Below are 72,089 nucleotides of genomic sequence, written 5' to 3'. Positions count from 1 at the left end.
ATTTTGCAACCCCTACCTTTCATTGAATAACGAATCTATATATTTACTTTCAGAAATCACTACAAGAAAAAAGGCTAAATTCGACCGAAAAAATCGGTTGAATTTAGCTAAATTCGACCGCGCGCGTTCAAATTTAACTAAATTCGACCGATTATGAATCGGTTGTAATAAAGGGAGTCGAATTTAGGAGTTCGGTCGTATTTAACTTAAATACGACCGGCTAATTATGACCGGATTTTTACGACCACTTAAATTCAACCGAAAAAATTCGACTGAGGGCGGTCGAATTTAATTTTTCATCTAAAATTTGAAAATCCCGCAAAAATAATTAAATTTTTTGAAAAAATTTAAAAATTCCGCCCAAACAATTAAATTTTTTGAAAAAATTTAAAAAACCGCCAAAATTTTAAATTTGACCGTATGCAATCGGAAATTAATTCCAACTATTTTTTGTTGTAATATAAATTCAACCGAATTCGATCAATTTTAACAAACCGGATTTTAAAAAAAAACAGCAAAAATTGTTGTTACACACAGAGAAAACCAAAGGTCCAAAATTTTATAATTATTAAATGGTGGTCGCAACTATTGTCAAACAAGCACTTTCTATAATTAATCCTGCTTCTAACTCTCTGTAAGCTGCCTCGGTCATGCTCTTGGATCCTCTCCTACTTGAGCTACTCTAGAGGAAATGGCAAACAAAGAATCACAAAGCGTACTTGGTAATCAGTACTTACCAACGGGGTGAGAGTTGATGCCAGGAGAGAAAGTGCAAAACTGTTTAAAAATATTTTTAATCGATCTAATTATATGGATGTCAATATGACATAGACATTTATATATATATATTAGTGATATAACCAAAGTTTCAGATCAAAATATTTTTATTTGGTTTGTCATTTTAAAAGTCAAACATTAGTTTGACTAGTAAACTACCAAGTGGTTAATCCTGAATTGGTGTTTCAATTTTTTTAAAAATATTTTTATCGATCCAACCGTACGGATGTCTATATATATATATATATATATATATATTAGTGATATAGCCAAAATTTCAAATTAAAATAAATTTATTTGGTTTGCCATTTTAAAAGTCAAACATTAGTTTGACTAGTTCCACTACTTAGCGTTTAATCTTAAATTGGTGATTCGATTTTTTTTTAAATATTTTTCATCGATCCAACCGTATGAATGTCAACAGATACATATATTAGTGATATAACCAAAGTTTCAGATCAAAATATTTTTATTTGGTTTGTCATTTTAACAATCAAACATCAGTTTGACTGGTACAACTAACTAGTGCTTAGTCCAACTCAATTGCTGTTTCCATTTTTAAAAAAATATTTTTCATCGATCGAACCGTATGGATGTCAATATATATATATATACATATATATATTCATATCAAAATAATTTTATTTGATTTGTCATTTTAACATTCAAACATCAGTTTGCTAGTATAACTAACTAGTGTTTAGTCCTAAATTGGTGTTTCGATTTTTTTTAAAAATATTTTTTATCGATCCAACCGTACGGATGTCTATATATATTATATATATATATATATATATATTAGTGATATAACCAAAATTTCAAATAAAAAAAAATTATTTGGTTTGCCATTTTAAAAGTCAAACATTAGTTTGACTAGTACAACTACTTAGTGTTTAATCTTAAATTGGTGTTTCGATTTTTTTAATAATATTTTTCATCGATCCAATTGTATGGATGTCAACAGATACATATATTAATAATATAACCAAACTTTTAGATCAAAATAATTTTATTTGGTTTGCCATTTTAACAATCAAACATCAGTTTGACTAGTACAACTAACCAGTGTTTAGTCCTGAATTGGTGTTTCAATTTTTTAGCAAATATTTTTCATCGATCCAACCATATGGATGTCAATATATATATATAAATTCATATCAAAATAATTTTATTTGGTTTGTCATTTTAACATTCAAACATCAGTTTGACTTGTACAACTAACTAGTGTTTAGTCCTGAATTGGGGTTTCGGTTTTTTTATAAATATTTTCATCGATCCAACCGTATGGTTGCCAATAGATATGTATATTAGTGATATAACCAAAATTTCAGATTAAAATAATTTTATTGGTTTGCAATTTTAAAAGTCAATCATTAGTTTGACTAGTACAACTAACTAGCATCAATTTTATTTTTTAACAAAAAAAGAAATTTGAAAATTCTTAGAGCGCATAATTTATTTTCTTAAGAACTATTTTTTTTTATTTGGAAAACTTTAATTCTCTCCCATATTTATAATTTCAAAATATGCACTAACATTTGAATAAAGTCTTTATTAAAAATTAAAATTCTGAAAAATCCTAAATATAACTGAATTCCATTGAAATATAACTTCGAAAAGGGCAAAAAATTTCCCTCACTTTTTTTTGAAAATTTTAAAAGTATGGGTAAATTTCCCTCCATTTTTAAATATAAAATTTGACCGAAATCGATTGAATTTAGGAGTGCCAAATTCCCTCCACTTTTTTGCTGGGGCTAAATTCGACCAAAAAAAATTTGGTCGAATTTAGGGGCTAAATTCGAGTGGTTTAATTTCGACCGTTTTAATTTTGACCATTTTCGGCTAAAATTGGTTGTAAATACGACCGTTTAAATACGACCATTTGAATTCGACCGAGTCCGGTCGAATTTAGCCGTGTCCAAAGGATTCGACCGCCTGCTGTCGAATTTAACCTCGGTCGAATTTAAATCAGTTATATTTAACCTTGTTTTCTTGTAGTGAATACAGTTTGCAACCCCTAAATTTCGATATCAAATACAATATGCATCCCTTTAACCATTTTGTTAAAATATTTATATGTTGGGGGTAAAATTAATATTCAGCAAAATATTTAAATAATAATTTTAATTTTTGTTTAAATTAAACTAAAAGTTAGAATTTCAATTTATAAAGAAAATATTAATGTCAATAATTTATATTTTACTCAATATAATTTTTAAAAATTTAAAATATAGATATATTAAGAAAATTTATGATTATATTTATAAACATATATTTTACTTGATAAATATAATTTAAGTATTTAGTATTATGATTAATTTAGAGCATTACTAATTGAAAATAGATATAATTTTTTTCATGTGAAAAATGCATTAAAATAAATATTTTTATTGATTTGAAATTTTAGTTATTAATATTAAACATTTCAATTCCAATTTTATAAGTGAAAATTGTGAAGGAATGCATGTTATATTTGATATTGAAAATTAAGGGTTACAAACTTGTTTTACAAAGTAGGTATATTGTTTTGATTTTAAATGAAAGATGGGGTTGCAAAGTGCAATTTACTCGGGTAAAAAATAGAGAAAGCTTTTGTTTAGATGGGATTAATAGATATTACTATCCCAAGCTTGACACTCACAGACTGCTATTTACTTGGCCATCACATACAACTATGGTATCCAGCAGCGGATCAGCTGCTCCTGTAATGACACCACCTTTGCTCTTTACCTGCAGAAGATAATTCAAAACACTTTTTGTAATAATTTCACCAGGAATCATCAGTGGTACCCCTGGTGGATAGGGACATATTAACTCGCCGCATATCTCTCCAATACTTTTTTCGAAACTCACTGTCCTCTTCCTCGCAAAGAAGGCTTCTCTTGGGCTTAACTTAGTCCTTATGTCTTCTAAGGAACATGTCAACTGCTGCCTGTCAATTAGTCTTGCTTCTTTTCCGTTGCCCTGAGCTGTGTAGAAAATATCTGAAAGATGCTTTAATCCTAACACAAGCCTCTGAATATGTTCTCTACTAGTGCCTAATGTGATTACAAAGGTTATAGATCGCAATCCAGTGAGTTCTGAAACAACTTCATATTCCTTGTACAACATATCATCAGCTTCAAAGCCTGATACACCAAGCTCCCACACACCAACAGTAATTCGCAATGGATCCATAGCAGAAAAACTAGAAAATGCCCGTAAATTTAGTACTGAGATTCCAGGAATTCTTTGGATCAGTCTCTTGGCCTCAAAAGCCAGTTTCACAGCTCTGTCGAAGATAGTTTCTTGATTGTCGCTTATTTGCGCCCTAGCAGCATCTAATGAAGATAGGAGCAGAGAACTCGGACTGGTGCTTTGAAGTGATTGAATACATCTGCAGATTATTCCTCGATTTACGATATTTCCTGACATGTGTAACATGGATGACTGTGACAAAGAGCACAACACTTTGTGAGTGGACTGCACAACTAGATCAGCCCCTTGACAAAGCGATGAAGATGGCAGCTCCGGATGAAATCCAAAATGGGCACCATGGGCCTCATCAACAATTAAAGGGATATTGCGAGAATGACAGAGCATGGATATCTTATTTACGTTGCTGCAGATACCATGGTATGTAGGGGAAGTAACAAAAACTGCTGCTGCTTTTCGTCCTTCAGTTTCCAATTCCTTTATTGCTTTCTCAACCTACATTGACCTCAAATAAGAAAAAACGTAATAAAGAAACTTGAAAGTGTGTATGAAACGTTTAATTCACTCTAAATAACTTTATATGTAGATGGTTAAGAATGCATAACTGTTGTCTGCTGACTCCTACTTCACTCTAGGGTCATGTTTGTTTTAACGAGATAATAATTCGGGGATAACTAATCCATTAAAATTAGTGTTATGGATAAAATGATCCTATCATATGTTTTTTTGAAATGATTAAGTGTACGATTGGAATATAATTCTTAAATTTTTTATCATATATTTGTTTTAAAGAATAGTCTTTGAGATTAGAATATAGTCCTTTAAAATTTTCAATCTTATATTTGTTTTACATGGGGATTATGATCTTTTAAAAATGACTTGTAATTAGAGAGAATAAAATAATAACTCATCCCACCAAGTATTAAAGGGGATTATAGTCTTATCATCTACTCTAACAAAACAAATATAACATACGATAATTTAAAGAATTATAATTCTTGGATAACTCTTCACTATTTTTTTACAAAACAACCATGGGATTGAAAATTTTAAAGAATTATAATTTTATCCTCAACTTACTACCATGAAACAAACATGGTCATAGGTAGGGCTATTCACGAACCGAACCGAGCCAAGTTCGAGTTCGTTAACGAGCCGAGCCGAACGAGTTCTTAACAAGCCGAACTTGAGTTTGTTCACGAACCGCTTCGTAAACAACCTTAGCCTTATGTGAATAACGTAAAAGTACACAAAAAAACAGACTGCATGTTTAAAATAACATATCCTAATAAGAGAAATGACCCGTCGAACCAGACGCATGAGCACTAATGAGCTTGCTTAATAAAAAAAATTACAGTCACTTGCCTGTGCGAAACTGGTCCCTCCAGCAATGTCCCAACAAAGATCATAACGAGGGATCATATACTTTGGAACAGCACCAGAAAAGACCATAGCAGAAATGGCTGATACATGTGAATTACGAGGCAGGATAAGTGTGTCTCCTGGTGAACAGGTAGCCATAATGGCTGCTTGAATTCCACATGTAGTTCCTCCAACAAGAAACCATGTTTCTGATGCTCCAAACAATTTCGAAGCTTCTCTTTGTGCGTGCGAAACAGGCCCCTCTGGAGAGAAGAGGTTGTCAAGCTCTGGTAAATCAAGAAGAAAAGGTCTTTGGCCAATTAGTTCAACTAATGACGATGGTGCAGCTCGTCCTCTGTTGTGCCCTGGGAAGTTAAATGTGGCTGCATTTTGTCCTGCTGTAGCTTTTAATGCACTAATCAGAGGAGGAACACTGTGTTTCTCCTCAGCTTCAAAATCAGGGCTTCTGTTATCACCCTCTCTGGCACTATCTTTGAGAATTTCGTCACTGCACTTGTTTCGTACATCTACTCCAACAATTCTTTCCTACAAACATATTTGACAATATACAAGAATAATTTATGTTGTCATATCATACTTCAGGAGAGAGAGAGAGGGAGAGAGAGATAGAGAGAGAGGGGGAGGAGAGAGAGAGATGTACAAATCAGGAGTACTTTTAGGCTTAATTACCCAGACTCTTCATTTTGTTTCGAGTACTCGTGTCGGATACTCGACACTCGGACATGGGTATGGACACTTGGACACTAATTTTAGGCCAAAAATATGTAAAATTTTCAGAATATTGCCGAGCCCGACACTTGGATACGAACCCGTGTCCGACACCCATACCCGAGTCCGGGTAACATAGCTTTTAGGCCATCACGAGGACTGGCTGCCTAAAGAAATGGCATTATACCTATAAGAGACATGCATACCTTGTACTTGTTGCCGTTATTCTTATCCATCCATAGTGGTTTAAAATTGGCATTGGAGGGAAAACTAGTATTACTATTCGCATTCGGCAATCTATTAACACTGTTACGAGATGTAGTAGAATTATAGTGGAAGGAGGAGGGGGAGTGGAGGACAAGTAGTAGCATTTTTCACTATCAGGGACTGGATACTATAGGTTCCTGCAACCTTTGATGTTAAGCTGCATGAGTCAACTGCCAGGATCCTATAGGTTGCTGGAATTACTTTGAATTTTGGTTTGGAAGGAACTAGAATGGGCATATCCTCCATTTATAGGTCATATTCAGGTTTTAACGGAATAATTAATTATCTAGATTTTAGTTTTACTCTAGATTTGAATCATGTTTGAAATGTTTACCGTATTTTCAGGAACAAATTTCTCTTTCAAAATCCAACCTGGACAGTCCCCACTCACTAGACCAATTACTATTCAACAACCAGATTATTATAGTTTTGTACCTCTCTTTCCTTGGCACTCGGCACATATTTAAATGATCCTTTAAACTTATTTTCATTAAATATTTTAATTATTCTAAATAAAATTTGAAGTTACAAATTTAATTCAAAAAAATTATTAAAAAATTTATAAAATTATATTTTATATTAACATGTGTCAAACATTGGAAAATATTAGTATAGAAATGAAGGTCTTTGTTTAAAAGAGTACCTTCTTATATAAAAAATCATCGATTCTATTATAAAATTTCATCAAATTCGTTGTTAATATATAATAATAATTATATTTTAATATAAAAAAATGTCTAACAATTGAACTTTAAAAAAAACTGATTTTAAATATTATTTTACTGTGGAACAATTTTGGATAAATATGATTTTACTATTATTTTACTACAAAAATATTTTAAACAATTTCATCAAATTTTGATGATTATTTTAAATAAAAATATAGTGCAAATTCTTTTTTAATTTTATAATTAAAATTTGGAAATTTATATGATAAAAAAATTAATTAAATTATATATCTATATTTTTAAATAATGGGATTGAGGGAGAATATATAACTACAAGTCTACACACATTTTATATACTAGTTTTGTTCTTTTGGCTATCTATATTTTTTTAAATAATATTTTACAACCTTTGAGGACCACTTAAACTTGGCTGAGGGAGAATATATAACTAAAAGTCAATACACATTTTATATACTAGGTTTTGTCCTTTTGGCTATGTATATTTTTAAATAATGTTGGTACATGTGAGAACCACTGTCTAAGAAATGAACATGGCCAAGGGAGAATATATAACTACAAGTCTACACATATTTTATATACTAGTTTTGTCCTTTTGGCTATTTATATTTTTTAAATAATGTTGTGTAGGGACCTTTGAGGACCACTGTCAAAGAAATGAACATGGCTGAGAGAATATATAATACAAATATACACACATTTTATATACTAATTTTTATTACAACAAAATCCTTCCCAAACACAGAAATTTTACAAATTTCTATATGCCGATGAGAAAATAATTTTGAAAATACTGGTTCCCTTTTAGCTATAAAAGTCTCATTGTATAATTTACAAGTTCGTGTCCATTTTCAAAGTAATAAAATTACTGTTTTCCAAAAATATAATCATCAGTATGTAATTAACATGTTTAAATTAGCTATAAATTTTTTTTGAACATTTCATATTTAGAAGACAGAAATCGATTATAAACCATCTTATAATCAAACAATTAATAACACTTTATGTCAAATCATCAACCCACAATCATAAATTTTGCGGAAGAAACAAAAAAAAGAGGAATACATTGTTCACACAAAAAACTAACAAAATGCTTTTTATTTTCATTTTCGATAAAAAAAAAGTGTTTTCCTTTCAACCAAACACTAAAAAAATACTAAATAATACTAGAGAAAAAAGGCATATAAAATTGACCACCAAGATGAGAAAAGAACACTCCAAAGTCCAGAGTACTTTTCATTTTGTAGAGTAGAATAATATTAGTTGTTTTTAAGAGAAAGATACTACTCATGTCTTATTATCAAATATAATTATTTTTAACATAAATAAAATACATATAGCCAACTTATTAAATAAACTAGGCTTAACTAAAACAAAAGAAAAACTTATAAAATAAACTATTAGCCTCTCAGATCCATTACATGGGCCGAACTTGTGGCCATAACAAAGTGGTTATTGTTTCCGAGGAATCTATATAGTTTCACATGCGACATGGAACGTGTAAAGACAGAATCAATTAATTAACCGAAACAAACAGAAATGTTTTTATCTATATTTATATTATAATATAAGTAGAACACCCTCTATTTGTTAGTTGCTAGTACAGTTATTTGGTACGACAAATAACAATAATCAGATTTAAAATCAATGCTTGGAATTTGATACCGACAACAAACGACTTGGCATTTTATCATATGCAGCTCTTAGCTTGCTAATCAAACAAGTTTGAAGCCTTTCAAAATAATTTTTAGGGTTCTACTACAATTTTTTAAATTGACCGAAATTTGACTTTACAATTTGGTGTTAAATTCAGAATCCTTGTCTCGTTGATTAAAAAGCGAGTGCAATATGTATCTAAAGAGCTAGGATACATACATATATATCCCGCTCTAGTTAGTTCAGATTCAGCAGACAGTTACAGTGAATTAAACTTATAAAATAAACTATTATCAAAATTTAATATAATTTTTGCTTAAATAACAAAGTGGTATAATTTTTAAAATTTTAGAATAAAATTATAAAAATTAAAAAACCGGAGTCACGTAATAATATAAGTCAACATTTTATTCATTCAAAAGTTAAAGTAATAAAAATAGAATTTGATAAAAAAAGAGAATGTGGCTTATCTAATAAAAATCTTAATTTGCACTCAAAAAATTATGTAGCATGATAATGATATGAAATTTGTGAGTATGAGATATGGGGGTTTGATTGGATACATCAATTTTATTTATTTTCAACAAAAATTATGTAAAAATGGCATTTTTATAATTTTTCAACATAAAAGGGCAAAATCGTGATTTCATGGTCATTAAAATGGCTCTTGAAGATGGCCTAATGAATTAGTTTATAAAGTTAACTTTTTAAAATATTTGATTTTTTTTATCCGAATATTCATTCCAAGTATTCCCTGACTAAACCAAATACTTTTGACTCGATCAGCACACCAGCCAAACTGAATTAAACGAAATTATGATTTTTTGAAAACAAATCCAAAAAAGTATATATCATAACAATTACAACATAATTAATATATATGTGTGTGTGTGTCGCGCGTGCACTTTTTTGTATTTTGTGTGTGTTTAACTACAAAATTAAATTATAGTTATATAATTGTATAAACTGTTATTTTATTTACCTAAATGTTAAAATTAAAAATATATATATATATATATATATATAATTTTTTAAATAAAACTTTTAAAATAAAATTACAAATCATTATAACACCATAGTTCCAAGATAAAATTCACTCACTGTTCGATTTCTGATACTAACACAATTTCAATTCATTTTTTGCTTATATAACCAAGTGGCAGCACTTTTGAAATTTTTTAAAAAAGCTAAAAAAAGTAGTCACATTAATAATATAACTAACATTTTATTCACCCAAAAGTTAAAATAATATAAATATAATATAATAAAAGGAGAGCATGTGACTTATCTAATAAAATTTTTAATTTGCACTCAAAAAATTATGTGGTATGATGATAGTGACACGAAATTTGTGAATAGGAGGTAAGAGATTCGATTTCTCTTAAATACACCTAGAGCATCTCCCATACTCTCCGCAATTTAGAATGTATACTCAGCACACATTTTTTTTTGACTAATTTTGGCTTATAGCCTTACAAATGAGTATCTGTTCTCAACAATTCTCGGGGTGAGCCAGGATCGAACCCAGGATCTGGGACGACAGAGGATAAGCCCTTTACCACTTGAGCTATCCAACCGTGCTCAACTCAGCACACATTTAAAAAACTCATTAAACATAATTTCAATAAAAAAAAATTCCTATAAAAAAATTTGATATATACAATTTAATTCAAAAAATATAAAAAAACAATTATAAAATAAATTTTATATTAACATCTGTCAAACATTGGAAAAAACATTATAGAAATGAAGGTCTCTGTTCAAGAAAAGACCCATCGTCGATTCTATTATAAAATTTCATCAAATTCATTGCTAATTTGTAATAATAATTATATTTATATATCATAAAATGTTTAACCATTGAACTTTCAAAAAAAAATTTAATTTCATTATACTGTGAAATAATTTTCAATAAAAATGATTTTATTGTGATTCTACCATAAAAATATTTTAAACTATTTAATCAAATTTTAATAACTTTTAGATAAAAAAATTAAGTAATTTTAATTTTTATTTAATAATTAAAATTTATAATTACATATAATGAAAAATGAAATAGAATATATATTATATTTTATTAAATAATATTCTGCACGGCCCTTTAAGACCACTATCTAAGGAAGGAATGAATATGGATGAGGGAGAATATAATAACTACAAGCCTACTACACACGTTTTATATAACGTCCTTTTGGCAAGATTTGACAATAAATTCCTTCCCTGCCACGTTCGGGGATTCTTGTACTCTTCTTCATGACGTCATGGTATGTAAGGGACACACCATTATCCTAAGAAAAAAAGATTTTTTCTTTCGCATCAACTTGTATTACTCTCTTCATCTTTATTTTTTAACTTCACAACAAGTTTCAGATTTAATCTTCAACTTGTAATTCCAAGTTAATCTCATATATATTGAAGTAATGAAAATAAATAAGAGATGTGGTTAATAAATTTTTAGTGAAATTGTCATAGAGCTATCATAATTTAGTATTTTTAAGTATTATTTTTTCATGTGAGATCAAATAAGTATTATAATTAGTGTCATTGAATATTCTTCAATGAAAACGCGATAAAATAACTCAACGCTCACCCGTCTTCCTCACCTCTGATATTTATTAAAACATATACTTATTTACAAGAAACAAATTTAATTATTAAAAAAAAATAGAACAATTAAATGATCAAATATATTACATTTATGTGTTAGTTATTACACGGTGACACACCATTTTCAAAATTTTGTATCCCTCACTGAATGTTTAACAGAAATTTTACAAATTTCTATATGCCCATTAGAAAATATTTTTCAAAATACTGGTCTCCTTTTAGTTATAAAAATCTTATTGTATAATTTACAAGTTCGTGTCCATTTTCAAAGTAATGAGATGCTGTTTTTCAAAAATATAAACATAAATAAGTAATTAACATGTTTAAATTAGCTATATAAAAAAAATTAAACATTTCCTATTTAGAAGACAAAACCGAATTAAATCATTTTATAATCAAACAATTATAGTTAAACTTCTTCAAAATAATAGGGTTGAGACCGAAAAAAATATTACTTTAACGTATTTATTATTTTATCGATAATAAAAATATACCGTGTCTATTATATTCGGACTAGAGAAAAATATTATTTTAGCGAAATTATTACTTTATAAATTATTATTTCACTAAGGTTTAAGTGTAATAGCACTTTATGGGGATTCATTCACCATTAATGATGGAAAAGCACTGTAGACTCTACATATGAATACTTGTTATTTTAGGACAAGTTCAATACTAAATGCAAAATGATTATAGTTATTGTTATAATTTAACATTAAAAAGTATTTTTTGTTCTTATAATAGAACTTCAACTTCAATATTAGTTGCATTTTGAAATCAAATAATTCAAATTTAACTCATTTTTATCTTTCTCTCCTATATCATAATTAAATTTTACCAATATATATGTCATTTATGGTTACTTGACGCATTTGGTGTCAAATTTAAAATTAAGGATACATATTTGGATTCAAGGATAGAAGATAAAACTCATTTCAAATTTTAAATGGGGGTTCATTTCTTTTATTGTACTATTTGAATACATCCCACACAAGTTTGTTCGTACAACTCATCGGCTTACAATCCTGTTACCTTTCTTTTGTTTGCTCTCTACCTCTAGTTAATCTCCATATATATGGCTGATGTAACTAATTAAATTGCAGACTTAGGTCTTCTCCTCCGTTGATTTTAGATGATTATGTTATTTTTTGATACATTGACAAAAATAATAGGTGAAAGATCATATATTAGGGTCAGTGTGTAACTAATTTATTAAGATAACTAAGTAACTAATTATTATAGAACCATGTATATAACATTATACCGTTCTTCACGATGTTTACACCTAAGTTTTTTGATGATTTACCATTTTTGTTGTTGTTTCTATTTTTTATTTTGTACTTTTTATTTTTTACACAGTGTTTCTATATATATTGTTTAGTGTTCAGTATTTAGTTCTTTAATATTTTGTGTGTACAATATTTGTATGTGTATGTGTTCTGTAATTGAGTTTATTTATGTTCTTACTAATGTTATTTTAGGTACTCTATTATTTTAACATATTACATTAGATTATAGTTGAACACATATTTTTGAACACATATTTTCTATATTATGGTCTACTATTTTTACTCCCTCTGTCCTTCCCAATTGTTATCGTTTTTGGAAGAGTGTCGACACGCATTTTAAGATGAATAGAGTGTATAGTTCTATAACTTTTTTAAAAAAATTTCTTTTTCTGAATAAAAATAGAATGTTTAAACTTTTATTCAGAAAAATAAATTTTTTAAAAAAAGTTAAAGAACTATGTTTTCTCTTCATCTTAAAATGCGTGCCGGACACTCTCTCAGAAACGATAACAATTGGCAGAGACGGAGGGAGTACTAGATTCAAACTCGTGCTGCACAATTTTTTTTAATATTACGTAATTTTAAAAACAAATACTTGAATTCAATTCTTAATTTTATTTATTTAAAATTTTAAATAATATAACTTCATGATAATTATATAAATAAACGTATATGTTCATAACTTTTTAAAATATTTAAACTTATTTAAAGTGATAACATTGGTAAGGGGAAAAATATTATTATAATGAAATTATTATTTTATTGAGTGAGAAAATATAATGTCTCTACCTTAAAAAAATATTATTTTAACATGGAGATTACTTAATTGATTAACTATAACTTTATAATTTTTTTTTAAAAAAGGCAATATTATTGACTGAACGATATAGTTTTATTGATAATTCTAAGTGTATTTTAAAAAAATATTTATGTTTTAAATAATTTGATTTTTTTATTTCACATGAATAATATACGAATTATACTTAGTCTAATATTAATTTGATATATCTCGGATCAGTGATTTACTTTATTTTATTTTAGCCCAATGCCCAATACACCAATCAAATCAAACTAATTATTTTTAGTTTAATTTCAATTTTTTTTAAAGTCCGGATCAATGAGATAATGTTGTTTTAGACCGAATAATTAGTATATATGTTTTTTTGTTGGTTGAATTGTATTTTTATTTTAATTTTGTGTTAGTCTGAATCAATTGTATAATGTATTTTTTTATCCTCGATAAATAAAATATATTATTTTGTTTATCTAAGTTCATTAGTATAATTTTTTAGGAGGATTGATAGTATTATTATTTTATCTTAGACCGAGTCACATAAAGTTGAATTTAATATAAATTATAGTGATATAGAGTTTGATATAAAATAGAATTGAAATCGGTAAAATAATAGAGGAAGTTAACTTCAATATCAATTAGAATTAGAAAAGATCGATCCAATAATTAGAATTTGAATAATTAAGGGTAATTAAGTAATTCAGCGAGTACCGACCGACTACCAAACTTTTAATATTTCGTCTATTATAATATAGTAATGATATTATCAATTTTTTCTACTCCAAAATTTTATATATCTAGCGTCTATTATTGCCATGTCCATTAAAATATGTACATGTTCTCTAACTATTTTGCATATGTACTGTAATTTTTTTCTTAAGTGTTCGTTAATGTTTTATTGTTGTGTAATTATTTTGCTTGTCATCATTAATTTTTAAGTGTTATGTATCTCTTTGTATGTTCTGTATTTATTTGTGTACTATAATTTTTCTTTAGTGTTATGTATTTTTATTAATTTTGTGTTCTGTATTATTTTTATGTTCTTTAATTAAATTTATTTATATGTCCAGTATTTTTTTTGAATTATTTTTTTAATATTCTTCTGAGTTTTCTTATTTGGTATCCTTTATGGTATGGGATAAAAATATGTGAAAAATAAATTGATGACAACATAAAAAATTAAGAAACACATTAAACACATATTTTTTATTTTTATTATAAAAGGTAATTTATTGTGTTGTAATTAAAAACTTATTTTTTGGATCAAATACAAAACAAAACATTATTAAAAATACAGAACACTAAAGGAAAATTATAGTACACAAAAAGAACATTAAAACATGTCTAGTTAAATTTGTACATGTTCTCTAACTATTTTGCATATGTACTATAATTTTTTATTAAGTTTTAGTTAATTTTTTATTGTTGTGTAATTATTTTGCATGCGTTCATTAATTTTTTAGTGTTTTGTCTTTGTATATTCTATATTTATTTGTGTACTATAATTTTTATTTAGTATTTTGTATTTTTATTAATGTTGTGTTCTGTATTATTTTTGTGTTCTTTAATTAAATTTATTTACATTATATTTTTTTGAATTATTTATTTAATGTTCTTTCTTGGTTTTCCTTATTTGGTAATCCTTTATAGTATGGAATAAAAATATGTGAAAAACAAATTGATGACAACATAAAAATTAAAGAAATACATTAGTGTTAAACACATATTTTTTTTCATTGTAAAAGGTAATTTATGGTATTATAATTAAAAACTTGTTTTTTGGATCAAATAAACATATTATGATCAAAAATAAAAAATAAAATATCTTCTACAATTAAAAGATATAAAAGTGTTTAAAATATTGTATTTTATTATAATATATTAAAATTTGTATGATATACGTATAATATATATCTTTCTTTTTTGAATTAAATATATTAAAATTTAAACTTAAAAAATACATATTGGATTTAAAGAAATTTTTTTACTAAAATTTATATTTGAAAAGAAAGATAATTTAAAAAAGTTTCAAGCATGTCACATTGTATTTTAAAATTTTTAGTTAATGTCATATTTGTAATTTCAGAAATTAGGAATTTAATAATAAAAATATTGATCATGATATGTTTAAAAAAGATTAATTAGATTACAATATATAGCAAGAAGACGAAAATATGTACATAAGAAAAGTAAACAAACAAAATGTGTAATGTACATGTTTTGTTTTGTTTTGTGTTTTCACTGTTTTGTGTGTGTGTGCAAGTTGTTCAAGTTACAGTTATATTTTATGTTTTTTAGAGAATGAACTATCAATATACAATTAATCTAACACACCTGTTCAACATTTAACAATGATAATATGTGAAAGAACATTTAACAAAGATCATATACTACATTGACGTAGGTGCCAAGAACTGTAAAGTGTTTGATGAAATGCCTGAAAAGAAATATATTTTCGAAAAGTAAGTAGTGCTCGCGTAGTTTAAATAATTTGAAAAGGACTCAACTTATGCGTCTTGGCATCTTTCCAACCAAGGCAGAGGAGAAAATGTTCCTGGTTGATCGTCTTCAACACTCTCGTAGGCTCTTATTTGAAAACGCAGCTAGAGGAGTAGTTTTTGTTTACAAATGTTCGAAAGCGTTAAAGGAGTCAAGTAAGCCCAGAGATCTATCATTTTTCATTATCTATTCCCATCAAATTCATTTCATTAAAAATGTATTGAGTTCGTGTGTATTGATTCCACGAACACATGTTTTTTCTCTAACACCTTGTTTAATTAAGATTTAAAGATATGCAGTAAATTGTTGGCATTTTTGTGTCTTCAATAGATAATATATACCATTGATGGTAATTGTTACGATGTAGACCATATTTATTTATCACGTCGCTGGACATACTTTAATTCTCAAATTTACTCTTCTCTCTGTTATTGTAGTATACTAGCATAAGAGCCCGGGCAAGGTCCGGGCCTTGGAATATAAACTTGATCATTTTTATTTTTAAAGCGCTGTATATTTTTTTTCCCGGTTATTGTGTCTTTGAATCATGCCTAATAATTTTTGTTTCTAATACGTGTTTGTTTTTCAGTGAGTGTGCCTTTGAATATTTACTTAATCATTTTTGTTTCTAAAAAACTTGTTTGTCTTTTGGTGAGTGTGCATTGTGTTGGATATGTTGAGTCCATTCCAATTTGCGACGTTTGCAGGTAATGGCTCTAGAAAAGAGCCTAAGTAAAATATAAATTATGTACATTTTTTTATAATTTAGCGGGAAACAAACTGCAAGATTGACAAGTAAAGCAATTTATTTCTTCTTTACGATACATAATAATGTTACAAAAAGAATAAAATTCCTGTATGATTTTCAATTGTCAAGCATGGTGTTCGCAAATTCTAGTCAAATAAGATATAAACAGGCGGCTATGTGATTAATCAAATTGACAGGAGCAGCTGATGAAAACAGCCCCCATAATAGGGTCTAACAATTTACAATAATCAACATTCAGCAGTTTTATGTCTATAGAATAACAGAAATAAACAACACAGTATTTTCAAAAAAATGGAACACAAAATAATCCAAAAGAGAATATGTTTAAAGGGACCACTAATGTGTTTCATAAGCCTAGATCAATGGATTATTGTGCCCTTCCGAAGATGCATTATTTGCCGAAAAATTATAAGAATCACCAAATGGATTCGAAGATCCCATATATGTTGCATTTGTTGTTGCTGTTGAGGAAATTGAGATTGAAAAGGAACCATCATCATGTTGTTTTGTTGATGATGTTGTTGTTGTCGAAGTATCATCTGTTGTTGATGCAGGATTGCTATTTGAACATTTGTAGGTGGCACCATATTGTTTGACATTTGAAATCCAGTTAATTGTTTGGATCATCAAGTTGAACCATTAATGTATTTACAAAAGTATTTTTGTTTTATTTAATGAATTATTGGCAATCAAAATAATAACTAAATATAAAATAAATATAATCATATGTCATAGTTCTCAATAATATCTGTTAAAAATTACTCTATAATATTATTTCTTTTACCAAAAAATGTATAAATTTTAGTGAAGGATGTGAAAAGAATTAGGGAAAAAAATTTGAACATAAAACGTGTCAATTTAAATATTGAATAAATAAAAAAGAATATCACACAAGTGAATTTCATAAAAGTATAGGTACAAGGCCGGCTATAGAAGGCAAACATGTTATAAACACGACCTTCACTAAAAAATGCCTAAACAACCTGTTATTAGATGTCAACATGGTTAGCAATTTTGAAGCTGTTTCTCATAATAATGGCAGTTTGAGCTTACCTTTTTCACAACAAACTTAATACCCTTTTGGCGCATTGCCCACATGTCTTCCACTAAACTCAGCAGCCAATACCTCTGCCCACCACACGTCTGATCTTGATTACCAAGATCCAATATTGAATTATTTGCGACTGTAGCATAAATCCCGGAGATATATTATACATTTCCACATAACAAAGTACCATGACAAATTGGGTATGTACCCAAACGCAGGCGCACACGTATGAAGCTGAAAATCAAACAAATGAGGCAACTCACAAAACGTCCTCTTTTTCATGTCAATGGGCTGACGTTGACAATGTGAACCTTTTTTTTTTGAATCCAGAATGCATATCATTAAAACAATCGAGAGTCATACAAAAGTGTCTCCAACACAGAACATGAAGGAGAATCAAAATTATTGTAGCTATTAAGCTCACAAGATAATCTAACCATCAAATGTGCTACCTTGTTAGCTAGCTTTTTAATATGGCCTATTCAAACATTGCATTTCTCCATCAACATTAAATTACAAGCCTCCAAAATATTACCAACCTCAAGCTGGTATTTTTTTCCCTGCTGCAGTGCTCTCACCACCAATAGAGAATCTATCTCTACAAACACAATATGATCAGGTGTTGCAGGAATCCATGATAACGCTTCATACATGTCTACCGCTTCAACTTCTATTACCGTCCCACGTCTTGAAAATTTTATTGTTCTACCCCGTAAAAACTGACCTTTATAATTTCGGAGAACCATGCCAATGGTATAAGAGTTTGATCCTGTAAACACCGAAGCATCTACATTCAGCTTAAGATGACCCTCCATTGGACACTGCTAACGAAAACTACGTTCTATACTGCTCGTGCTACCCTTACTTCTAGACTTTCCTTTAACCTGCTGCACAGCTTCCTTCCATTCCTGAATATGGTTAGTCTATTAGTTGTACATGCCATAAAGCAATCAGGTTACACGAAGCATGCTTAGGCATAATCATGTCAAGTCCCGCGTTTAAGCATTACATTCTATTTTTTGTTTCCGAAATTTTTAAAAAAAAAGTGAATTCCTGCCTGAAGGTAGTTTATTCTCATTAATCTGTTTTTCCTCTGATAATCATACTGTAGGAAAAATATAAAATGCCCCCTATTTTTGAAAAGTTTTATGTATATTAATAAATATATACATTTTAAGATATTATTTCTAAAATCTGATTATTATCTAATATTTCTCATGATCTATATCTGCTTTTCCTCCTAAAGTCATACAATAGGTAAATTATTAAATGAGACACCTATTTTTTAAAACTTTTAATGTATATTAATATATACATTAAAGTACTTTGATTACAATATGTACTTTAATAGTTAAATACATATTAATATATTATTTCCAAAATGTGTTAATTGTAAGTCTTGAGTAAGATACATTGGGCGCTAAATTGAATTTTTCATCCTGCCATTTCTCAAATTTAAAAATAATCATGGGAAAAGACAAACATATCCTCTATGAAAACCTCCACCAAAATCTCACCAGCAACCAAAAATATAAAATAACATATAATAATTTTACAAAGTTTATTTATTTTGGAATGCAAAACATATAACCTCCTCCAAAAATGTTCAAACATTTCCTTTCCACTATGCTTTACTGAGTCTCATATAGAAACCACCACACAGTTGACTAATAGGATTGTTCAAAATAGAAGCGTTAGATGAACATACATGTGGGATTTTGTCCCTCAGCAATAGAATATTCAGGGTCCTCACTCGGCGCATTATTTCTATTAATTTCATCCAAAGCAGGGGCTTCTTTGTCCCATGGGGTAACTCTTCTGGTCCAACCCAAAGTAGTATAACAAGCAAATATTGTTTACTGGCATTTCTATAGTATAGCAGAAATGCAAGGGCTATAATAGCAGAGCTCATATTTGGCACTGGCGGGTCATATACAAAATAATATGTATTAGATACCTGCACCGCGCTCACCCGTTGAGGCGCCTTCTCCCTAGTGCCTGCATCCTCGGTTATCTAATAGCAGGAAAGATGCTAAGTATCAGATTAACAAACCTTGAACAACAACACTGATAGGATATAAGAGACCCGGATAGGCATCAACCTGGACTAAAGGGAGGCAGGCTCAACCGACCTGCTAAGACCCCCCTCTCCCAGGCCAGTCAAGCATAGGAGCCCAGGCCCGGGTCTATCCTACTTCCCGGATCCGGATCCACCTGCATACCTGGATCCGGATCGGGGCCAAAACCACAGTGAGGGGGGTCTCAGAAAACACACGCACACCCCACAACCCGCCAAGCAAGGGGGCGTAGGCACGTGACTATGACAGCAATCAACAACCAACACACCAGACAAGCACGGCGCGTGTCAGAAGGCCGTTAGGACACTCTGGAGGTGGTCCTCCCCTGGACACGTGCAAGCAATCCGCCCAAGCCAGGCGTCCTCCGGTCCCAAGATCCAACGGCCCAGATTCAGAGGTAACTACCCCTAAACCCTACCTTGGGGCTATATATACCCCCAAGGCTGAAGAGTTTAGGGGTTGAAAAATAATTTCTCTTGCACTCACACACTCTCATACACTCCAAACACACAGCAACCATCACATATACACATCCACACACAGACACACAGCAGCCCCTAAGATACATAAATATATATATACCTCCATCCTCTCCAAAGCCCGTTCTTATTCTTACACCGGAGGCGCCGTGGGAGCAAAACCCCCCTTCTGGTGTTGTTTTGCAGGCGCCCAACCAGCAGCTACACCTCACCCCCGCACAGAAGATCCAGGAACGCCGTCGGACGGAGCCGCCCGCTCACCGGAGTTATCATTTGGCGCTAGAAGGAGAGGGCTCCATCCTTGGGTCTCGGTGCCCCCGGATTCATCTTCATCAGCAAACTCTTGACAGAGTCCACTTTCAAACCTGTAAGAACATAAACAACAAAACCCTTTCTTGAATATGAGTTTTCATTTTAGCCACGTTTGTATGAGCTTCTTGCTTTAGGCCGTGTTTGTGTGAGCCCGCCCTTGTTTGTTAAGTTTTAGTTGTTTAGGGTTTGATAATCTTGGTAATCTCGAAGCCTGGGGTTTAATAGTCTTGGTGATTTAAAACCCAGAACTGTTTTAGCTTGCGTATTTTCTTTTGTGTTCAAGAGCCTGCTGTTCTTGTTTGGTATTATTGTTAGCAAAACCCAGAAAGTTTGCTTGCTGTTATTCTGGAAAATTTTTGTAATATTCAAAAAAGCAACCCCAGATCCATATTTGTAGCCTCAAATCTCGGCCAGTTTGTACATTTGTGGTGATGGCAAGAGCAGGAAAAAGTACAGCTGGTAGGCCCTCCGCCAGTACCCATATTCAGGATCAAGACCCCTCTCAAGTTCAAGAACCTGGGGGAGACAGGGAGACCTTCCAGGAGCAACCACTGACACAGCATACCCCAATCAGGGATGCTAGAAATGTCATATAGCTAAATCAATACAAGTACACCAATGTTCCAGTTGCAGAGGAGCATATGGCTAACTTAACAAGCCATGAACTTGCTGAAGCAATCAGGCTCTACAGAGATGAACAAGCCCGGGCTCAGATGGAATTTGAACAAGATGATGAGCAAGAAGAGTCCGGGGACTCTCAGCAATCCACGAGATCTGTCTTCGACCGAATTGGGGCTAAGGCAAAAAAGAATCAAAAAGAGCTTAGTAAAAAGGAGACAGAAGCAACCAGAAAGAAAAATTTAGAAGAAATCAGAGAAAAGATAAGAAAAGAAGAAGAAGAAAAGCTAGAGCAAAAAATTCAGAAAAGAATGCAGATGGAGGAGGAGAGGCTTCTCGCTAAGACAAGAGGCAAAAGAACTCGGAGGGACCCTACCCCCGAACTTATTTCTGATGACGAAGAGGAGGGTCAGAAAGATCTCAAGGACATGATTTATGAGCTCCAGAGAAAAATGGAGAAAGAATCCGGGGTGGAAGTTGGGGAGACCCTAACGCCCTTCAGTTACTCCCTAGAAGTCATCCCTCGACAGAAAAATCTCAAACATTACAACTTTGACTCTTTCGACGGACTTGGGGATCCGGAAGAACACCTCAACTACTTTGAACAGATAGCTCAGATATACTATTACAATGACTTGACGAAATCCAGATTCTTCGCCTCGACCCTCAAAGGGGGGCTCAAAGATGGTTCAGCAGAATCCCGTCAAGAAGCATCCACTCCTGGAAAGAATTTAGAGGAGCCTTCCTTAGAAGATTCGAAGCCAATAAAACACATGAAATGCACATGTGCCACCTGGAGACAATCCGCCAATATGATAACGAAGCACTCTCAGCCTATATGCGTAGGTTCCAGGAAGCCATCAACAAAGTCTCGAATCTCGATGAAAGGGAGGCTCTAAGCATATTTCGAAGAAACCTGGATCCAGAACACAACGAGAGGTATATTGTGGAGTTGATAAACAAAGAGCCCCAAAGCCTGGCCGCGGCTTATTCCATGGCAGCCCGGTTCATAAAAGAAACAGATGTTCTCCAGGCGATGAGAATGACTCGGAATGGAGGAAACAGGAACAAATCTTCTGATGACCGACCGAAAGGGGGTTACCATCAGGAGAAAAAGTTCAAACAAAGCAACCAAACCCAGCAAACAAATGTTGTACAAAACACCCCAATATTCCAAAGATTGGGTCCCAAAACAGAGTCCAAAAGTGATCCCGGTCCACCTAGGCAGGCAAGGGAACCTAGGCAAGAGCCAGAGTGGACACAACTAAACAGGACCCGGGAAGAGATACTGAAGGAGATTAAGGGAAAGCCATTCTACTATCCTCCAAAGCCAATGCAGAGTCCCCCAGAGAGCAGGCCTTACAACAGGCAGTGCGACTATCATGAAACCCATGGGCACAAGACTGAAAATTGTCTCTCTTTAAAATACTTTATTGAAGATCAAGTCAAGAAAGGCAACCTGAATCAATACATATCAAGGGAGAAAAATCAGAGAGAAGAAAGGCAAAGAAAAGGTAAGAATGTGGTAAATATGGTCCTGGGAGGCTCACACTCTTCCCCTAGGAGCCCGGGCTCAGGAGATGAGGTATTCTCAATTCAATCCTACCCGGAGATGATGATCTCATTCAGCAGCAAGGATTATGAAGGGGTCAACCCAAATCACAATGAAGCCTTGGTGGTAACAGTTGATATCTTTGACAACGAAGTGAGAAGGATGCTGATTGATAATGAATCTTCAGTAAACATACTCTTCAAGCATACTGTGGACCGGATGAAGCTAGGGAGCGTACGCTCAAATGAATGCTGAGAGGACCCTCTGTATGGGTTCGGGAACAACTTGGTCCCGATCCAAGGAACTTTGTACTTGCCAGTGATGTTTGGATCGGCCCCAAACCAAGTTACCCATGTGATTAAGTTCTACGTGATCAATACTCCCTCATCTTACAACGGCATAATCGGGCGCTCAGCCTTGACCAGGATCCAAGCAATCACCTCCATATCACATTTGAAAATCAAGTTCCCAACCCCAACCGGGGTAGGACAAATCAAGGGAGACTATGAGGTAGCTGAAAGATGTTATAGCCAGGCTCTGGTAATGGCTGAAACCCATCAAGAGAAAGGCAGTCGTGCTCCGGAAACAACAAACATCGCCAACAATCAAAGGATGATGGGAGAAAAGAAGTTCAGGTCATAGAGACCCTCTCAGATCCAAAAGCAACCAAACAAGGCTCAGAAGAGCAAAAAAGCAACCAAGTCACAGAAGGGAGTGGATTGGGCCTAGGCATTGACCAAACCAACCCTACTGTGCAAGCAACCAACCCAGAAATTACTGAAGAAAGAAACAATAAAGAGATGACAACCCAGGCTCAGATTTATATGAAAAAGAACACAGAGGCTCGGATCCAGAAGATGGTATCAGATACGGATCAATCCAAGATAGAGGTCGCTGTTGAAACAGAAATAATTCTGATCAGTACAAGCGATCCTTCAAAAAAGATAAAGATAGGATCCGGGCTCGAGGCTAATTTCAGAAAAGACTTGGTGTCACTACTCCAAGGGTACTCTGATATATTCGCTTGGACCCCGAAAGAAATGCCCGGGTTGGATGAATCCATAGCGATGCATAGCTTGGACGTCAACCCAGAGAGGAAGCCAGTCAAGCAAAAGAGAATAAATTTTGCCCCGGAAAGGCAGAAAGCAATCGATGAAGAAATTGAGAAACTACTGAAAACTGGAATAATATGCAAAGTCAAATACCCAGAATGGCTGGCAAATATAGTGATGGTGAAAAAACCAAACGGAAAGTGGAGAATGTGTATCGATTACACAGACTTGAACAGTGCATGCCCAAAAGACCCCTACCCTTTGCCAAATATTGATCAATTGATCGATGCAACCTCTGGGCATGTGATGCTAAGTTTCATGGACGCCTACTCGGGGTACAACCAGATCAAGATGAATCCCAGAGACATTCTAAAGACAGCCTTCATCACCCACAGGGCGGTCTATGCCTATGTAATGCTGCCGTTCGGATTGACTAATGCGGGAACAACATATCAAAGGGCAATGAATAAAATCTTCAAGGACCAGATTGAAAGGAACCTGGAATCCTATGTGGACGATATGATTGCAAAATCCACAAGCATCCCCGGGCACATAGGAGACCTGAGAGAATGCTTCGACAACTTGAGAAAATACTCACTCAGGCTCAATCCATAAAAATGCACATTCGGAGTAGGGGTAGGAAAATTTCTTGGATTCATGATAAGCAACCGAGGAATTGAAGCCAACCCAGAAAAGATAAAGGCAATCCAAGAGATGAAGGCCCCCAGAACGCAAAAAGATGTGCAGAAGCTAGCAGGGTCACTGGCTGCACTAAGAAGATTCATATCCAAGCTAGCTGAAAGATGCCTACCCTTCTTTGACCTGTTAAAAGGGCAACCAACAAGGGAGAAGTTAATTGGAGCCCGGAATGCCAAAGCGCATTTGAAGAAATCAAAAGGTACCTTTATGAACCCCCTGTGTTAACAAAAGCTCAACCCGGGGAGCCCCTATCCCTTTACCTGTCAGCAGGGGCCCTAGCAGTTGGAGCAGCCTTGATCAGGGAAGAGAATGGCAAACAACAACCAGTTTATTATGTGAGCCAAGTGCTAAAAGATGCAGAGACCCGGTACCCGATGCTAGAAAAGTTTGCTTTTGCCTTAGTCACAGCATCCAGGAAACTCAGACACTACTTCCAGGGAAGGGAGATACGAGTTGTAACAAATCAACCATTAAGAAATATAATACACAAGCCAGATGTCTCAGGGAGGTTGGTAAACTGGGCAGTTGAGCTAAGTCAGTTCAACCTAAGTTTCATTCCTAGAACAGCAATCAAAGCCCAGGCTCTAGCTGATTTCATCATAGAATGCAATTTCCCAGAAGAAGAGCCCGTGCCCATGTGCATTGTCCCTGAGAGAAGCACAGATCAAGAAACAGAAGCCTGGGCTCTCAAAGTTGATGGCTCTTCAACCAATGAAAGATCGGGAGCCGGGCTCAACTTAAAGAGCCCAGAAGGGTTCACAATCCAAACTGCGATCTCCTTTGCGTTCTCAGCAACAAACAACCAAGCAGAGTACGAGGCCTTGATTGCAGGGTTGAAGCTAGCAAGAACACTCAGGATCCGGAATCTCAAAATCTACAGCGACTCCCAGATCGTCGTAAAGCAAACAACCGGCGAGTACGTAGCCAAGGATCCAGTTCTAGCCAAGTATCAGGATCTGGTCCAAAGCTACCTCGCCTTGATACCAAGGATACAAGTCATCCAAATCTGCAGAGAGAAAAATTCAGAAGCCGATACACTATCTAAGCTTGTTCAAAATTCATCATACCTGGATTGTTCCGTCTACTTCGAAGAATTGCAGAAACCAAGCACAGATTCTGAGGAAGTCATGGAAATAGACAACAGTCCAAATTGGATGACCCCATTCATTAACTACTTGGAGAAGGGAGAGCTCCCGGAGGATAAAGGGAAGGCGCAAAGGTTAAAGGCAAAAGCTTCAAAATTCTTCATGGAAGAGGGAATACTCTATCGCCGGACCTTCTCCTCCCCAATCCTCAAGTGCATAGGCCCAGGAGAGGCACAGTAATGCCTCATGGAAGTTCACGAAGGAATCTGCGGGGACCACATGTCCGCAAAAGCACTAGCTCACAAAATCATAAGGCAGGGGTACTACTGGCCTACTATCCATCAGGATTCAACAGACTTTGTGAAAAAATGCAAGGAATGCCAACTCTTCAGCAATGTGACACGGATGAGCCCAGTCCTACCTTCTTCAGTCTTGTCACCAATCCCATTTGCTGTATGGGGCATTGATATCATGGGACCCTTTCCCAGGGCCAGAGGAGACCTCAGGTACTTACTAGTCTTAATTGATTATATGACAAAATGGGTAGAGACAAAGGCAATGAGAACAATAAACCAACAAGACTACATCAAGTTTATGGACAACATATTGATGAGGTTTGGGATCCCGAGGGTACTGGTCTCAGATAATGGTCCACAGTTTGTTGATTCAGAATTCGAATCCTACCTTCAAGAAAGGGGCATCTGGCACAAGAAGTCATCAGTAGCCTACCCTCAAGGAAATGGCCAAGTTGAAGTAACAAACTGAATACTTCTCAGGGGGATAGAGAAGAGACTAAGGGAAAGCAAAACCAAATGGCCAGAAGAATTGCCTAATGTACTTTGGGCATACAGAACAAGCCCCAGAACAAGCACAGGAGAAACCCCCTTCAAGCTGGCTTATGGAACTGAAGCCATGCTACCAATTGAAGTAGGATCCCCCTCCCATCGAGCAATCAACTTTGATGAGATAGCAAATGAGGAGGGGCTCAGAACGAATATTGAGCTAATTGATGAAGTCCGAGACCAGGCAGTGGCAAGAATGGAAAAATATAAGCAGAAAACAAGAGAGCACTTCAGCAAGAAGTCCCGGGTCAAAAACTTTCAAGTTGGAGACCTGGTACTTCGAGACACGGAAGCTTCAGACCCCACCAACACTGGAAAGCTAATGCCAAAGTGGGAAGGCCCATATAAAGTCAAGGAAGTTCTAAGGCCAGGAACATACAAGCTCATGAACATGGATGAGTCTGAAGTACCGAATAGATGGCATGGACTCAGGCTCAGAAAGTTTTACCAGTAGAAAAAGCAACCAAAAACAACCAGAACTTGTAGCCTATGGCAAGCAACCAATCTATGATCCTATATCTTGTATGAAAAAATTTGCAAATCAATGAAAAGATTTTTCCTTTCCTAGAAAGTTATCACTTTTAAATTACCAGTTATGGAAGCAAAAAGCAACCCGGGCACGTTCTCATACCCGGGTTAGAAGCAAACAACAAAAGCTACCACTATTTGCTTAGAAAATTCTAAGTAAATGGAGAAATCACTAATCCGGGTTAGACATACCCGGATTGAAAGCAAATTTAAAAGCAGAAAATAACCCGGATTAGCATTCAAATCCGGGTCACAAACAACCATTATGTACTTACATTTTCCAAGTACATAAAGCAAAAAAGCAAACGTCAACCCGGGTGGGTCTTATACCCGGATTGAAAACAAATTTAAAAGCAAAAAACAGCCCGGATTAGCATTCAAATCCGGGTTACAAACAACCATTATGTACTTACATTTTCCAAGTACATAAAGCAAAAAAGCAAACGTCAACCCGGGTGGGTCTTATACCTGGATTGAAAACAATTTTAAAAGCAAAAAAACAGCCCGGATTAGCATTCAAACCCGGGTTACAAACAACCATTATGTACTTACATTCCCCAAGTACATAAAGCAAAAAACCAAACATCAACCCGGGTGGCCCTTATACCCGGATTGAAAGCAAATTTAAAAGCAAAGAACAACCCGGATTAGCATTCAAATCCGGGATGCAAACAAACATTATGTACTTAAATTTTCCAAGAAAATAAAGCAAAAAAGCAAACATCAATCTGGGTTCAACATACCCGGATTGAAAGCAAAATTAAAAGCAAGTATATAAAGTAAAAAAGTAAGAATCAACCCGTACACTGTCCCATACCCGGACCAAACCCGATATGAACCCAGTCCGGCTTAGGGGCAATAACAAGGATCCGCATTGCTCAAAAAGGAAAAACAACAGACAAAAAAAAAAAGCAAACATTTTCTATGACGAAAGAAAATTTCAAAGAAGGATCCGGATTGACATCAGCCCGGAACAAATCCAAATATTACATATAGTTCAAATCAAAGTACGGAATCAAGAAATCCTAGAAATGAAATTACATGGGCTGGGCCCGAGAAGCTTTGTAAAGCTGGTCCGGATCTATAGGATGCTGGGGCTCGGACCATCGTAGGGTTCCGGTTCACCTTGACCCTGCTCAACCGCAGCCTTTGCAGCAAGGAACTCCTGAATAAAGCTCTCCCAGGAAGCAAAGGGGTCAGTTTTGATATGGCGCTCGGCAACTACCCAGGACCTGCGCACCTCGGGAACCCCAGCCTGAGCAACCTCGAAGTCATAGACATCACTGGCCTTGAACTCAGCAATGATAGCCTCCTTGTTCAAATTCTCTTTAGCAGCAAGCTCGGCCTTGAGCCTCTCCACTTCCTTGGCAAGCCCCTCAGCCCGGGCCTCCGAATTCTTCAGTTTCTCGTTCAACCCGGCCTCCACAACCCGGAACCCCTCCCGGGCCTCCTCCAGCTCACCCCTCAGGGAATCAGAAAGCATCTTCTCAGCTTTAGTCCGGTTGTTGGCCTCCTTGAGCTCAGTGAAGGCAACATCGGAGCAGATAGATATCGCACTCCCGAGCTGAGAAACAAAAAAAAATAACATTATTACAAGCAAAAAGTGGATTGGGGGGCATAATCCGGAACTATGAGCATAAAAATTCAGAAGTTACCTGCCCCCATTGACCTGTGACCCTCTTCAAGGCAGCAGTCATATTATAACCCCCAACCTCCTCCCAATCTTCTTCGGAGGGGATACTGGACATGAACCCGGCTAGGTCGATTAGAGTTTTGGTGCCTATCTTCACGGCCTCTCCATCGGGCCCTCGGCCTTCCGAATCACATATAACTCGGTTGGAAACCACGGTTTTGCCCCGGGGTGGCTTGTTCGGAACAGACTTTCTTTTCTTACTCGGAGGGCCATCACCACCCGGAATCTCCTGTACCTCGGGCTCAGACTCATGGCCCAGATCCGGGATGTTCTGAGGGACGGAGGACTCGGCCCCTCCCTCAATATCTGCGGAGCCAGATCCGGGACCAGGGGCACCCTTGCTTGTCTTAAAGGCCAACCCGAGAGTGTTGAAAGCAGCAGCATATGCGGAAGAAGACATGATTCTCAGAAAATCCCGGTTGAAATGAGGAAGACCTGTTGGAACAAAAGAAAAAACCCAAGGTTAAATTCCGGATCAGGGGCAACAAATTTAGCCAAACATGTTAAAAGCAAACTGAAGCATGATCCGGATCATCAAGACGGGTGAGAGAGATCCGGATCAGAGACAACAAACTATATTCTACAAGCAAACTATACGATTGATCCGGATCATCAAGCTGGAAGAAAGAGATCCGGATCAAAGTAAAAAAAAACATATAAAAACAGGTTAAACGCAAACTGGACCTTGATCCGGATTATCAAAGAGATCCGGGTCAAGGACAAGCATCTTATTCACAATTTAAGGAAAACTTACAGCCAAGATTGAAAAGAAGCTTATGGTTCATGAATGTGTCCCGAGTCGGCTGAAACTCGAGAGAATCACAGAAACATCTAATCTGGATGATAGCCCGACCTTCGAGCACAGCCGGGTTAAACTTGGTTTGAACCCCTTCAGTACTAAAGTAAGGGAGATAGGCCAAGTCATATCCCTTCAGAAGGATTATCTCGCCATTCCAATACTTCAAAGAAGACTGGTGCATTATTGGCTTGGCTCTACCCGGGTCGTAACCACACTCCGAGGCCCGGAACCTGATCTCATAAAAAGGTTTCTGACTCGATTTGGAGAGATAAAAAATCTGATGAAAAAGCTTCAAGGTGGGCAAGAATCCAGATTTGTTACAGCAAGCGATGAACCATGTCATCGACTTTATCCCATTCGGGGTGATTTGCATCGGGGAAATCCTGTACACGTGCTTACAGAGATGCTTGATAAACATATGGCACCGGGGGCTCCACCCGGATCTGAGATGTTCCATCCAGACCGGGACAAAACCATCTTCTGGCCGATGATAGATCCTCTCATGGGGTTCTGGCCATCTCCACTCAATATCTGGAGTCAACTGGTAAGCAGCCCGGACCGCCTCATTCATCTCACCCGGATCAGCCTCAGAAAACGAGTCCTTCAACTGGTAGTGATCCCGGCTTATAGGGAAAGCAGAGAACATCCTCTCAAGAGCTTCCTGGTTATATACCCCGGGGTGACCGTCGGGCTGTCTATCATATCTAACAAAGTGATACTTAACATCCTCGTTTTCGATTTCGGTCGGCTTTTCAACAAAGTGATACTTAACATCTATCCAATACCCCTCGGGCGTGAAGGGAACTGAGCCCCCAGGCATTCTCTTATACCTGAACTTTGAGATTATCTCGGCGGAAGCAGGAACTTTCTTAACCATCTCTACCCGGATCTGTTCTATACCAGATGAATCCGGGTCACTCTCCTCTCCAGAAAAGTTTGGGTAGCAGTTATAGACTTTCCTAGCCCGCTCCTTGATCCGGACCATATACCTATTAAAATGAAGGTCAGTTAGTCTGGGCCCTACAGATTTTATTTGTCTTGCTAAGTGGTCCGGATCAGGTACGTTATGTTAATTTTATCATAACTTAATGATCCGGACCACCAATGCAAGTCCAACCCGGAAAAAATCAACGATCCGGATCATGTTAACTACAATCCACAAAAGCAAACCACAATGGACCCGGATCTTGATGACAAGAACCCAAATCCGGGTCTATAGAAACAGAAAACTTGAGACAAAACCCATATACCCGGATCCCACCGGCAAGGGCCCATGCCCAGGTCAGAAGCAACCAAAAACTAATAAAACCTAAGTTATACAATCCCACCATAAACCTCCCCCAAATCCGGACCCTATACCTCTACCTGGATCCAAAGCAAAAAACCTAACCCACAAACAGCAACCTCAAGAATCAAAAAACAAAAAATGCACAGCACACATATATATACATATATTTCAGCCAAGAACACGAAGAACAGCAACAAAAAACCCAGAAAAAACGAACCCGAAAATTCAATTTTCGCACAAAAATACAACAAAGACAAGCAAAAATAGATAGATCTAAACAAAAAGCAGCCATACCAACCACAAGAAAGACTAAAACACTAATTGGTACCATGGATTCGAAGGAAAAGAAACAAGATCGAAGCATGCAAAATTGGAAAATCTTGAAAAAACTCGAAGATAAAGCAGAAGAAATCGAACAAGAGAAGAATAAACTTACGAGTTACAAACAAATAAGGAGACGGCGGCACAACAGCGGAGAGATCCAAAAACAAGAGCGGCCCTTCAAGAAATTTTTAGAGAGAAAGAGAGATTGTTGGTTTTCTTTTTAATGGAGAATAAAGAATGAATGAAGAGTAAAGAGCATCCTTTTATAGGCCCAAGAAAATGAACAGCCCCGCCACGTGGCAGGGTATAGTTGGCTGGCGTAGCGGTTACAAAACTGAATTGAAGACCCATAATCATTATGGGAGCGATTTTTTAGGAGTAAACTGCAAAAAATTCAATTTCATGGGGGGAATTAACCAAAAAATGTTACAAATCCCAAACTTTTCAAATTCCACAGCCCACTACCCGGATCAATAACCTTAATCCGGATTGCATCTACCACACCAGATCCGGATTGGGGGGCAACCAGGAGCACAAATTTTTCTGAATCTACTCTACCTTAATCCGGATTGCATTTACAACACCAGATCCGGATTGGGGGGCAACCAGGAGCAGAAAATTTTCAGAATCAACTACTCTATCTTAATCCGGATCACGTCTACCACACCAGATCCGGATTGGGGGGCAACCAGGAGCACAAATTTTGTTGAACTATTCTACCTAAATCCGGATTGGCATCCAGTACACCAGATCCGGATTGGGGGGCAACCAGGAGCACAAATTTTTCTTTACTAAGCCAAATATGCAACCCTACTCTACTCCCTCATCCAGAAAATCTGCATAAGGGAGTGGGGGGCAAATGATAGGGTATAAGAGACCCGGATAGGCATCAACCTAGACTAAAGGGAGGCAGGCTCAACCGACCTGCTAAGACCCCCCCTCTCCCAGGCCAGTCAAGCATAGGAGCCCAGGCCCGGGTCTATCCTACTTCCCGGATTCGGATCCACCTGCATACCTGGATCCGGATCGGGGCCAAAACCACAGTGAGGGGGGTCCCAGAAAATACACGCACACCCCACAACCCGCCAAGCAAGGGGGCGTAGGCACGTGACTATGACAGCTATCAACAACCAACACACCAGACAAGCACGACGCGTGTCAGAAGGCCGTTAGGACACTCTGGAGGTGGTCCTCCCCTGGACACGTGCAAGCAATCCGTCCAAGTCAGGCGTCCTCCGGTCCCAAGATCCAACGGCCCAAATTCAGAGGTAACTACCCCTAAACCCTACCTTTGAGCTATATATACCCCCAAGGCTGAAGGGTTTAGGGGTTGGAAAATAATTTCTCTTGCACTCACACACTCTCATACACTCCAAACACACAGCAGCCATCACATATACACATCCACACACAAACACACAGCAGCCCCTAAGATACATAAATATATATATACCTCCATCCTCTCCAAAACCCGTTCTTATTCTTACACCGGAGGCGCCGTGGGAGCAAAACCCCCCTTCCGGTGTTGTTTTGCAGGCGCCCAACCAGCAGCTACACCTCACCCCCGCACAGAAGATCCAGGAACGCCGTCGGACGGAGCCGCCCGCTCACCGGAGTTATCATACACAATTATATTTCACACAAGATATACCCTGTAAGTTCAGGAGAGAATTTTTATAGAGCCATTCAACAGTTTCCGCTCCTCAACCATTTCCTTGGTCAGGAAAAGCTTAGGTCGCCCCCTCTTCCTTGTTTTCTGCTCCGTTGAAGAAATGCAGTACGAGGCGTATCCTGAAAGTGTGCGCTGTGACACCGTGAATCAGCGATCTATTACAGTAATAATACATTGATTGCAACAAAATCCATTCCCAAGCCTAGTCCACCTGAAATTTTATATTAACTGAAAATACATGGTATTGGCTATTGGGAACGTGATAAATGTGTGGGCAAAAAGAAGAGAAGAAGAGGAAAGGAGGCCATATTCTGTACAGGGACAACAAATTAACTCGCCTCTAACAGAAAAATTTTTAACTGGACATATTTTTATATTCTAAAATGCTCTAAATTAATTTATGACCCATATTTTCTTTTAATTATTGCGTACTGTGTAACTTGTAAGTAATGCTACATTAATAGCTATATCCAAGATAAAACTAAAAAGAGTACGCATTTTTTTAAGAATCACTTCTGCATGTTTTTTGATGTTGTATCTTCTCTAAGTAGTTGGATTATTATATAGAATCGTAAGGCCTCACTGAATAGTGGTTTAGGTTTATACCCAGAAGGCTAAACTAATGTATATATGAAGCAGAGGCAACTAAAATTCTTGTCAGTATTTAATCTTGTATCATTTGAGCCTGAGTGCAGTACATCTTAGTTTCATAGTTTGATTATGGCCTAAACGCCTATTTAAGTTATGGTGTTGAAAGATCACCTACCTTATTTTAGAATATATATAATTAAGTTTTATGCTTGTTTTTGGCCGGGCACCGGTAAACACTTGTTAAATATAAAGCTCTGATAGCTTGTGTATAATACATGCAGTGATCCAGTAGGCATTTTATTATTGTATCTCTTGATGTAAGACTGGTTTCTCTCTTAAATTATTAGATGTGAGTTAATACTTATAAGTAGCAGGTTATAAGAAATATTGTTGGTTTGGGCAAAATATTTAGATGCACAGGTGTTGGCCCCGTTCCACTAGAGCGTTTTTTTATGTAATCGAGAAAATTATTTACAAGGTAAAACTGAAAGAAAGATATTTACGTAGCTCCAAATGCATAGAAATTTCATTAATTATTAGATATCTCTGAATTTTTGACAAGGTGAGGAAATGTTTCCTAGTTAGAAATTAAGGAATATTTGTAGATGGTGATTGTCTATGTTTCCATTTCGTGAAGGTGCTCACTATGGGATAAAGAAGCGAGTTGCAGACAGTGACGGATACAGGAATTTACCTATGGTGTGTCAAATATTTAAGACATAAACGATAAAAAAATCTGATTCATATAATAATAAAGAGTTATTACAATTATTCTCGACGAGTTTTCATATTTTGATACCTATCTATAATATCACTCATCTTAACATTCAAAAACAAATCTCTCTCTTGATAAGTAATCAAACAATCATTCAATATTTGATCTCCCATGCTATTGCGTAGTTTAGCTTTCACTTGTGTCATTCCAGAAAAAACTCTCTCAACACTTGGAGTTGCAACAGGAAGAATCAACACTAACTTTAATAACAAATACACCCTTTCATGAGTCATAGACTTTCCTGTCTCCACAAGTTTCATTGAAAGCTCAACAAGATTTTTTAAATCCTAAAATCTCTCATCTTCTCTAATAAAAACGATAAAATTCTCAAGAGAATGCTCGAAAAATAGCAATTCAGTACTTGAAAATTCACTTGGATAAAATTCAGCAAGTCGTGTTAATTTACTTTTATCAAAAGCAGCAAACCGATTTGCATGATTAAAATAAGACATGCATATTAATAATTCCTTACTTATCTCGGGAAACCGATTTTCAAGTTCTTGCAAATAAAGATCAATGACACTTAGAAAAACTTCAACCCGAAAATGATGAAAATTTGTTATTTGTGGGCTCTTACCTCTATACATCCTTTTCCAGGGATAATGTAATTTGCTTCCATATTTGGAACTTCAACTCCATATTTAACCAGAAAAGAAGTGACTTTGTCCATATGAAAATTCCATCCTTCATCTCGCATCTTTTGTAAGCTAGTCTTAGTTATGTCAACCATAGCCATAGCATTTACAATGTCTTGATCATGCTTCTGCAGTACCACATTCAGCTCATTTGTTATCCCAAATATAGCAACCATCAAGTATGCGACAAATACAAAATCAAATGGCATTAACAAGTGGGTGATAGATTGTGCCTTATTAGAGTCAATTGTATCAGAAACTTCTGCTATAGCATCAAGTGACTCAAGAATTGCGGGATATAAGTCAAGCAAATTTAATATTGTTTTAAGATGAGAACCCCAGCGAGTGTCACATGGCCTACCTAAACCACGCTCCTGATTTAAACCACTTCATGTTTCAAGTTCACCTATTGACAATGCTTCAACAACTCGGGCAGCTTATTTTTCACGAAGAAATTCTTTTCTTTTTGGTGAACCTCCTACAAAATTTAGGAGAGGTGCAAGTACATCAACAAATAACCAGCCACAATATGAATTCTTCTTAGCAATGACAACTTGTGTTAACTGAAGCCGATGTGCAAAGCAGTGTACAAAGTATGCTTGAGGACATTCATTTAATACTAAAGTTTTAAGACCGTTAATTGCACCTTGCATATTACTCACCCCATCATAACCTTGACCCCGAACTTGAGAGAAAGTCAATGAGTACTCCATGAGCAATGACTCGATAGCTACTAAAAGTGTCAGTGAAGTAGTATTGGGAACGTGCACAATACCGATAAATCGTTCACATACTTCTCCTTTTTTATTTACATATCTCAAACAAAGAGCCATTTGTTCCTTATCAGAAATATCAGCTGATTCATCAGCAAGAATAGCAAAAAACCCACCATTTAGCTCCTTAAGTATCGACTTAGTTGTCTCTTTTGCACAAGCATTAATGATATCTTAACAAACACTTTCTAGTCTTTGTTTTTTCTTTATCAAATTGAAAATTTTGATGAATCTAAAACCCAGTGAATCAAAAGCCTATAACTCAACAACCAACAAACACAATTTTGAGCCTGAGATTAGTAATATAAATGTTGGAACTTGGAAATTGGAATCGAGTTTATCTCACTGCAGTCTGCAGTGTTCTCCCTGGCTATTTGTATTTTATTTTCTTGTAAATGGCCCGTGACTTTTTGATTGTGTTTCTGTCTATGGGCTGTAAGTTAGGTCCATTGAGGCCCATCAATTATTTTTTTTTTTTAAATAATGGTGTGTCAAATGACACACCTTGCACAACACTCCCTCCGCCACTGGTTGCAGAGAGAAGGATTCAAAAATAAGAGATTTGAAAGAAAAAGTTGTGCATTTAGTCTGGCAACTGAAAATGCAGAAGACTGAATTTATGCATCAGGAAAAATTGAGATTTGGCAATGAAGCATCCATGCTCTATCATTTCTTGTATATCAAAGAGCTGAACGAATTTGACTGGATAGTTTTTTTCCTAGATAAAACATGCTATGTTTACATACATGTTGTTTATTTAATTTTAAATAGAACCCTACAAAGATGATGCTTGTACGTACATTTCTTTTTTTATACACGAAAGTGCCAGACCTTAATCTAAGAATGTGGTAATTGAGTTTGTTTTTTTTTGGTTTCCAGGGTATGCTTTTTATGAAGTTGTTTGTCTGATTTTGATGGGAATATTGGAAGAAAAAGTAACGGTGGAAAGTTTTTAGTAGACACTTGTTATATTACATAGTAAATGATAATACCACTACTAAAAGATTAAAACCCTGAAATCCTAAAATTCTCTCAACCTTGAAGGAGCCTCCTGTCATCTCTGAGGGGCTTCCATCGGCTTTCACCGGTGGAAAGCCCCGATCTCTTCTTCTTTTTATTATTGTTAGTTCATCTCTTAATTCATATCTTGTTAATATTCAATAATTTCCCAATTTATTTAGGTTTTGTTTGTCTCTCCTTGTGAGAGTTTGGTTTTATTTAATTTGTTTGCAATTTATCATGCCCGAGATTACAGATCTGCGAAATTTTTATGGTGTTGATTCGGTGATAAAGGTTTTTATGGTGATGCATTTGTGGTCGATTGCTCAAAACAGCAATTGGAGGATTACATTATGTAGATATCACTTCAAAAAATCGCTTGGTTGTCTATCCAAGAAGGAATGATTCAACAGCGATATAATTATACGTTTGTTCAATTTCGATCATATGTGTAGATGCCGTATGACTTTTCATTATTGAATTATTTTCATTTTTCAAAAAATACCACTACTAATAATATATATAAATCAATTATTACTGAATGAACGGCAACAATGCACAGCTCCATTAATAATTATATTAAAGATTTCATTCATTCTATTTTCATATCTAAAATCCTTTTGCCTACGTTATATCCATTTCCATCCTCCTTCATATCAATTATTCTACTTTTTCCCCGCTCTGATTGGAAGTCATTGTTTTAGATAATTGACAGCCATGATTATTAGCTCTCTTGTAAATATAAAGACTAGATTAAAAAAAATAGAAAATCACGGATTCGAATACTGATTAACCTTGAATTTACTCAATCCCTTACTATATATTCAACCTCATTTGGGCACACAGGGGGTACTCACCAAAGAAACTAAACACAAGTTTAGGATTTAGGGCCTACTTCTAGAAAATATAAAGCTTAAATTCTTATGTATACCCTACACATGCCACACTAATATACACAGGAATAAATCAAACTCGCCAAACTAAAATAATTTGTTATTTGGTATTTAAAAATTGCAAAAGTTACAAAACCCACTAAAGCCGATACTGAAGACGACAATCATCAATCGGAATCAAGCAAATAGGTGAGCTGAAGGCGTAGTCCCGTCTTTTTGGATAACCCATTTGTGCACCTCTTCTGTAATAATACCAGACTGACATTTTTTTAGTGTATGGTATTTTTGTTAATCCACAGTTACTAAAGACAAACTGATTTTTTCACATGGATTATTTTGGAACTTTTTATCCTTACTGTTCTGGTTTAATATATACTAAGAGAAGTTATAATTATTCGGATTATGCCTAATTAAAAGGAATTTTTTTCCTTTGGTCAGAGGTTCATATTCCCTGTAATATATTATATGGTTTTTAAATTTTTTCTTTTTAGATTTTATATATACCTATATAAGTTGTAGTTTTTTTATTTATAATAGAAAAGTTAGTACATTTAGTTGTTATGATAATTAAGACTAATTAATTTTTTCACTTGTACGTGATTTGCAGGTTTATTTCGGAGAAACATTACTTGGCATTTATGGGTTTTCTCTTTTAGATCATTAAAGATTTATTGTCTAAATGTTAGAAGATATATATTTATATGTCTCCCGGTTAGATAATAATTTTTTTGAAAAAAAAATAATTTCTTGGAGCGGATATACGTGTAGGTAAACCCGACAAAAAAATTAATAACACATCATGTCAAACTATGGATCCACAATCATAAATTCTGGGAAAAAAACAAAAAAAACACATCGTTCTCACAAAAAACTAACAAAATGCTTTTCATTTTTATTGTCGATAAAAAAATTATTTTACTTTAAACCAAACACTAAAAGAATCCTAAATAATACTAGAGGAAAAAGCATATAAAATTGACCAAGCCACAAAAAAGAACACTCCAAAGTCCAAAGGGTACTTTTTGTTGTAAATCCTTGTTATTGTCAAATATTAAATAGTAAGGTTAGGCTTAGACTTATAAATATTTGCATTGCATTAAATTCTATATTCCTTGTTTTGGTTATAAATAGCCTTCTTCGGAATGATGCAAAACACACCAAGCAGCTTTCATTTTCTCTCTAGTCTGCTCTTTTTCTCCCTTTCTGCTATATTTACTTTTACAGAGGTTCGATATAATACTGTTATACCTAGTATTTTACAACACGTTATCGACACGAAACCCTCCGAAACTGAGAAGGTAAAATTTTAATTTAAATATACATAGATATATGAGTAGACGTGGTTACACCCTCTACATATTTATATATATGTGACCGAAGTAGATGTAGTTACACCCTCTACTAATAATTTAAATATATATGGCCGGAGCACCGCCTATTAAAATTATTTTACGGTACCATTTAATTTTGGGTAATACCGAAATATAGTGGGAACCTTAATTTATAAATTGCATATTTATCGAATAATAACTTTGCCCATAACTAACTTATGCAGGATTGTCCACTTTAATTTATTATTGGTCGGAGATAACCTGCATACGCAGACGTCCGTATGGCGGGTGAAAATCCATTTGTCATTTTATATTAGATCTGTTTATATTATCAATGATAATAACGATATATACATTGATTATTGCGTACTTGTTAACGCACCTGATTAACTATGATTTTATGTAATATTCATATTGATGAATTAAAATTTAATAATTTTCATGTTAATTCAAATTTAGTATGACAAATATTACAAGCTTGTCATTCGTTGCCTTGGACATTTCTGGCGATAATTATTTATCATGGGTACAAGATGTAAAATTGCATTTGGGTTCAAAGAAATTAAGCGATACAATAAAAGCAGAAAATAAATCTACGGCTGAAGAAAACTTTACCTCTATAATTTTTCTCCGACACCACATGCATGAAGATTTAAAATCTGAGTACTTAGAAGTCGAGGATCCCTTTATTTTATGGGAAAATCTAAAGGATAGGTTCGATCACCAGAAACTAGTTAATCTACCTGCAACTAAAAATGATTGGGCTAATTTAAGACTTCAGGATTTTAAGAGTGTCCGAGTTTATAGCTCTGCTTTGTTCAAAATAAGTTATAGGCTTATTATGTGTGGTGAGAAAGTTACGGAGAAAAGAAAAATCGATAAAACACTATCAATTTCACCCAAATAATATGAACTTAGCAGAGATGTACATGGAGCGCAAATTTACTAAGTTCGGGGATCTTCTATCAACTCTCCTCGTCGCTGAACAGAATCATGAATTGGTGATTAAGAATCATCAATCCCGTCCAACAGGATCTACCTTATTACCTGAAGTAAATAACATGTCATTCCAGCAGAATGTACGTGAAAAAGGGTATAGAGGTGGACAAGGCCAAGGTCGGTACCGTGGACGAGGTTGGAGCCACGGGCATTTTCATTCATATAACAACTATGGTCACCGGAAGTGGTAATCTGAATTACAGAGTAAAAGAAAGGTACACGAGGAGGAAAAACTGAAAATATTTGCTATATGTGCGACATGGATGGGCACTGGACACGTAATTGTCATGCCCAAAATCATCTTGTTAAGCTATACCAATCTTCTCAAAAATCAAAAGAGAAAATGGTAGAAAAAAATTTCGCTAACAATAACATAGATGATTTCCCGAAAATCAAAACTGGAGAAAATCACAATCAAAGGGGAGTGTTGTAAATTGATTGTTATTGTCAAATATTAAATCGTAAGGCTATGCTTAGACTTGGAAATATTTGCATTGCATTAAATTCTATGTTTCTTATTTTGGCTATAAATAGCCTTTTTGGGAATGATGCAAAACACACCAAACAACTTTCATTTTCTCTCTAGTCTGCTCATTTTTTCCCTTTCTGCTATATTTATTTTTACAGAGGTTCGATATAATACTGTTATAACTAGTATTTTACAACACTTTTCATTTTATAGAGTAGAATAATAGTAGCTGCTTTCTAGAGAAAATTAAATAATTATTTTTTAACATAAATAAAATACATATAGCCAACTTATGAAATAAACTAGGCTTAACTAAAAAAAACTTATAAAAAAACTATGGGCCTCTCAAATCCATTACATGGGCCGAACTTGTGGCCAGCCCAATCTTCACCTACTCCGACCATCATCTTCTTTGTACTTGCCATTTTCAAAGCTACATAAACTCAACAAGACAACAACTGTAAATTGTAATAAAACATAAGTACAAGTACAACCACTGTATATAACACTTCCATTGCTTTATTTTCACAATCTTGGTTTGTTTGTGAGTTTCAAGAAATGGGTTTTTCAGATTTATCACTTTTGCTATTACAGACCTCATTTTTGCCCTTACAAAAATGTGGTAAAGAAGCCCAATTTGTATTTCCAAGAAATTCAAGAAAAGTTTCATCTTTTATTGTTAAGGCTATTAAAAGTTCATTACAGGACAATAACAATGATCATGGTACTAAATTAGTCACCTTTTTGGGTAAAGGTGGCTCTGGCAAGACCACTTCTGCTGTTTTTGCAGCTCAGGTATCAATCTTTTTTCTTTTTAATTAGTTAGTGTTTTGTTTTCTTTAAGAATCTTTGTTATTGTTTGGGCATTGTTGTTTTGATATTGATTAAGTTTTGTTAGTGTATTGTGGTTAATTAGTGTTGGTAAAAAAATTAGTGTTGGTGTTGTTTGTATTAGCACATAATCATGATTTACATACGTGATACTAAGGATGGTAGTGATGATAGGGTTTTAGGAGACTTGGTAACTAATATGGTATCAGAGCTCTTTTGTGTTTTGACCCAATGAGCTCGAATTTGAAACCTGTTGGCTGTTACTTTGAACTAAAAGTTTTAATGTTTTCCCCAAAATGGGCTACAAGCAATGCACAATGCCATTATTCAATTTCTTAAAAGGGCTTTGAGTGACGGAATGTATTAATACGTGAGCTAAATGTGCATATTGAGGCGTCTTTTGACATTTAGAAGTTGTGGGTAGTTGGTAACGTAACGGTCTGCGCTAGTAATATTAAGGAGGATTGCAAGTAGTAGGGGAATTAAGGGCTGTATGTAGTTGCGGAACCATGAAAATATAATTTAAGAAAAAGGTTAAGCAGTCTTGGGGTCGAAGGCTTTTAGTTGAAACAGTTTGAAGGTGTTGGGGAATTCAGAAATTATAGATTTTCTAAATGTGGAGTAATTTTATATGGATGTAGTAATTAATTGGCCATAATGAGCTGGCATGGTTAATGCCGCCCTGTATATTCTTGTATCTTTATTTGACATCAAAAGTAAGTATGATATCTAGCTGTGCCAGTTTCTTTGATTCTCAGCATTATGCAATGGCGGGGTTCAAAACGCACCTAGTGATACATACTCAAGACCCTACTGCTGATTATCTATTAAACTGTAAGATCGGGACGTCTCCTATAACAATCAACAATAACCTTTCTGCAGTCAGACTGGAGACTACAAAAGTGTGTTCTCTTTCTCTTTATAATCTGTAAGAACTTAGTATTCATTTCGTGGAGATTATAAATCTAAATATTTGTATTCTATAATTGCAGATGCTCCTTGAACCTCTTCGTCGACTAAAAGAAGCTGATGCACGCCTTAATATGACCCAAGGAGTCCTAGAAGGGGTGGGTATGTAATACTGTTTATTCCGCTTTCAATTATCGATCCCCTTTTACCAATGGGAGTACATCTTATTAACATCACTTCATAATGTTTCAGGTGGTCAGTGAAGAGCTTGGTGTTCTCCCCGGAATGGACTCTATCTTTTCAGCATTAGCGCTAGAGAGATTTGTAGGATTTCTTGGTGATGTACCTCAAAAGAGCAACCAAAATGACATGTTTGACATCATTATATATGATGGCTTGAACACTGAAGAAACAATACGCATGATAGGTGCAGCCAGCAAAACTAGGTTTACTCCTATCTCTCACTCTTTCACACACCCTTTACCCGACCAGTAATTTTTTCTCACTACATGAAATGACGTGTTAAACAGATTATACTTGAAGTATCTGCGAGACCTTGCTGAGAAAACTGATCTAGGGAGATTGGCTGGACCCTCTCTCTTGAGACTGGTGGAGGAATCCGTGAATATAAACAGCAGAAGGCCCCGTTTTACCGGCAAGATGAGTTCAGAAGTATGGGATGACTTGGGACAGACATTGGAGGTATGGTATTACTGTTTCCATCTGTGTGACGATGATATAGCCTGTGGAGTATATAATATCCTGCATGTGTTATGTGTTGCAGAGAGTGTCTTCTGTCTTTGCAGATCCACGTCGCTTTGCCTGCTACCTTGTGATGGATCCAAATAACCCTGCATCTTCAAATTCTGCATTACGCTACTGGGGATGTGCAATTCAAGCTGGTGCACAGGTTTCAGGAGCTGTTAGTTCCGTGTCTCCCAGCCCTGGTGTAGAATCATTAGAGCCGATTAAGAACACTTTTTCACCCTTGCCTTTTGCTTACGCCCCTAACCTGTCGGTTAATGTCCCTTTAGACTGGAATGAGATCATTCTTGGCCATTCGAGTGAAGACTTACGAAATCTTCTCACTGATACAGAAAGTGGCAATAGTTGTGGGACTCCTTCAGTCAAATTTGATCCAACCAACAAAACTGTCACTCTTCTCATGCCAGGATTTGACAAGTCAGAAATCAAGTTGTTCCAAGTATGATTCACTTCTCTGTACAGATTTTCATTGCTTTGCATACTTCTTGCCTTTAGGTCTCCCTAAATGGTCTTCATTAAGATTAAAACTCTTGTTGAAATATTAACTTAATAAGTATTGTGAGATTCATCCATGTCCACCTGTATAAGTTTTAGCTTTATTAAATTTATAGAATTATTCAATGAATATGTGCGCAAAAAATTAACCGACCAAAAAAAAAACCCGTACTTTTTCTGTTTAAAAAAGTTAGACATACCGATATCATCATTTACACGATCATTTTCATTAATCTTGCAATCTTCCAGTCTTCCACAGAAAAAGTCTGAGATGATGTTTGCCTGGGTTATTTTATTTTTAATATTGCAGTTCAGGGGAGGATCCGAATTGTTGGTAGAAGCAGGGGATCAGAGACGTGTTATTCGCCTTCCATCTCAAATTCAAGGAAAGGTTGGAGGTGCTAAGTTCGTTGACAGAAGTATTATCATCACAATTCGGTAGTGTTTCGCTGTTTGCTGCATGTAGTGCTGACCCTAATTTTCTAAAGCATATATACAAGTGCAATGGATCATGAACAAGGAGGTCAGATGTATACAAAGCTTTACTAATGAAGACAAAACATAATCAACGGCCATGTTCTCTGTATTTGAGACTTTAAATTTAGCAAAACCAAAGAATTATTTAGGCATGACTCGTCTGTTTACTCAAATATTCTTTAAATTACTTCAATATATGATTTGTAGAGCATAAAAACTATGGTTCCTAGTGTGTGTCATAAACCAAGTAAACTTGGAACTGGAAGTTACAATAAGGGGAATGTGCATAATCATAATCTAATTATCTTTATCGGATATTCTATTGTTTAAGTTAATATGGCTAACAGACACAGTGAATGTCGAGCATAGAACGTGTGCTCTATCATCCAATGATAGAATGAATCGACTAGTTTTGAATAATTTTTCCAACTTTCTGAATTCTGACGGTTTCCAGATACTCCATCTATAAGCATTATGCCATTCAAGTGTACCTATGCATTGTACAGGTAGTTTTGTGAATCTAGTTCTTCAAAGCTATAGAATTAAGTACAAGTGGGCATTATTATGCACCGAAGTTGCTCTTTTGAGTTTATGTTTGAAAACCTTGATAAATGGATGAATGCAAGCTCTAGAGAACTCGGTTCATAGGTGTGCAAAATATGGGTTAGTATAAAAGCTTGAGAAAGGGAGGAATTGGTAATGTTTGTAGAAATTGAATTTTGGGGATGAATGCAGCAAGTCAGTACTGTAAATTACATATGAGCATCCGAGAAAAAAACAATAAACTAACAGTAAATATCTAAAAAGCACAATAGGAGTGCAGACTGTGAACTTAGTTGTAGATTTGTAGTTAGTATAGACCTCAACGAGCATTGTTATTAAAATCTAATTTGCGGATCAAAAAGGCTTGCCAAAGAAACTGAAGTTTTATATCAAACTATTCATATGATGAACACAGCATTGAAATCTGCTTTTCTATTCCCACATACCCAACTAGCATTGGAAAATCCACCATGAAACGTCTAGTTGAAAACCTTATAATTCCATCATCGTTTTCTAATTTTTATTTTGGAAAGAAGTAAAAAACACAGAATCCAGGAAACTACAAAGCAGAACCTAAGTTAGTTCTGTCTCGCGAAACCATGGGGGCATTGCTAATCCCCCTTTTGACAGCTTAACTTTGAGACGAGTTTCAGTAATCACGATGGGGCATATCACGACCACGGCCCCTCCCAGAATACCCGTACCCTCTTCCATAGTAACCTCCTCTAAAACGGCCACCTCGACCGCCCCTGCCACCATGATGCCTTGAATATTCCCCAAATGTCTGTAATGTAGCAAACAGGTGAGCACATGATAGGCTAAAATATTTATTAAATTAAACTGCTAGCTTTAAATTTTATATAATTCAACTACAACGGCGCAAATGTACCTCAGTGTCTAACTTCATCTGCTCAAAAAACCCAGGCCTTGCATTATTTGATTGATTTTCACGAGAATTGCAAGAGAGCTTATCAAAGAAGTCATCCTTGCTGTATACAGGCTGTATGATGGTATTAAAAAGAACAAACATCAGTCTCTCCTTTATGCCATTAAATATATATATGCACAAAAAAGAAAACAGGAGTATACTAACCTCCACCCCGGACTTTTGTGATTCGGCATCTTCTTCAACATAAAAATCTTCAGTTGCGTTTTCATCCCCTTCTTTTTCATTCGAATTTTTGTTACTTTTACCAAGATAACCCCAAACTTCATCCTTGTTAAATTTCTCGTTCATTGCCATAAAATCAAATTCTTCAGTAAATTTCATAACCGGTCGGAAAATCTGCAAGCCAAATGTTAATCAATTCATGTCACCTCATACGATTCCATCTTTTCGAAGATCCTACTCAAAGCAGCTCTAAGAAGTTGCCTAAAGCTTATATGATGCAATTTTAAGTGCACATGCACATTTAACCTTCTAAGCCACAAATCAACATATAACTGCAAAGATAAGGAAGGTTCCTCGAATGGATAGGGGTAAAATAGGATTGGTATGGTGGTGGTGAGGAGGAGTTGGGGTACTGATGCTTATATTGTGATTTTCCTAGAGCAATGAGAGTCAATTAAATGCTAAAATGGCCGGTGATCTAAACTTTTCCCCATCTGTTTGATACATAACCTAGATGCCAGTTTAAAGAACATGCAAGCTCAGGTTTAAGTGAAAACTGCTAGTATCCCTACTTTTTTTTTTAATTATTTTCTATCTCCACTCTACAACCCTCACTCCCAAACAAAACACACCAACATGAGCCAACCAAGGTAATAGATACACATAGTTGTATAGGCTAACACAAGACACTACAGAGCTATTCAAGTGTTCAATAATCATCTCTTCATTCTACTTCACCTTCACACATTCTTATGTTATAAAAACAAAGGAACAGGCAAGTCAATTTTTGAACAAACATTTTAAATAGGATCTAAAATACTGCAGGCATGCGAAGACATCAATAGCATTGCAACAGTCTGTTAACATCTTGAGACAGATCTTTCATGTAAAATTCCAACTTAAAAAGTTTTCAATATATTTTAATCAAAATAAACAGGATCAACTTACCCCTGATCCTCTTCCTCTATCACGCCCTCTGTAGTTGTTGTAACGAGCTTGATGAGGGGCACCATTCGGCTAAATCAAATCACAGGGTGAAACATTGTAAGCCCATATCAAATGTTTTAGCCCGATTATTTGACTAATGTACAATAAACAAATATATCACTGACCCCAGTAAAATTAAAATAAATTAGATGAGTAACGAAGATGACCAAGTTAAAAAAGATTTCTATATATTCTTCTTCACTGAGCAAGTACAGTCTCATGCAAAAGATAGAAGTTTAGCATTTCAAAAGGCTAATAATAAGCAAAAGAACCAAGTTATATCTTTTTCATCAGAGGTTGAATCGATCATCGGAAAAAGAATTAGGAAATGGTAGTGAAGTATTTAAATGGAGTATCATGCAAAATTGTACGCACTTCATTAATTTTTAAAAGTTTTTGCCCTACATCTATGCAGACAGTAGTGTTTGATCATGCAAATGTTGTAGCAGAACTTAGCATAACAGAAAGACATTTTAGACAAAAACAGGAAGAAAAAAAAAAGAAACATGTGTATTGCTCATACTCTACATGTTTCTGCAAACAAATGATTGGTGTGAACTCAAAAATTTTCTTTAAATTTTACATCTATGTAGAAAGACGTGCCTGACCATATAACTGTTGTAGCAAAAATTAAAATTAAATAAGTAAACTTCCAGTCAAATTTAGGAAAAAATAAAATATTTCCCACGTGTACTATTCTCCTTAAATAACCCGCCAATGTTAACGACGTAATTTTATTACTATTTTACTATTTTAACAAGGTATATGCATATATAGTCAATAAAGAATATATGTGCGACATGAAATGCAATTTAGCAACCTTAGGAATGTAAGGATAGATGCGTATAAACAATTTATAAAAATGAGCAAAAAAATCACAAGTGGCGGCTCTTTATTTAATTAAAAAATTAGAATCCGCACCTTATACACAGGGCGGAACTGTTGCGGTAATGGCAATATTGGTGGCTGAGCTTCAGTTGCAACAGGAGTTGGAAGTTCAGATAACATCTGCGGCGATACTTGAACCACTTCCACATCTTTATCAGCTATCTGTGACAATGGTGCTAACGAAAGGGCACTTTTCCCAGATTGCAAAAGCTGTGCAGGGGTTACAAGTGAGGGTGGTGCTCTCTCTGTTTGAACTGAAGTAGATATACCAACTACAGACGGAATGGGCTGGGATGCAGTTGAATACTGTGGGCTAGAGCTAGTGATATGCTTGTTAGTGATAGGAGGTACAACGGTATTACCATCTGGACCTAAATTGGCAAACAGAGATGCTGACTGCATGCCAGCACTCAAAGGCACTGCAGGAATTGCAAGATAAGGAGCCTTAGTTGGCAAAAAACTAGGTATGGATCCGAAAGACAACACCAAAGGTGGAACAGGAGGAAGACTTAAAGGCAAAGAGGCGTTTGTTGCACTGAGTTGACTAGTAGTGGTTGGAAGGAAAGGCAAAGGAAACTCCAGCTGGCTTGAACCTGGCAAACTTGAAGTTCCAGTTGGCAAGGATGGGCTGAAAAAAGGGTACTGCATCGAAAGTGGCATTGCTAGCCCCGGTAGTGGCTGGAGCAAAGATTGCTGGTGGAGTTGAGAAGGCCCATCTGGTGGGGCATAGTAACCTAGCCAATACATTGGCATCGGAAGTCCACTACCATTTGCACTTGGATGAGGAGGTGGGGGACCCCACGACCCCAAATTTCCTCCTGGTTGGTGCAAAGGCATACCTCCCTGGTAACTTGAACCAGGTGATCTAGTATGAGAAAGAGTGCCAGTCAAAGAACCAGTAACAGGAGGTGGCAAGCTTGAAGATGTGGAAGATGGGCGAAGATGGAGAGACTGCATTGACAATGTACAATAATCACAAAGAGTCAAGTACAATAAAGACGCATTCAAAAGATGTTGTGTATATGTGTGTAGGTATTCTCTTAACATACCTGAAATATGGCTGGATCACTGTTTATAGCAGTAGTTTGCATAGGGGGCTGAGCAGGTGGAGATGATTTAACCTGCAGATCCTGCAAAAGGCACACGCAACAACTGAATTTTAGCTCCTATTATAAACAAATGGTTGTAATGGTAACAGATTACCGTCCAAGAAATGACAAGATTAAAACATCAAAGAAGCAAGTTAACCAATGTAGAATACTCATCAATTAATGATATTAAAAAAAATAACAGAAAAAATGACGGGTTTTCACTAAATACCAACACAAACATATATGGAGAAAAAATTAAAAAAACCATATCAACGACAATCCAATTTGCAACATAAGCTGTTACACGGAGCAAATCATTACTATAACATTGATTAAGTCCCCACATAGGATAGTAAGATATCCTAAATGTGTCTTTCCATATTTAGATTACCATCTTAATTGAAAAAAAATATTACATTTTACTTAAATTTCTACCATTGCTCTAATCAGATTTTCAATAATTACAAGTAATAACTTCTTCACCATATTTGCATAAAGAAGACAAAGTTACTGCTAATCGGATTTAAACCAATATATAATGTGAGGAATAAACAATGATAATAATTGCAAGACTATGAGTACACATTCAGGTTTAAAGTGTCCAACATCATGGTAACCAACTCGGATGTTCCCAAACATAGTACCTTGATATCACTTCCACGAAATATAATGTATCCGTAGACTTTCTCACTAGGCAAAACTTGTGGACCATCTTTCTTCCGCCCTTCTGTTCCAAATGATCTCACTGCAATTTACAAGTAAGCATCAAAATTAAAAAAAATAACTCATGGTTTGGAAAAATATTTCATTCTAGGCATATAGTGACCTTTCTTGTAATACATGATTCGAGACTAGATAATGGTTACTAAATAAGCACCGAAGCGCAAAGGTATCCCAGGGCATAGGCGCAATGCGCAAATGTGCACCGAAGTGCAAAGGTAACCAGGGCATAGGCGCAATGCGCAAACGTGAAGTGCAAAGTACGTAAACCTAATATACACGCATATGTAGATGCTAAAACATAACAAAATTAATTAAAAAAGGGTAACAATATTATTGAACAAGTCTCTATAAGGTTTATGTAATTAACAAGAGTTGAGATAGAATTTGTGTTTATAATCACATGAGAGGTGAACTAGTGGCCAAAGTGTGTTCCTTTTTTAAGATAAATTAATTCTCTTCTTCATCAAGGTTCTCAAGATTTCATCAAGATAATTAATATTATCCTCAACACTCTCTAATTCTCCTCAAGGATCTCCTCCACATCAACTTAACACCATTTATATCATAACATGCTTCCTTCTCTTACTAACACTGGAGGATATATGTAATCGTGACGTGGAATAAAATTTAATTTGTCTCAATCTTTTCTTCTTATTTCATCTTATTCTTTTCTTTTTTTTCTTTATATTCCGTAAACACACGATAACAATCCAATCTTTTCATTGCAACAGTCATGTACAAACACAAAAGAGTATAATCCAACCGCACCACAAAGTAAAAAACACGAAATGAATATAACAATTCATTTTCTTACCCGAATAACAGTAAAAATCCAATCTTTTTACCACAACATTCATGTACAAACACAATAGACCATAATTCACACACAATACAAAGTAAAAAACACAAATTGAATATAAACTTTCCATTTCTTACACAATTAACAGTAAAAATCCAGTCTTTTTACAACAAAATACATGTACAAACACCATAAACTACAATTCAAATACAATGAAACTAAAAAAGCACAAAATGAACATAGAATTACCATTTCTCAAGCCGATGCTAGACTCTGCGGTGTTCAGATTGTACAAAACACCTTCATAACGAATTTCACTTATAGAAATCAAGCTTATTAAGCTTCCAATGTAAGCATCAGGCGATTTCGAACGCTCAGTATACATCTTCTTACGGTCACTCTACCACGGCTAACCAGTTTCAATCTCTCTCTCTCGCTCACTCTCTCTCTGGAGAGAGACAAAACTACAATTGTGTTTATTTGTGTGTGTGTATGCTCTTGGGAGGCTTTTAAAGTTTTTTGAACTTTGATGTCCCCCGGCTCAAGCTTTTAAAGGAAAATATGAACAAACAAAATACTACTATTTTTGTTTCTTTTTTGAATATATTATGCCTCTTTTCATCTTTTTTTAAAAGATAATGTTTTTTTTTATAAAATCTCCCGGATAATAAACTAGTATTTGTGATATTGGGATATCTCATTGGTATCTTTTATTTATTACATTTTAAAAATAAACATACTTTTTAGATTTATAGAAGAATTATTACTGGATATTATACGATTTTAGGATAAGATTGAATAGTTGAATATTCATTTGTCCTAATTTGAATAAATAAGTTAAATTTTAATTCGGATATTTGATTTTGTATATATTTTATGTGTATCGTCAAATCAAATTCAGATATACGTGATACATGATATCTATGAAAACAGATTTTAACATATAGAATAACATATAATATCATGTTATTATTTAGAGATATTAGTGACATAGGAATATCTTATTACTTTATCATGCTCTTATCCGGATAAATTTGAAAAATGGACCTTAATTTCGTAATTTAAAAAACAAATATTTCAAAACATATCAATTAAACGTAATGACCCTTAATATTATTGGAAAACGCAACTCAATTGCGTTTATCATTTAACATAAAAACATATATTTTTCTTAACCTGCCTCTCTTTTTTGAATATAGCATTCTTACTATGCATTTAAACACGATACATGTCAGGGGACTTACGCATTATCAACCGGCGTTTTCAAAAATATATATGTTTTTTTAAAAAGAGAAAATATCTAAATTTTATAAAAATATACATTATTATTGCGTTTTTGAAAAACGCATATAAAAATGCGTTTTTGAGTAATAGAAAACATCATATTTCCATGCATATGACATTTTTGGTTTTTTCGTCTAAATTGTAATATTAGGAGACATTATCCAATAAATTTTGAACAAATTTCAATTTGAGTTTAAATTCTTTATATTTTAAGAATAAAATAGTAGTCCAAAATTTATTTTGTTCTTATTCGAATAAATATAGTCAAAATTAATTTTGCGACTTTGGATTCATATATGATTCCGTGTTTGTTTTATATGTATATGGATATAAATACGAATCCATACTTTAAAAAATTAAAATAATAGAATTATTTAATTATTTATTGAAATTGGTGATTTCGTGTATCTTTTCTATATATTTTTATCAAAATTTAAAAATAATTATTCTTGATAATTTTTCGTAAGATATTTCCGATGAACATACAACTTTACGATAATACAACATAATTGAATCGTTAAATATTTATTTTGATCATATTTCAATAAATTTTGACAAATTTGAAATTTTAATCTTGAACTTGAGTTAATTTTTTTTTAGTATTTTAGTCCATGTTTGACTAACATGTAACACGTAAAAAAAGTCCAACTAAATTTCAATAGATTCAAAACTAAATTTCATTAAGTATAAACTTAATCATAACATTATGTTTGATTTAAGAAATATTTGGATGAGTTAGAGTTGAAGATATTAACCGGGAAGGGAAGGTTCTCTTAAGGGTTAAATGGTGTTTGAGTCACTCAATTGACCAGAAATTTGCAGTTAGGTCATCTAACTCGAAAAAAAAATCAATCACATCATTTTACTCTGAATTTTTTTTCATCCAGGTCACTCGTCGTTACATTCCGTTAAAATTTAACGGAATGCTGACTAAGCTTGGTGAGTTGGGTTAAATAAATCCACCGTGGCATGTATAGTAAGATGATGCGACATTTTGGTCACTCAACTGGCTCAAAATTTGCAATTTGGTCATCAAACTAAATAAATTTTCATTAAGTCACTGACCATTACGTCCATTAAAAACTGAAAAGAAAATCCAACGAAGAGTTCTCCAACAACCACTCTTTTCTCACTTAAAAAAATTTAGAATATATAAATGTAATAAATAAATGTATCAGTATGTTGTTCAAATTAAAGTCGTTACAAATCTCCAAATATCTCAAAATTTTCAAAATTGTTCTCAAATTTTTTATTGGGATTTTATTTCAAAATCCCAAAATTGTTCTATAATGACTCGTAATGTGATTTTATTTTTGAACTCGTATGTTTGCACGATATTCTCTTATCATAAATATATTTTTTAACAATTATTTATTTTAAATGACTTTTAATAGCTCGTTCAACTCAATTCAAACCGATTCAAACCGACGAATAAATGGTAGGGTTAGGTTGCATTTTTATTTTTTATGGATCGGGTTATAAAATTTTAAACTTTGAGTCGAGTTTCTAAAATACATTTAACGTGGCCAACTCGACTCATGTGCACCCCTAGATTCTGTGAGTAAAATTATTGATGATAATCTGTGTATTTGTTGTAAAAAGGTTTGGTAGGAGGGCCTTAACGTTGCTATAGGAGACTTTTTCGTTCAGTTTTCTTTTCAATTTTTAATGAAAATAATTGTCAGTCGTATAAATGGAAGTTTTTTCAGTTTGATAACCAAATTTCAAGTTTCAAGCCAGTTGAGTGCGCAAAATACCGCGTGAGCTGACTGTACATGCCATGGTGACTTTATTTAAGTCAAGTCACCAAGTTTAGTCCGCATTCCGTCGAGTTTTTAATGGAATATAATGGCGAGTGACCTGGATGAAAATTTTTAAGATTAAAATGATGTAATTGATAGTTTTTTGAGTTGGATGACCCAACTACAAGTTTTCGGTCAGTTGAGTAACCAAAATGACATTTAACCCGTTCTCTTAATTTGTTAAACTTATGCATAAAAATCAATAAATGATTAACATATTACTACAAAACTTATAATATATTTATAAGTAATTATGAGTAAATGAACAGGTTGATAATTAAATGATAAATTTTTGTTTGAAAAGTGGATTTTAAATATAATATGTTTAAATGGAATTATAATCTTAAATAATATTTTTATTATTATTTCATCCTACGATTCATATATATAAGGGTTAAAGTTTAACAATAATCTTATGCTTAACCACCCATCACATGAAAATGAATCAAATTAACTAACACCCAAAAATGTCTCATTTTATATATAATATAAATTGTGATAAATAATATTATTGAGTTTTGATGATCACGCTCTAAGTGCTAATAACATGGAATGTGTTATGGCAAGTTGAATATATAATTTGTATATTGAACAAAAACTTTGTTCTGCAGATGTGAACACCTATTAATTTTGCTCTTGTCAACGAGCTAATACCACTTTTATAGGACAAGAGCATGTTATGATTCTCTGCCCGGAATTTCTTAAGGACTAAATCAACATATGATTTGATATTAGTTAATATAGAGTTTTGTAAAAACTCTAATATATATATATATATGTAACTGTTGGACAAACTTAGTATTTTAGACTAAGTTGTGAATCATTTTGAGACTTTATATGAGTGAGACACATTATGTGTTAGTGGTGTGTATTTATTGGAACGTATTCTTCTCTTCGAGGGGATTCCAACGCATATTAACAAGCTCAAAATGAGTAAAAGGTGAATGAGAACTGATATTCCAAAGTTTTACCTTTTAATATGAAAAGTGGTTTTGTACCACATCGAAAGTAGCACAAATCTATTCCTTAGTTTTTCTTATAAATACCATGTACCACATCGAAAAGAAAAATAAGTCATTTCAAGCCTCTCTTTATAAATAGAGTCTTAGGGCACCAGTTTTATTAAGTCAAGGAAATAAGAGTCATCTCTTTCATTCTTGGTCTCTTTAGTCTTAAATTTTTCCAATATTCCGGTGATAGTTCTCGGGCTCAGTTCAAGTTCGCTGAGAGTATATTCGATCTATCGATTATACTAGTATCTCGTTTTATCCTGGGAAGCAGGTCGCTAAACACGGATGGTGCGGGGCGAAACTGCTTTAAGGAGACAGTTTTCTGGACTCGAGATTAAATCCAATCTCTGTTTGTTTTCTCAAACCCTTCTCCTAATTTAATTGTTAATTCTTATATGCTTATGTGATTTAAGAATTAGCAATGTTCTTATGAATTAGTTATATATTCAATATATATATAATAATGTCTTTATCGTACAAGATTGATATTGATAACAATCTTAAAGCAGTTTTCTTCAATTTTCATACTTTCTTGTGAGTAGACGCAAAGGTCAATTTGATTGTTTAAATTGGATTTATTTATGGGTATATGAGTGGCCATTATTTGCCTCATTAATTAAATTAAATTTAGTGCGTTAATTTCTTTGATCACTTGTTGCCATGTGCTTGAAATTAATATAAATTTGATTTTAAGTGGTGCTTTGTTTAAGCATAACAGGTACGAGGCAAAAGTAAGCACAAAGTTGTTGGATAATTGGTTTCTTATAAGGCTATTGATGCTTTAATGGTTATTGATTTATGATCAACTTATATTAAAGTGGACATATTTGGTGACATCTCTCTCTGGTTGATCATTATAAATTGGTAGATTAAACCCAAATTTATAATTCGTCCATGTTTTCGCTATTAATGGATAGCTTATTATGTTTTGTTAACATGGTGATTGATTTCTTAATTCTGAATTGATTTTGGAATTATTAGTACACTGATACAAGAATCGTATATGCTATAGTTTATATGCGTGTTTGCAAGTTCATAACATGATATTGCTATGCAATTAAATGATATGGCTACATAAATGTGACCCTTCATGATGGAACTTGATTATTTGGTGATTAATATTTTTTTAATCATTGTTAAATAATGTGACGAGGTGGGCAGCTGAAGTGAACCAGATTTACAATTGCTCAGGATTCTCCACATTAAAAAAACCTAATGGGCCTGGAGTACAGGTTATGGGTCGGCACATAAATTATATTTTTCTGGTTGGATTTTTCCTCCAGTTAAATAGTAATTTCACGTGTTGGTGTCGGCCTGCTGCGGCAGTGACACACGAGCCTATTATAGTGATCCATATGATACTTAATACGGCGAATATTGATCTCAGTAGTTATGCTGAATTTTGGAGAGAATCCGAAAAGTTGTTAACCCTAACGCATCAGTTGATCAAGGATCACTGAATGTGGGGTTATTGAAGATTTATGTTCTTCCTTGGGCCTTTTATGGTTGTACCAGTAGGTGAGCCAGAAATGTAGGTTCGTGTGAACCATGTAAATATTTTAGAGAAATTCGGTAATTGAATTTTAAATGATAAGAACCACGGGAAGTTCTTTAAACATGATATTAAAATCTTATAGGTTTTAATGAATGACGTAAAACCTGCTCAGATGAGAGGTAGTGACACGATACGTGTTTACTGTCTGGTTTGATAGTAAAACATTTATCACTCGTACTCGTAGTCGAGTCAATATTGAAGCTAAATAGAGAGATGTGTGCTCTATAAACTCAAGGGTAAATCCAACTTAATACAGATAATTAAGATGGTAGTGAATAAATTTGATGATGAATAATCACCGGGCAAATTCTGTTTGCAACGTGAATATTCATGAGGTCGTTGCACCTTACTCGCATTAAATAAATGGAGTAGATGCAGGCTTGAGTTGCGCTCTGAGAGAGATGCAAAACGATTGTGATCAGCTCAGACTATCACTGAATTTGAGGATATTAGTTACGAAGGGCCAATCGTTCCTTAAACATGATACCACAGAAGGAAATAATTAAATTTCCTATTAGTTTTGGAATATTTTCTGACATTCTGTAAAATATTAAAATTGTGGGGGTATCTAAAATAGAAAATTATTGAATTTTCTATGAATAGTGGAATGTAATGAAACATTCTTGAAAATAATTGAAATGTGGGGGTATCTCGAAACTTGATACCAATACCTCTGTTGGTAGCATGAGATCCAAAATCAATTGAGATATTTTGGATGGATACATAGACAATGGTTGAGTCTAATAATATCCGATATATGAATCTAATTTTTGAGATTCGTAAGAATACTATTACAGAGTTTAGGAATGCTTATGCGATAAGCTAGTAGATCCTAGTAGATCTGTAATTAAAAGTCATCTAAATGAACTTACGAGTTATTGGATGAATGTGATGATGAACCTGCAGAGAGCAAAAGACTTGGATAATTGCTAGTCCCGAATGTCTTGATAATTTGCTTGAAGGTGAACTCGTAAATTTAATAGAAGCAATGCGCTTCTCGTATAATTTCTTGATAAGTGAATATATCAAGAGAAAATTTGACTATTACTAAGAGTCAATAAATCAAGATTTTCTAGCACGTGTACTAGAAAATGGATTGTGCATGTTCTCTCTATGTCCTTTGTGGGGGAAATGATGTTAAGAAATAGAGAGAGTGATTCTGTTTGACAGAATCTTGTTTAAAAAATATATAGATCTTCTTACGAGATAGAAGCATTAGGACCCAAATGAATTTTTAAATTGGGAAAATATATCTGGGTCTGAAGGAAGTATAAGGTCAGACTGATACAAAAATATTACAGTCGAAAGTGATGACCTTATATAATTTATGAAATATTCTCGAGTTTTGAGAATAATGTTCATTAAGATGATACTAAAATTATCGTATTGTGAAATTTAAAAGTGCATCAATGAACATTGAGATGGTCTTTCTAAATATATATTTGGAAAAATATCTATTTACGTGAACCCGAGAGTTGCTCTAGATAAAACAAGAGTAGAAAATCTGTATTTTCGGTGATCATGTTGAGTGAAACAACATTGACACGAAATAATGGCATATTAAATTTGATATTGCTATGATAAGCAATGGCTTCAAATAAATGACATGGTTGCCATTTTGAGGACGCTCAAAATTGGTTGCTATGTGAATAAGGATTGCCAGTTTAAGGACGCTTAAACTCGGTAATGATGCAAACTGAAATTGCTGGTTTTTGGGACGCTAAAAGCTGGTAATATCAATAACAAGTGAAGCCTTAAGTAATAACTAGTAAAGTTATTACTTAAATGTGAAATATGTCAATATGAGATGTCAAACTGATTCAAAATCAGAGAATTGACAAGTGTGCATGTGTTATTTACACATGATATGCAAGTCATAATTGATTGCATGTGAGTGATCTGATCATTACGAGAAGTAATGACAAGAGGATCATCTCTGAAAATCTTGATGAGATTGAAAAGTTTTTATTTGAAGATTACAATCTTCGTGACTTTAAAAGTTTTAGATGATACATGTCACATGTTGGTGATGTGAATTTTGAAGAGATCAACGAAGCTAAAGTTGTCATAGCTGGAATGGATTTATATTTATCCAAGCGTAGATGAACAAGGATCTCTCAAGAAGGATTGCAAGTCTGTTGTACTTTTTAAAATTGTACAAAATTAGACATAGGCTATACAGTTGGTAAACTGGGTAGATGCACGAGTACAATGGAAATTGGTCACTTGGAAGTGATTGCAATGAGATTTAAGGTGTATGATATGTGCTCGTGAGCTTGGACTGCAATACGAAAGATATCTAATTGTACTATGTGAATATAGTACGGAAATTAGATATTTGACTTTAAGAACTTAAAAGTCATTCGAGAATACATTTCACACTTAGCAGTCGTGTCATGGAAATCCTAAACTTAGCTCGATTCATGATGGAATACGAGTCTGGTGCTAAAATAAATGCAGTTAAAAGGCTGAGTAGCCACTTTGTAAGGAAATTCCTAAATGACAAGGAAAATATGTCTTCAATATGCATATATCGTGTAATCAATATGCAAATTGGGAGATCACATTATTGTGTATGAAATGGTATGTCTCACATCTATGATGAGGACATAATACCATTAAACAACTATTCTCAACGAGAATTATCATGATTGACTATGTAAAGTCAAATGATAATGTTTGGATCCACTGACCAGATGGTTAAACTGAGTGAATCTGTTTAAGACAAGGGAATCTAGTTAGACCGAGAGATAGTTGTCAAATCATCGAGAGGAATGAGCCTTGCCTATTGCTTAACGGCGTCATGGTGGATACCCAACCTTGCTGACTGGAGATCCCAAGAACTTGGTTCAATGGGACAACTAAATCATGATGACTAAATCACTGTGGGGGTAACCCCTGGCCTATTTCTATGATGATGAAACAGTGAGACCCGTAAGGTATGAGGTTAAGCTTTATGCTTTTAATGATCTTTGACGAATACAAGGATTTCAAGTTTGAATACATAATATTCGGTTGAGTAAACGCGGGTTACTCTATAAGATAAAGATCACATATGTAAGAGAGAAGTATGGCCGCTTCAAAGGAGAATTGCGAGGCACAATTCTTTAGAAACTCTTGCAGAACCAGGACGATGTTCCAGGGCCAAAATGGACATAATCATGAGAACTGAATGAGTCAGGAAAGATATAGTGATGAGTATGTCATCGTTTACACAAACGGTCGAACAGTTCAAGGACATCGCGTCATACTGTCTACCAGTAAAGTCGATATACTTATTCGAGCGAAGGTTCAAGGAGCATTCTCTACCTATCGTATGCTATATCTGACCGCCGGAACTATCACCAAGTCAAGCTCCGCGTCTGTCTGTCTATGTGGTGTCTATGTAGTGCGTGCTACTGGACCATCAATCTCATTTGTGGGGGATTGTTGGACAAACTTAGTATTTTAGACTAAGTTGTGAATCATTTTGAGACTCTATATGAGTGAGACACATTATGTGTTAGTGGTGTGTATTTATTGGAACGTATTCTTCTCTTCGAGGGGATTCCAACGCATATTAACAAGCTCAAAATGAGTAAAAGGTGAATGAGAACTGATATTCCAAAGTTTTACCTTTTAATATGAAAAGTGATTTTGTACCACATCGAAAGTAGCACAAACCTATTTGTTTAGTTTTTCTTATAAATACCATGTACCACATCGAAAAGAAAAACAAGTCATTTCAAGCCTCTCTTTATAAATAGTGTCTTAGGGCACCAGTTTTATTAAGTCAAGGAAATAAGAGTCATCTCTTTCATTCTTGGTCTCTTTAGTCTTAAATTTTTCTAATATTCCGGTGATAGTTCTCGGGCTCAGTTCAAGTTCGCTGAGAGTATATTCGATCTATCGATTATACTAGTATCTCGTTTTATCCTGGGAAGCAGGTCGCTAAACACGGATGGTGCGGGGCGAAACTGCTTTAAGGAGACAGTTTTCTGGACTCGAGATTAAATCCAATCTCTGTTTGTTTTCTCAAACCCTTCTCCTAATTTAATTGTTAATTCTTATATGCTTATGTGATTTAAGAATTAGCAATGTTCTTATGAATTAGTTATATATTCAATATATATATAATAATGTCTTTATCGTACAAGATTGATAACAGTAACTAATTATTAGATCTCATATTTAAGTTAAATATATCTCAAAACCCAAAACCTGTTCAATCGAAAGTTGTTTTAACAACATTTATCTCTTAAATAACTCTTATTTAATATTTTTAAACTAGATTGAACACTGTTTTTATTAAAAAAAATAAACACTTTTATTTTCAGTTTATGAGAAAAACGTTAATATACAAGTTGATATAAAAAATCAATGTGAGAATTGGATTTCAGATTATTGTTATTTATTAGATAAAAATAAAAGTTAAGTATATTCTTCTAAATACTATGTCGTTTAAATCTTTGGATAACGGTTTTCAAAATAAACCATAAGATCTTTGAAATACAACTTGGGATAATTGAGTTCTAGTAATATATATATATATATAGGGTCTTACTCCATTGATAACCTTTTTTTGGTGACATATGAGATCTAATCTCAAACATAAAAATTTAAATATATTTTTAATCTAGACTATTTATTTTTTAATCTAGACTATTCATTTCTACTTACCACCCAACACCAACTCCAACAACTAGCAACCACCATTCCTGGCCACCACCACCATCGACCACTACCATCACCACCTACGACGACCACCAGAAAATCACCACCATAATCATCGGCGACCTTCAGAAAACCACCACCGACAAACATAAAATCACTGTCGTTAACCAAAAATCACCACCGGAAACATAAAGATCACCACCGGAAAATGAAAAATCAACGCCAGCAACCAAAATTACTAGACCCGCCCCTTTCTTTTCCCACCATATCCAATTACTAACTCTGCTTATCAGCTCCGACCACTAACATCAAAACAAAAATCACCATATTTGTAATGAAACAACACAATGAAATTATACCATCACGTTGTCCGTCATCACTACCACACACCACCACCGGAATTTCTAAAATTTAAAATATAACAGTTACATAATCATAATAAATTACCAGATTTTATATGAAATCGCCAAAAATGAAATTAAAAGAAAAAACAAATCGGAGCTTGTTTCATATATGAGTTCAGTGAATCGGAGGTTTATCGGAGAAAATCAAATCGGGTGAAACTAACGATCTGAATCACCACCTACGATGGTTTATTAATGTTGAACTGATCAGAATAGTTTGAAAAAGGCGAAAGTCGGCCTCGTCGGAGATGATGGTTGAAAAGGAGAAGGAGAAAGACAACGTGTGAACGGATGAGTGGTGGCAGCCAAGATGGCGGAAAAAGGCGTGTCAACGTATGAAAAGGGGCTGCAGGTCATGTTCGTTAATGACGATGGTAGGGGATGGTGGCGGTGGTGGGGGAGAGAGGGGGGCAGGGGGAGAGGTGGGTATCGGAAAAGTTTAAGAGCGGGGGGAAGGGAAGTGAGAGAAGTGAAAGATACAAAGTAATATTTAAATTATATTTTGTGTGGCTCTGATTAAATTAGACATAAAAAATTTAGTGGCCGAGATTATATCTCAGTTCTCACCATAGCAGGGGTTCTAATTTGAGCAACTCCCTATATATATATATCGAATTCATATTTTGAGTTATAATATTTATGTTGAATTATATTGTTCAAGGTGTAATTATGTTGGTGGATAGCTAAACTTAAAACAAAAGATCAGGAAACTAATTTGTTGGAGAAGATTGTACTTGGAGCAGTACAATTCTTAGATGGCGTTTGGTTCAAGAGAACAAGATTTCGGAAAACTTCTATCGTGATAGAGAGAAAGGGATGTATATTTTTCAATCTTATATTGTAATTATCATTGATCAATAAAATATTATCTTATCAGGTTAATAAGGCATCATGACGTTGACCCGTTAGGATTAGAGGTTGAATCCGGATAAAACTCGAGGTGTTTATTACTTTTTACATTTATAATTACTACATTGCATATCTTTTGTTCATATGTTGATAGTATATCATTAATCATTACACATAAGTTATCTCGACAGTTTACAAATAGTTGGCAATATATAAAGTTGGACATAGTTTGGCAAGTATGAAACGGTCGACATAAAATACAAAAAAATCGAATCCCCACCTAAAAGTATCACCACAATCACACAAACCTAATAACTAATCACCCATTTCACACACACACACACAATTGTAGTGTTGTTTATCTCCAGAGAGAGAAACAAGAGAGATGATAGATTGAAATTGATAAGATGTGCTAGAGCGACCGTTGTACATGTCTATAGAGACTCCGAGATCGAATTCAACTGCTGATTCATACATTGGAAGCTTGATAAGCTTAACTTCTAAAAGTGAGATCATATATGAATGAATTTTGTACAATCTGAACACAAAATAGTCAAATATCGGGCTGCATAATGATAATACTATCTTTATTTTATATTTTTTTACTTGTATTGTGGATGAACTATAGTGTGTTGTGATTCTACATGAGTATTGTGGTGTAAAAAATGGATTTTTATTATATTTACGTGAGAAACTGGAAGTTTATGTTCAATATAAATTATTTTTTACCATTCATATCATTTATGAATTATAGTCTAGTGTGTATGTACATAAATTTTATGATAAAATGATTGAATTTTACTGTTCTTCATGCGAGAAAATGAATAATTTAAACTATGTTATAGTTTTCGTTGTTTACATTAGTGAAGTATTTAAAATATTCATTTTCACGCACGAATAATAGTAAAAATTCAACTCTTTTACAACTACATGTACAAATATAATAGACTATAATTCACACACAATATAAAGGATATACACAAGTTGAACATAAACTTCCATTTTTTCGCACAAATAATAACAAAAATTCAATATCTACAAAACAAAATTCATTCACAATTGCAACACACTACAATTCATCCACAATACACGTAGAAAACATAAAATGAAGATAGAATTACCTTGACACAAGCCGATACTAGACTAGTCAGTGTCGAGATTATACAAAATGCCCTCGTATCAAATCTCACTCTTGAAAGTCAAGCTTATTAAGCTTCCAACAAATGAATCAACTGCTGAATTAAATCTTAAAATATTTGGAGACATGTTCAATTGTCAATCTAACATGACAAATCAATTTCAATCTTTCGACCCTTGCTCTCTCTCTCTGGAGGGAACCATTACTACAATTATATGTGTGGAAGATAAAATTATGTGCGAAGTTACAGGGTTTGTGTGGTTGGGACGGTGCTTTCGAGTGGTGGCTTTTCAAGTTTTTAAAGTTTTACGTCGAGCGGCTAACACTCACAATCACAGCTTCAACAGTTTAGCGAGGTTTTATAGAAAATATGAACAACTAAAAAAAATATTTGTTTCCTTTTAGAATAAAGTAATACGCATATCAAATTTATTTCCTCTTTTATGAAAGATAACATTTTTATATATAATCCAGATGTTAAGTTAGTATTTATTAGTGATATATGGGTATCTTTTTAGTACTTTTGATTAAATTTTTATAATAAACATTCTTTTTACTTTTAATATAAAACATTTATTTTACCGGATAACTTACGATTTTAGAATCGATTAAATAGTTAAATATTCATTTTTCTAAAATCAAATACATTTTTGACTTATTAGGCCAAATTTGAATTCAGATATTTAATTTTGTATTTGGGTAATCAAGGTGATCACTCAAATAAAGGTTATGTATCACTTTAGTCACCGATCTCTATGAGGTGTCATTTGAATCACAAAAATCATAATAAATATCAAACGAATACGTAATATGGACTCGAGAATTACAAATTATTTTTATGGAGCTCTATAAATTTTTCATGAATACTACTATAACCAGATATTAAGTTACAAATTCTAGTATTTAAGATAATATATCTTAATTTTATTAAATTTATATACTAATATGTTTATTTAAATTACATAAAATAACTATAAATTTAAAAATAAATAATAGATACATTTTTAAAAATATAAATATTATCTAAAATACTAGAATTCATAAGTTTTCATTTTTTTGCAGTATCATTCAAGAAAAATGTATACAACTTTATAAAAATGACTTTTAATTCTCAAGTAAATTTTTAGAGATATTTGTTTGATATTTATTATGACTTCAATAATTTTAAAAAAATACTTTGTTGAGATTGATGACAAAAGTGATATATATCATATACTTGATTGACCACTCGATATTTAACCATTTTGTATTTGCTTTATAATTAAATCGTCGCAACAAATCATATATACATGCTATATATTTATCTATGAAGTTAGATTTTAACATATCAAATATAATATAATATCATGTAATAATATATTGATATTAGTGACATTCACATATCTCATTAGATCAAAAAAATTCATAATCTTTGTGACAATGATTTGAAAGATATCATGTCAACCTATAATTTTGAAAAAAAGTAGCAAAAATTGAATCGTTAAATATTTATTATTTCTTTTGTTCATGCTCGAAGAAATTGACCAAATTTCAATTTTGAAATTGAAATTCTTTAGATTTTAAAGATGAAATATTAATCTAAAATTCAATTTGTTATGATTTGAATAAGTTTAATAGAAATTAATTTTGTGACTTTGGATTCAGATATTTGATTTCGTGTTTGTTTTATATGTATATCGTATTGAGGGCTGTAAATTATCTGAGTCGAGTTTTTACTTATGGAGTTCGAGTTTTTTTAAACGATTCGAGCCAAACTCGATTATCTTAACGATCAATTTATGTTGTTCGAAGTCCACCTTTTAATTAAAGAATCGAGCTCAAGTTTTTCACGAACATTTTAAGTCGAGTCGAGGCCGAGTCAAACTCGTGTCGAGTTCGAGTTCTACAATAAATGTTTTGAAAGAAAAAATATTTCGAACTTCTTTTTACACTTTGTATGCATGATAATAATTTAATAGCATATTTAATTTTATGGATACCGAGAGATTAGATTATCAATAGTTGTTTATATATTATTGTATTAATGTATTGTAATGTATTATTTTTGTAAATTAAAATATTTTTTTTCATTTTTATAGCTTATCAAGTCGAGTACAAGTCAATCTTGAGTCGAGTTCGGGTGGATCACTTAAAAAATTTGGATCGACTCAATAAGCTTAGCAAATATATTTGTTTGTTCGAACTCGAACTCTATTTGTTAACGAGTCGAGTAGAGTCACATGATCAGCTCGGTTTGTTTACGATCATGTTAGGTATGGAAAGCACACAAGGGGGGGGGGTGAATGTGTGTTTCTAGATTTTTTTTTCTTTAAAACTTTTTAAATTAGTTTCAATAAATCAAGTTATATGTTTTGGGCTTGGTTGAACTTAACAACTTAAGTATGTTTGTAGTGATTATTAATCAACTGTAAAAGACACAGAAAATAATTATCAAAACTCAATTGTGTTGTGCTACAAATCTAATTTCTTGAATATTAAGAACTTAGCTTCTACATGAGAGAATACAAAGAGTTCTAGACTTTTTTTTTATTTTCTCTAGACAAAGGACATGTGACATACTTTATAGAATAACATGCACATTTTACAGGAATAACACTAAAATAGACAAACACAATTTTTTAAAGTTATTTTGTCTTTTTCTATTCTAAGCGCTACATATCTGCAGACAATCTTCAAAAGCTGCTACACTTCTTTGTCCACTACATCTTGGTCCTCGATCTTTGCACTCTTCAAACTGCATTTGTAGACTTTTTATTTTAATGATAAAATGGTTTGTTGACTAGTAATTTGGAATCTTCATGAAAATTATATAATGTAAATGAAGTTATTATCCAGATATTTTAAGTACAAAAGCCTTCTACATATATGTCTACATTGCAACATAAGAAGACTCGTCGGTATCTTCACATCGTGATGTATAATGATTTGTCGATACCTCCACGTTGTAATACAGAAACACTTGTCGATATCTCCACATAGCGATATAGAAAGACTTGTCGATATCTCCACATCGCGATATAGAAAGACTTGTCAATAAGTCATTGCTATATATCACTTTTCCAGTACGACTTCATGATAGAGATCTATGTAGCTTGTAGAGACTTCACTATAGCTTTCATCTCAATATGATTTCTCTACAGGCTTGTACAATTCTCGATATGACTTCTCCATAGGCTTGGATAGTTCTCGATATGACTTCTCGATATTCCTTGATCTATGACTTCTCGACATCTGACTTAGAACATTTTTCAATCTACGATATTATTCTTCTTCAATATATGTATCTGTTAGGAATATATGTGCATTAGTTTGATGATATGTTTAACAAAACACTTAAGTAGAAATCTAGTGTTTGTAGCCTCAACGGATAAGACCACTTTGGCTATCCGTTGATGGTGTAGCTTTACTTAGAAATAAGTCTAGTGTTGTAGCACATTTCAGTCTCTGAATTTGAGATATAATTCTTAAATGTTGAGGGAAATTATAAGTCATGTTGACTACTAAAGGATATGCAGATAGGAAGGCCAATTGTAAATATTTCATGCCTTGTAATTTTGTATAAATGAAATGGTGTCAACGGATAACTTAAAGACCTTCAACGGATGAGAAACAAAGCTTCAACGGATGTCTCTAAAGCTTCAACGGATAACATCCTTCAACGGATGAGTGCATCAACGGATAGAGCTTCAACTGCTAACACATCAACGGATAAAGCCATCAACGGATGAAGGCTTCAACGGATGTTCTGTTAAATAGCAGTTGACAAGTGGTAGTTGTACCTACAAACAGAGGCACATGGGTTGACATAGACAACTGAGATGTGGTAGCCTATTTCAGGAATATCAGAAAAAGCAGCCGTTCTACTCTAGTATAAAGAGGCAATAGTCAACAATGCACTGGAGTAAAATGGAGAAGAAACAAGTGGAGAACTTATTTTATTATTGTACTTTTATCTTTGTCTTCACTTGTAAACTTGGTGTTATATAAACCAAGTAGCAGCTAGTAATTAGAACATAATTTTTCCAGAGCTGTTTAGAAAAATCTTGAGAAAAATTATCTAGTTTGTACTAGGATGCAGCTGTGATCAACTTCTTGAATCACAGATTTTCTGAAATACCATCTCTGGTGGAACAACAAATCCACCAGAAAAGTTTTTAAGGTCTGTTGTGTTCTGTACTTTTGTGCTTGAATATATATCTGTCTGTATTAGCTTAAAGCAATTCACACACTTGTTTATCTTAAACACACAGCCTTTGAAACTGCTCAAAACTTGAAAAAGTTTTGAGATTTACATTCAACCCCCCTTCTGTAAATCTCATTGTTAGTTCACTAGGAATAACAATTGGTATCAGAGCAGGCTCTTAACATACAAAGAGTTTAAAGTTCTTGGAAACTAACAAAGATGAGTAAGAAGGATATTGGAGTAAAAATCCCAGTTCTTGACAAAGACAGTTATCACCATTGGAAGGTGAAAATGCACCTTCATCTACTCTCCCAAGATGAAGGTTATGTAAACTGTATTGAAAATGGTCCTCACATTCCCCATAAAGTAGCCACAGTTGCTACAGCCACAATTGTTGTTGGTCAATCCATTCCAAAACCTAGAGCAGAATGGACAATGGAAGACACAGAAGAAGTCCACAAGGATAAGAAGGCTATGAACATTTTGTTTAATGGTCTTGACAAGGATATGTTTGATAATGTGATAAATTGCACAACTGCCAAAGAGGTTTGGGACATAGTTCAGCTACTGTGTGAAGGTACAGAACAAGTAAAAGAAAACAAAATGCAGCTTCTCATTCAACAGTATGAGTATTTTCATTTTGAAGAAAATGAATCTTTAAATGACACATTCAATAGATTCTAAAAGTTGTTGAATGGACTGAAGCTGTATGGTAGAGTGTACCAGGTGAAAGATTCAAATCTTAAATTTTTAAGATCCTTGCCAAAGGAATGGAAACCCATGACTGTCTCCTTGAGAAACTCTCAAGATTATAAGGACTTCACTCTTGAAAGATTATATGGAATCTTGAAGACTTATGAACTAGAGCTGGAACAGGATGAGGTATTGGAGAAGGGAAGAAAGAAAGGAGGTTCAGTTGTCTTGGTAGCTGAAAATGAGAAAGAATGCAGACAAGAAACTGTGAGATCAACATTAAACTCCAAAGATGGCACAAGCAAATCAGAATCAAGCAAGGGTAAGGAGCAAGTTGCTGATAATGAAGACAACTCCAGCCAAGATGACTCTGATGGTATTGATGAGCATCTTGCATTTCTGTCCAGAAGATTTGCAAAGATGAAATTTAAGAAAAACACTAGAGCCACTAAACCTCATAAGAACATGGTGGACAAATCCAAGTTCAAGTGTTTCAATTGTGGTATAAGTGGACACTTTGCAAGTGAGTGCAGAAAGCCAACTACTGAAAAGAAGAAATTTGACCAAGTAGATTACAAAAAGAAATATTTTGATCTGCTCAAGCAAAAGGAGAAGGCTTTCATTACTCAAGAAAAAGACTGGGCAGCTGATGGAGAAGAAGAGGATGAAGATGTGGAATATGTCAACTTGGCTCTCATGGCTGATTCTGAGGAAAATGAAGTTAGTTCATCAAGCAACCAGGTAATCACTACTGATTTAACACAGCTTACTAAAGAAGAGTGCAATGATGCTTTTAATGACATGTCTACTGAATTGTATCACTTGCGTGTGTCTCTTAAATCTCTTGCTAAAGAAAATAGTAGGATTAAAGAGAACAATCTGTTTTTAAGTAATAGAAATGCTGTGTTAGAAGATAAGTTGATTGACCTAGAGAAAACTAAGCTATATTGTATATCTGTTGAAAATGAACTAGCTGAATCTGTTAAGAAAGTAGAAATACTTTCTAATCAATTAGAGAGAGAGCAAGAGGTGATTAAAGCCTGGAAGACATCTAGGGATGTTAGTGCTCAAATTGTCAAGGTACAAGGAATTGAATCATTTTGTGAGGCTGCCTGGGATAAAAACAAAAAGAAAATGGAATTAATTGATGGGTTGTCAACGGATGTGGAATCAACGGATGATGAAAATTATCCGTTGAAGGAAGAAAAGGAGCATCCGTTGAAGGTTCCTCAATTAAAACAGGCAGATGTTTCTAAAAGTGAAAATCTAAAGAAACTCAACAAAAAGTTTGGTTCAACTTCCAAGAACTTTGTCAAAGAAGAAGCAAGCACATCCAAAGATTTCAGTAAGGTGAATATAGGACACATGACCTTAGAACAGTTAAAGAATAGGCTCAAAGTGGTTGAGGATAAAAAGGAAACTAAAAGGAAATCTAATAGAAATGGGAAGGTAGGGGTTAACAAACATAACAATTACACACCTGATAAGTATGCTCCTAGAAAAAGCTGTGTGCATTGTAATAGTGTTAATCATCTATCTGCTAATTGCAAATCTATTAAGAAAACTCCCATACCTGTACCCGCTTCCATGCCTAATATGTCTGCATCACCTCTGCATGCTATGCCTGTTATGTCTCAACAGAATCCTTATGCACATTTTGCAAACATGCCATATTTTAACAATCCTTATCTTGCTGCATTTAGTATGCCTCAAATGCCATACAATATGCCTATGTGGAATAACATGTTTGTACAATCCATGCCTTATCAAATTCCAAATGTGCTAAATGATTCTGTGACTAACCCTACACCTCAACCAACTACATCTAAGATCAAGGTTGACTCAAAGTTACCTAAGTCTAAAGATGCAGGAGGAATGAAGTCTAGGAGAAAGGCTAACATGAATGGACCCAAGGAAACTTAGGTACCAAAATCAACTTGATTGATTTTATGGTGTGCAGGAAAACAGAAGAAATCTATGGTACTTGGACAGTGGCTGTTCAAGACACATGACAGGAGATTTCTCCCTGCTCACAGAGTTTAAGGAGAAAGCTGGCCCTAGCATAACCTTTGGAGATGACAGCAAAGGGTTTACTATGGGATATGGCTTGATTTCAACAAGGAATGTCATCATTGATGAAGTTGCATTAGTTGATGGTCTCAAGCACAACTTACTGAGCATCAGTCAACTATGTGATAGAGGGAACACAATTTCCTTCAATTCTGAAGCCTGTGTTGTCACCAGTAAGAAAGACAACAAAGTGGTTCTAACTGGAGTTAGAAAAGGAAATGTGTACTTAGCTGACTTCAACTCTACTGATGCAGAATCTATTACTTGTCTCTTCAGCAAAGCAAGTCCAGTTGAAAGTTGGCTATGGCACAAGAAGCTATCCCACTTGAATTTCAAGACAATGAATGATCTAGTCAAAAAGGACTTAGTTAGAGGAATTCCTCTTGTTGAATTCTCAAGGAATGGTTTGTGTGATGCTTGTCAGAAAGGCAAACAAAGGAAAGCATCATTCAAAAAGAAGCTTGAAACAACAATTGATGAACCATTACAGCTGCTACATATGGATTTGTTTGGACCAGTCAATGTATTGTCAATTGCAAGAAAAAGATATTGCTTAGTGATTGTAGATGATTTCTCAAAGTTTTCATGGGTCTATTTTCTTGGATCAAAGGATGAAGCAAGTGAAATCATTATCAATCACATCAGGCAAGTCAATAATCATCCTGACTTGAAGGTTAGGAATATCAGGAGTGACAATGGAACTGAGTTCAAGAATTTAACAATGAGGCTGTTCTGTGAAGAAAAGGGAATCATGCATGAGTTCTCAACTCCAAGAACACCTCAGCAAAATGGGGTAGTTGAAAGAAAGAACAGATCTTTAATTGAGGCTGCTAGAACAATGCTTGAAGAATCAAAGTTACCAACATATTTCTGGGCTGAAGCTGTTAATTGTGCCTGCTACACTCAGAATATTTCTTTGATCAATCAAGCTAAAGGCATGACTCCTTATCAGTTGTTCAAAAGAAGAAAACCAACTCTAAACTTTCTTCATGTCTTTGGATGTAAATGCTTTATACTGAGAAATCAATCTGACCATAAAGGGAAGTTTGATGCAAAGGCTGATGAAGGGATATTTGTTGGTTACTCAGCTGGAAAATCTTATAGGGTCTACAATCTAAGAACCAACATTGTTATGGAATCTGTGCATGTTGTGTTTGATGATAAAAAGATTGATGGACTAACAGATGAGGGACACCATGAGAGACTCAAATTTGACAACATTGAGATATATTGTGATGATAGTGAAGAGGAGACTGATGGAGATGACACTTCAAAAGGGATTCAAAACATGCCCTTGGATAATGTACAAGATTCTGCATCCGTTGATAGAGGCAATGCAGTATCCGTTAAAAGACATAGTGCATCATCCGTTGAAGTACAAAATGAAGCATCCATTGATCATAGTTCATCAACGGATAATCGATTTACATCATCAGTTGATAGAACTCCAAGTTCCCTGCAAAGGACCAATAACTCAGGGGGAGTTTCAACTAATCAACACTCTGTCTCACATCATGACAATACTGAGGCCACCTCATCTAGAGTATATCTTCCACCTCAAAGGAAATGGACCAAGAATCATCCCTTTGAACTGATCATTGGTGATGCATCATCTAAAGTACAAACAAGAAAAGCTACTCAAGATGAATGTCTGTATAGTAGTTTTCTATCTCAGGAGGAACCTAAGAAAGTGGAAGAAGCTTTATTGGATCCAGATTGGATATTAGCTATACAGGAAGAGCTGAACCAATTTGAGAGAAACAAAGTTTGGAAGCTGGTACCCAAACCAAAGAACAAGAGTCCTATTGACACAAAATGGGTATTCAGAAACAAGATGGATGAAAATGGCATTGTCATAAGGAATAAAGCCAGATTGGTTGCTAAAGGCTATTCTCAACAAGAGGGAATAGATTTTGATGAGACATATGCTCCTGTTGCAAGACTTGAAGCCATCAGAATTTTTCTAGCCTATGCAGCCCATGCCAATTTCAAAGTCTATCAAATGGATGTCAAGAGTGCATTTCTAAATGGGAAATTGGAGGAAGAAGTTTATGTAAGTCAACCTCCAGGGTTTGAAGATCCAAATTTTCCAGACTATGTGTATTATTTATTGAAAGCACTCTATGGACTGAAGCAAGCACCTAGAGCCTGGTACGAAACCTTATCAAAATTCCTTTTGGAGAATCACTTCACTAGAGGTACTGTTGATAAAACTCTCTTCTTTAGGAATGTTAATGGCTCTAGTATACTTGTTCAAATTTATGTAGATGACATAATATTTGGATCTACAGATGATAAGCTTTGTAAAAAGTTTGCTAAGCTAATGCAAAGTAATTATAAAATAAGCCTGATGGGAGAACTAACCTATTTTCTTGGTTTACAAGTTAAACAAGTTAGTGATGGAATTTTCATTAGTCAAACTAAATATATTTATGATCTTTTAAAGAAGTTTGACTTAATAGAATGTTCATCTGCAAAAACTCCCATGGCCACTGCCACCAAACTTGAATTAAATAAGACTGAAAGGTCTGTGGACATTACAAGTTATAGAGGCATGGTTGGTTCACTTTTATATTTAACTGCCAGTAGACCAGATATAATGTTTTCTACATGTCTCTGTGCTAGATTTCAAGCTGACCCTAAAGAATCTCACTTAGTAGCTATTA

General features: G+C 34.3%; 4 protein-coding genes across 4 annotated transcripts; 1 reads left to right on the top strand and 3 right to left on the bottom strand.

Annotated features, from left to right (window-relative positions):
* Positions 1–3,245: 3,245 nt before the first annotated feature.
* On the bottom strand, positions 3,246–6,583 carry LOC141673920 (uncharacterized). Its single transcript, XM_074480651.1, has 3 exons — positions 6,270–6,583; positions 5,338–5,880; positions 3,246–4,467 (listed from the first exon to the last, which is right to left on the bottom strand). Exons 1-3 carry the CDS (start codon positions 6,432–6,434, stop codon positions 3,415–3,417), a joined length of 1,761 nt encoding a protein of 586 aa, XP_074336752.1. The 5' UTR covers positions 6,435–6,583; the 3' UTR covers positions 3,246–3,414.
* A 28,040-nt stretch (positions 6,584–34,623) lies between these two features.
* On the bottom strand, positions 34,624–39,002 carry LOC141713666 (uncharacterized). The gene is made up of 3 exons (XM_074517181.1): positions 38,957–39,002; positions 35,182–35,621; positions 34,624–35,073 (listed from the first exon to the last, which is right to left on the bottom strand). The coding sequence occupies exons 1-3, from the start codon at positions 39,000–39,002 to the stop codon at positions 34,624–34,626; spliced, it is 936 nt and encodes a 311-aa protein (XP_074373282.1).
* A 1,615-nt stretch (positions 39,003–40,617) lies between these two features.
* On the top strand, positions 40,618–43,833 carry LOC141673912 (ATPase GET3D, chloroplastic). Its single transcript, XM_074480643.1, has 7 exons — positions 40,618–40,958; positions 41,753–41,896; positions 41,987–42,061; positions 42,156–42,349; positions 42,434–42,605; positions 42,688–43,107; positions 43,474–43,833. The coding sequence occupies exons 1-7, from the start codon at positions 40,722–40,724 to the stop codon at positions 43,603–43,605; spliced, it is 1,374 nt and encodes a 457-aa protein (XP_074336744.1). The 5' UTR covers positions 40,618–40,721; the 3' UTR covers positions 43,606–43,833.
* A 714-nt stretch (positions 43,834–44,547) lies between these two features.
* LOC141673906 (protein decapping 5-like) lies at positions 44,548–50,316 on the bottom strand. Its single transcript, XM_074480636.1, has 8 exons — positions 50,032–50,316; positions 48,905–49,005; positions 48,219–48,299; positions 47,203–48,120; positions 46,243–46,311; positions 45,277–45,468; positions 45,073–45,183; positions 44,548–44,967 (listed from the first exon to the last, which is right to left on the bottom strand). The coding sequence occupies exons 1-8, from the start codon at positions 50,165–50,167 to the stop codon at positions 44,833–44,835; spliced, it is 1,743 nt and encodes a 580-aa protein (XP_074336737.1). The 5' UTR covers positions 50,168–50,316; the 3' UTR covers positions 44,548–44,832.
* Between the last annotated feature and the right edge of the window lie 21,773 nt (positions 50,317–72,089).

This window comes from Apium graveolens, chromosome 1 (assembly GCF_009905375.1).
Source record: "Apium graveolens cultivar Ventura chromosome 1, ASM990537v1, whole genome shotgun sequence".
NCBI lineage: Eukaryota > Viridiplantae > Streptophyta > Magnoliopsida > Apiales > Apiaceae > Apium > Apium graveolens.
The sequence above is the reverse complement of the archived record's forward strand: the minus strand, read 5'-3'. Positions and strand labels throughout refer to the sequence as shown.

Coding starts and splice junctions, on each gene's coding strand:
- LOC141673920 (XM_074480651.1), bottom strand. CDS start 6,434: ATGCTACTACTTGTCCTCCACTCCCCCTCCTCCTTCCACTATAATTCT. Junction 5,881..6,269: donor ATAACGGCAACAAGTACAAG/GTATGCATGTCT, acceptor ATATGTTTGTAG/GAAAGAATTGTTGGAGTAGA. Junction 4,468..5,337: donor GAGGGACCAGTTTCGCACAG/GCAAGTGACTGT, acceptor AGGTCAATGTAG/GTTGAGAAAGCAATAAAGGA.
- LOC141713666 (XM_074517181.1), bottom strand. CDS start 39,002: ATGACAAATGGATTTTCACCCGCCATACGGACGTCTGCGTATGCAG. Junction 35,622..38,956: donor ACGGACGTCTGCGTATGCAG/GTTATCTCCGAC, acceptor CTTGTGCAAAAG/AGACAACTAAGTCGATACTT. Junction 35,074..35,181: donor TTGCACCTCTCCTAAATTTT/GTAGGAGGTTCA, acceptor GGTTTAAATCAG/GAGCGTGGTTTAGGTAGGCC.
- LOC141673912 (XM_074480643.1), top strand. CDS start 40,722: ATGGGTTTTTCAGATTTATCACTTTTGCTATTACAGACCTCATTTTTG. Junction 42,062..42,155: donor CCCAAGGAGTCCTAGAAGGG/GTGGGTATGTAA, acceptor ATAATGTTTCAG/GTGGTCAGTGAAGAGCTTGG. Junction 43,108..43,473: donor CAGAAATCAAGTTGTTCCAA/GTATGATTCACT, acceptor TTAATATTGCAG/TTCAGGGGAGGATCCGAATT.
- LOC141673906 (XM_074480636.1), bottom strand. CDS start 50,167: ATGTATACTGAGCGTTCGAAATCGCCTGATGCTTACATTGGAAGCTTA. Junction 49,006..50,031: donor TAGCATCGGCTTGAGAAATG/GTAATTCTATGT, acceptor TGTAAATTGCAG/TGAGATCATTTGGAACAGAA. Junction 48,121..48,218: donor GTGATCCAGCCATATTTCAG/GTATGTTAAGAG, acceptor TTGTCAATGCAG/TCTCTCCATCTTCGCCCATC.